At 49.4% G+C, this 72089-nt stretch overlaps 2 protein-coding genes across 2 annotated transcripts; both read left to right on the forward strand.

Moving 5' to 3' along the window:
* The first annotated feature begins 7998 nt into the window (after window positions 1-7998).
* LOC123075242 (probable histone acetyltransferase HAC-like 1) lies at window positions 7999-9178 on the forward strand. Its single transcript, XM_044497897.1, has 3 exons — window positions 7999-8257; window positions 8722-8855; window positions 8945-9178. Exons 1-3 carry the CDS (start codon window positions 7999-8001, stop codon window positions 9176-9178), a joined length of 627 nt encoding a protein of 208 aa, XP_044353832.1.
* Window positions 9179-28551: 19373 nt separating this feature from the next.
* Window positions 28552-44126, forward strand: LOC123076455 (probable histone acetyltransferase HAC-like 1). The gene is made up of 5 exons (XM_044498696.1): window positions 28552-28679; window positions 42548-42656; window positions 42784-43060; window positions 43671-43800; window positions 43886-44126. The coding sequence occupies exons 1-5, from the start codon at window positions 28552-28554 to the stop codon at window positions 44124-44126; spliced, it is 885 nt and encodes a 294-aa protein (XP_044354631.1).
* Window positions 44127-72089: the final 27963 nt, after the last annotated feature.

The raw sequence follows: 72089 nt of genomic DNA on the forward strand, positions 1-72089 counted from the left end.
TTCTTGTACAAAACGGACAATGGTATCATACTCGTCTATTACAAAGTTGGCATGGTATCATCATAATAGTTGCGGGAGAAAGTCTTCACTTTTTCTTCGCTTGTGTCATTTGCTTATTGCGCCGTAACCATGGATAATCTTCATCGTTTATCAGGATGCTTGGGTCAGCCTTGACTTTGAAGGGAGGAATTTCATGAAACTTTTCATAATCTTCAGACATGTCTGTCTTGCCCTCCACTCCCACAATGTCCCTTTTTCCTGAAAGAACTATGTGGCGCTTTGGCTCATCGTATGATGTATTCGCTTCCTTATCTTTTCTTTTCCTCGGTCTGGTAGACATGTCCTTCACATAGATAACCTGTGCCACATCATTGGCTAGGACGAACGGTTCGTCAGTGTACCCAAGATTGTTCAGATCCACTGTTGTCATTCCGTACTGTGGGTCTACCTGTACCCCGCCTCCTGACAGATTGACCCATTTGCACTTAAACAAAGGGACCTTAAAATCATGTCCGTAGTCAAGTTCCCATATGTCCATTATGTAACCATAATATGTGTCCTTTCCCCTCTCGGTTGCTGCATCAAAGCGGACACCGCTGTTTTGGTTGGTGCTCTTTTGATCTTGGGCGATCGTGTAAAATGTATTCCCATTTATCTCGTATCCTTTGTAAGTCAATACAGTCGAAGATGGTCCCCTGGACAACGAGTACAACTCATCACAAACAGTGGTGTCACCTCTGAGACGTGTTTCCAACCAACTGCTGAAAGTCCTGATGTGTTCACATGTAATCCAGTCGTCACACTGCTCCGGGTGTTTGGAGCGCAGACTGTTCTTGTGTTCATCGACATACGGGGTCACCAAGGTAGAGTTCTGTAGAACTGTGTAGTGTGCTTGAGACCAAGAATATCCGTCCCTGCATATTATTGAGTCCCCTCCAAGCGTGCCTTTTCCAGTCAGTCTCCCCTCATACCGCGATTTAGGGAGACCTATCTTCTTAAGGCCAGGAATGAAGTCAACACAAAACCCAATGACATCCTCTGTTTGATGGCCCATGGAGATGCTTCCTTCTGGCCTAGCGCGGTTACGGACATATTTCTTTAGGACTCCCATGAACCTCTCAAAGGGGAACATATTGTGTAGAAATACGGGCCCCAGAATGACAATCTCGTCGACTAGATGAACTAGGACGTGCGTCATGATATTGAAGAAGGATGGTGGGAACACCAGCTCGAAACTGACAAGACATTGCGCCACATCACTCCTTAGCCTTGGTATGATTTCTGGATCGATCACCTTCTGAGAGATTGCATTGAGGAATGCACATAGCTTCACAATGGCTAATCGGACGTTTTCCGGTAGAAGCCCCCTCAATGCAACCGGAAGCAGTTGCGTCATAATCACGTGGCAGTCATGAGACTTTAGGTTCTGGAACTTTTTCTCTGGCATATTTATTATTCCCTTTATATTCGACGAGAAGCCAGTCGGGACCTTCATACTGAGCAGGCATTCAAAGAAGATTTCTTTCTCTTCTTTCGTAAGAGCGTAGCTGGCAGGACCTTCATACTGCTTCGGAGGCATGCCGTCTTTTTCGTGCAAACGTTGCAGGTCCTCCCGTGCCTCAGGTGTATCTTTTGTCTTCCCATACACGCCCAAGAAGCCTAGCAGGTTCACGCAAAGGTTCTTCGTCACGTGCATCACGTCGATTGAAGAGCGGACCTCTAGCTCTTTCCAGTAGGGTAGGTCCCAAAATATAGATTTCTTCTTCCACATGGGTGCGTGTCCCTCAGCGTCATTCGGAACAGCTAGTCCGCCGGGACCCTTTCCAAAGATTACGTGTAAATCATTGACCATAGCAAGTACGTGATCACCGGTACGCATGGCGGGCTTCTTCCGGTGATCTGCCTCGCCTTTGAAATGCTTGCCTTTCTTTCGACATTGATGGTTGGTCGGAAGAAATCGACGATGGCCCAGGTACACATTCTTCCTGCTTTTGTCCAGGTATATACTTTCAGTGTCATCTAAACAGTGCGTGCATGCGTGGTATCCCTTGTTTGTCTGTCCTGAAAGGTTACTGAGAGCGGGCCAATCGTTGATGGTTACAAACAGCAACGCGTGCAGGTTAAATTCCTCCTGTTTGTGCTCATCCCACGTACGTACACCGTTTCCATTCCACAGCTGTAAAAGTTCTTCAACTAATGGCCTTAGGTACACATCAATGTCGTTGCCGGGTTGCTTAGGGCCTTGGATGAGAACTGGCATCATAATGAACTTCCGCTTCATGCACATCCAAGGAGGAAGGTTATACATACATAGAGTCACGGGCCAGGTGCTGTGATTGCTGCTCTGCTCCCCGAAAGGATTAATGCCATCCGCGCTTAAACCAAACCATACGTTCCTTGGGTCAGCTGCAAACTCAGCCCAGTACTTTCTCTCGATTTTTCTCCACTGCGACCCGTCAGCGGGTGCTCTCAACTTCCCGTCTTTCTTACGGTCCTCACTGTGCCATCGCATCAACTTGGCATGCTCTTCGTTTCTGAACAGACGTTTCAACCGTGGTATTATAGGAGCATACCACATCACCTTCGCAGGAACCCTCTTCCTGGGGGGCTCGCCGTCAACATCACCAGGGTCATCTCGTCTGATCTTATACCGCAATGCACCGCATACCGGGCATGCGTTCAGATCCTTGTACGCACCGCGGTAGAGGATGCAGTCATTAGGGCATGCATGTATCTTCTGCACCTCCAATCCTAGAGGGCATACGACCTTCTTTGCTGCGTATGTACTGTCGGGCAATTCGTTATCCTTTGGAAGCTTCTTCTTCAATATTTTCAATAGCTTCTCAAATCCTTTGTCAGGCACAGCATTCTCTGCCTTCCACTGCAGCAATTCCAGTACGGTACCGAGCTTTGTGTTGCCATCTTCGCAATTGGGGTACAACCCTTTTTTGTGATCCTCTAACATGCGATCGAACTTCAGCTTCTCCTTTTGACTTTCGCATTGCGTCCTTGCATCGACTATGACCCGGCGGAGATCATCATCATCGGGCACTGGTTCCTCTTGATCTTCAGCAGCTTCCCCCCTTGCAGCATCATTGGGCACATCGTCTGGTTCCTCTTGATCTTCAGCAGCTTCCCCCGTTGCAGCATCACCGTATTCAGGGGGCACATAGTTGTCATCGTCCTCTTCTTCTTCGCCGTCTTCCATCATAACCCCTATTTCTCCGTGCCTCGTCCAAACATTATAGTGTGGCATGAAACCCTTGTAAAGCAGGTGGGTGTGAAGGATTTTCCGGTCAGAGTAAGACTTCGTATTCCCACATATAGGGCATGGACAACACATAAAACCATTCTGCTTGTTTGCCTCAGCCACTTCGAGAAAATCATGCACGCCCTTAATGTACTCGGAGGTGTGTCTGTCACCGTACATCCATTGCCGGTTCATCTGCGTGCATTATATATAATTAAGTGTGTCAAAAACCATTACAGAACATCATGAATAGATAATTAAGTGACCAAATTAATAGAAGTTCATCATCACATTAAAACCAAAGTACATACATAGTTCTCATCTAACAACATATATATAGCTCTCCAGAGCATCTAATTAATTAAACCATACATTGAAACTATGTAAAACATTTCAATGCGAAAACAAATGCGATCATAATCGCAACCAAGGTAACAATTGATCCAACGGCATAATGATACCAAGCCTCGGTATGAATGGCATATTTTCTAATCTTTCTAATCTTCAAGCGCATTGCATCCATCTTGATCTTGTGATCATCGACGACATCCGCAACATGCAACTCCAATATCATCTTCTCCTCCTCAATTTTTTTATTTTTTCCTTCAAGTAATTGTTTTCTTCTTCAACTAAATTTAACCTCTCGACAATAGGGTCGGTTAGAATTTCCGGTTCAACCACCTCCTAGATAAATAAAATCTATGTCACGTTGGTCGGTATATTTGTCATAAACAATAAATGAACCAAATAGTTATAAAAAGATAATATATACCACATCCGAATCATAGACAGGACGAGGGCCGACGGGGGCGGATACCAAAACCATCGCACTATGTAATAAGAAGGAATAATAAAAGTAACAAAATTAGACAAGTAACTATCTAAAGTAAGAATTTTTTCCTTTCAGAAAGAAGATAAGAACAAGAGGCTCACCACGGTGGTGCTGGCGACGAGATCGGCGCGGGCGATCGACGGCGGTGAAGACGGGGACGGGACGTGACGGACCGCTAAACCTAGACAAATCTCGGGGAAAATGGAGCTCGGAGGTCGAGTTTCGAGAGGAGAAAGATTAACTAGTGTGGCTCAGACATTTCATCGAACACCTCATGTGCATAGGAGGTGAGCTAGAGCACCCAAATGCCCTCCCCTCGCCGGCCAGAAAAAACAGAGCACTCTGGAGTGCTCTGCTGTGGCGATGGGGTATATATAGGGAACTCATTGGTCCCGGTTCGTGGCACCAACCGGGACTAAAGGCCTTTGGTCCCGGTTGGTGCCACGAACCGGGACCAATGCCCCCTTTAGTCCCGGTTGGTGGCACCAACCGGGACCAAAGGCCTTGTGCTGCCCCGCGTCAAAAGTTTAGTCCCACCTTGCTAGTTGAGAGAGCTCGAGAGTGGTTTATAAGCGCTGCTGCGCCCACCCTCTCGAACTCCTCTCAACTGCAGGCTTTCGGGCCTAACCGTTCTCTTTGCCTGTGGGGCCTACTGGGCCTTCTACGGGCCTGAATCCTGGCCCATGGATGGGTTTCTAGTCGTATTCAGGCCGTGGTGGCCCAGTAGGTGGCATAATTTTTTTCCTCTGTTTTTTTCTCTTTTGCTTTATTTGTTTCGTTTTGTTTCTACTTACGACAAAAAACTTATTTATTTTATTTCTATTTACTTATGTATTTTACTTTAATTATTTTACTGCCGCTATTTTTATTTATTTTACTGCTGCTATTTTTACTTAATTTATTAAGGTTAATTTATTTTAGTTACCATAGTTTATTTTATTAAGGTTTATTTATTTTATTTTATTTTATTAAGGTTTATTTATTTTATAAATATAAAAAAATGAACATAGATGCGCTTATAGAGGAAATTCAACCTAAATTCATAATAAATTTCTATGAAATTTACTGTGAATTTAGGTCAAATTCCCTGTATAAGGGCATCTATTTTCACTTTAAGAGGAGCTCAACAAGGCAGAGAGGGACGGGCTTATAAACTGGTGTGAGCGCCCTTCGGTTGGCGAGGTGGGACTAAACACTGGCCGCAACTAGGACCAGCCCTTTAGTCCCGGTTTGTGGTAGGAACCGGGACTAAAGGGTGGTGGGCCAGGAGCGTGGCCCATTGGTCCCGGTTTGTCCCACCAACCGGGACCAAAGGGTCCGGACGAACCGGGACCAGTGCCCCCACGAGGCCCGGCAGGCCCCTGGCCGCACGAACCGGGACCAATGCTCACATTAGTCCCGGTTCGTGACTGAACCGGGACTAATGTGAATTTTGCCCTGTGACCAAAGCCCAGTTTTCTACTAGTGAGGTCACTTCGGGTTCGGCGATGTTGCGTACAAAATATATGCAAACTCGGCGAGTTTTGCACGAACTCGGCGAAACTTTATTGAAATTTGTACAGAAAACATGAAAACATGCAAACTACGCCTGAACTACGCCAAACTACGCCTAGCCGCCGCTGCCGCCGTCGTCTACATGCCGAGAAGCCTGTAGAAGCGGGTGTAGTCGCCGCCATCGTCGTCGTCGCGCGGCTGGCTTGGGCCGGCGCCGTCCCTGCTGCAGCCCTCGCCAGGGTCGCCGAGGCGCGGTGGTGCGCTAGACGGCCCGGCCTCGTCCTCCACGTCGCTGTCGAGGACGATGACGCCGCCCTCCTCGCGCCCGCGACGCCGAGCCTGGAGCTCCGCGTACGCCCGGCGCTGACGGCGAACCTGCTCCCAGACGTAGTCCTTCTTCGCCCACTTGAGGGCGGACTCGTCGTCGGGGGCTGCCATCTTTACGTGCTCCGGTTTCACCGGGAGCAGCCCTGGCTCTGGCTTTGGCCGGACCAGGCGGAGGGAGCGCCTCCCCGGAGCCGGAGCAGGCGGGGAGGGCCGGGCACCCTCGTTGATGACGAGGGTGCTGCTACGGGTGCGGCGCCCGAGCGGCATCTCCTCCAGCTCGGGCATGACGGGGTGGAGCGCGGCCGGCGAGCCGGAGCCCGACGACGAGGATGACCTCGGCTCCATCCGCCGCTGCGTCCAGGAGCTACCACGGCGGTGAGAGAAGGACGGCCGCGGCGGGTACTCGAGGCGCGGCACATTGCCGGTCTCGATGTAGTCGAGGACGGCCTCGAGGGTGCGGCCGGGCACGTCCCACCACTCGTGCCGCCCGTCGGCGTTGAGGTGGGCCCGACCGTTGGTGGAGGCGATCTGCTCCTCACGACGGCGCTGGAAGTACATGGTCCAGAGGCCGTGGCTGTCGGCGGCGTAGCGCGGCTCGTTCCGCTATTCCTCCGTCAGGGACGAGCAGATGCGGGCGATCTCGGCCCGCCCCGCCGCCCCTTCGGGCACCGGTGGCACCGGGACGCCGCCAGCACTCAGCCTCCACGTCCCCGGCACCTGCATGTCCGGGGGCGCCGGGTACTCGGCCTCGTAGACCAGGCGCGCTTCCGGCTCTTGGAAGTGGCGGAGGCTGAAGCCGTTTGCCGCCGCGCCGTCGCCTGGGTACCTCTCGGCCATCTTTCTCGTCGGCGGGAAGAGGGGAGTGTTGCTATCTACGCCGGGGAGGGGGGAAAATGAGAGCTGTGGCGTTCACCGGCGGGGAGGTCGCCTTTTATAGCTATCGCCGGGCGGCGACGGGATGCATGCCGGGCGACGTGTGGCTGGACGCGCGTCGCGGCGCGTTCACTGCGCCGCCCGTGAGCCATCAATGGAGGCTGACCGGCGCGGCAGCGCGGCAACCTTCGCATTGATTCCCGCGGGAACCGAGGCGATGAGGGTGACGAAGCGGTGTCTCGCTGACTCGGCGGGCCCATCCGCTTTCGCGCCAAAACCGTTCGCCCCGGCGCTCCCGGGCGCCCCCCAACGCGCCAGGTTCGGCCTGGGTCTGCCGGCGCCAGTTTCGGCCCAAACCGGCGAAAAACGGGCTCTTGGGACGCGACTGGGCCGATTTTTGGGCGCCGACGCCGAAAATTCGCCTGGAGAGGGCCTGTTGGGGGCGCAGCTAGAGATGCTCTAAGCACTCATCGCTTCTCTTTGCCCCAATTGGGAATTAGTTGACCACTTCGAGAAAACTTGGGAAGTACTAGTAATAGTACTCGCTGAAGCTACTGATCGGGGTTATCAGTGGCTTCAGCGAGTACTATTACTAGTAATTCCCAAGTTTACCGTAGGGTCAAGTTTAGTGCCAAAAATTAAATAACGTCATGTTTACTAGACAGCAGGGTCAAGTTTACTGCCATGACGTTATTTAATTCCCAAAAATTAAATCACGTCATGTTTACTAGACAACAGGGTCAAGTTTACTGCCATGACGTTATTTAATTCCCAAAAATTATTGGCAAAGTTGATTAATCATAGATAGACTATCAAAGCTAGCTGATGGCTCCCGCCTTATATAAATTTTGGAAATCTGGGGATACAGTTGAGTCCTTTTGTTATTAGTTACCGCAATTTATTTACGCAATCAAAGTTGATGGTCTGAATCTGATATAATGTGGGCTATTATTGCGGGACATTTTTCTTTTATTTGATAGCTGCTCTTGAATTCGCAGATTGCAGTATATAGAAACGAGACCATTGCCAGCTCACCGGCGGCGTCTGCTGCCAGGGATTGCGAAGCAGCTGGAGTATACCTTGTATAGAAAATTCCCAAACAAGGTCTTGCTCTATTTTCTGTTCCTTTTGTATATGTAGATTGGTTTCGACCAACCAAGTTCATTTCCGAGCAAAAATAATGTTTGTTGTCTCCTCCTTTGGACAGATGGATTACTACAAAATGGCGAAAGGGCCAATTGAGCCACTCGTGATGTTTGCTGGCAGGACCTTTAGTGCTGAGAGCCGACAACATCGACAAAACCAACAATTGTCAAGACAGATAGCATCTTCCACTTGCTGTGGGATGATGATTCCGACACCTGGTATCACGCAAGGCGCAAGTGAAACTTCTACAATGTCTTATCTAACATACAACATGGATACTTCATCTGGTGCCGGCTTGGTTCCACGGAGTGCCAATAGTGGTACCTCGCTGCAAGGTATAGATAGTTTTACTGATAGTGTGCTCATATCATATCCTTAGGGCTGTTACTTTAAATTGAAATTATTCTGTAGGCATGCTGTGGGGCTTCTAGCCTAGAAATCCAATGACAGCAGCAAAATTGACAAAAATCAACTTGTGTTTAGCCTTTCTATTCAGAAAAAAAAACATCCACTAAGTAGCTATTCTCTGACAGAAGTGCTTCAAGTAAAATGTAAAACTGAAAGTTGTATTATCAGAATTTGGCATTATGCTCTTTCAGACTCTTAATTTCCATTCTTTTTCTGGGAATGACATAGTATCAGTTCGAAATGTGATCTCACAATGATCAGTCCCACAGTGTTTTCCCATATTCATCTATGACATCTTCCAAATAGACTATTTAGTCTTGGAGGGTCTTTTTCTTCTAATTTGCCTGACCGTATTTTCTCATTTACTGATTTGTATCTGTTGTCCTTCCAGGGGGAGCTCCTGATGAGCATGTGAACACAATGTTGTCTCAGGGGATACTCCCTACACAACATGGTCGGCCTAGAGCGTCCAACGACAACCTCGTAATAAACACAGTAGACACACCTGAAACCAACAAACTCTTGGTAAGAACTCTACACTATGCTTATGCTTTACCAATACCAAATATGGTACTCTAGTTACTATATTCCTAATGCTTGGCTAAAATCTACAGCCTAAGGTGACTCAGGCATGCCCTGCACCTTCGAAGGATCTCCCAAAGGAACCAAAGTTCAGCTGCCCAGTCTGCATGAACGAGTTGGTCGATGCGTCGTCGACTATCTGCGGCCACATCTTCTGTCAGAAGTGCATCGAGGCCTCCATCCAGGCTCAGAGCAAGTGCCCTACCTGCTGTAGGATGCTGACCGTGAACAGTTTTCACCGTATCTACCTCCCAACCATGGACTGAAATGATCCAGCCATTCGAGAGCTGTGGTGGAGCATCGACATCTGAACCTTCTCCTCATCGGCATTTAGCTGATTCTGTCTTAACTATTCTTCACAGGGTTATATCATTAGCATTCAGTTTTTGCCGAACAGTTTAACAAGTGCTCGAGTAGTAGTTAATAATCTGCATCCTTGGTGGTAATTGGTAAAGGTTTAAAGGATACGTATTGTGAACTTCATCTGCAAAGAAATGTCAAAAATATTTTCATCTTAGGGTATATGGTGGTCGCTGTGTGCATCGCTCGATGCAGAGGCCGGGGGTTATCCTCCTTTTCTAAAAAAAGGGTATATGGTGGTGTTCACCCACTCTAGAATATGTGTTTGTGCAGTCAAGAAGAGTTCGGCTTTGTGTTGTCCCTCTCAAAGAATATATGAAAAGCAGGCCTAATTCCTTGAGATTGTTTACCTTACGTGTGTGTTGGCTTGCACATTTGTTGTACCATTCCATGAACATTATACATATAGATATAGTAATGTTTTTACACGCAGATCTATCTGCTGCTAAGGTTTTGGGTACCGAGCGAAAAAATTGGTTACCAGGCGGCAACCGCAAATCCCAGTACCTCATGAAAAATCACCGTACCGGGCAAGAAATCCTGAATTTTTGAGTTTGAATGATTTTTTTTCCAGATTCAAATTCATTCAAAAAATTCGTTCGGTAACCGTCTTGTATTTTTCTGTTACTGCGGTAACCAAAAATCTCGGTGCCCCACAGGATTTCTTTTCATCCGGGATCCAATCACGAGCTAGATTAAGATTCTTGATCACGGACAAAAAGTCATCTAGTTCATGGTCTTGCCAAATCATTGTCCTGCAGAGAAGTCATCATAGCCGGAAGAGCCGCGGAGCCAAAATTGCGACCTCTTTCAACATGAGCTGCGGTGCATCACCCTCGACGTCAAGGGTACATGGTGGCGTGTTCGTGTGCAAACACAACCTAGGTCCATCCCAAAGCACTGCAATGGTGCAACGCCTACGGTGACCATTCACTAGTAGAAAACTGGGCTTTGGTCATAGGGCAATATTCAGATTAGTCCCGGTTCAGTCACGAACCGGGACTAATGTGAGCATTGGTCCCGGTTCGTGCGGCCAGGGGCCTGCCGGGCCTCGTGGGGGCATTGGTCCCGGTTCGTCCGGCCCCTTTGGTCCCGGTTGGTGGGACAAACCGGGACCAATGGGCCTCGCTCCTGGCCCACCACCATTGGTCCCGGTTGGTGGCTTGAACCGGGACCAGAGGCTCACCCTTTAGTCCCGATTCATACCACAAACCGGGACTAAAGGGTTGGTCCTAGTAGCGGTCAGTGTTTAGTCCCACCTCGCCAACCGAAGGGCGCTCACACCGGTTTATAAGCCCGTCCCTCTCTGCCTTGTTGAGCTCCTCTCAAAGTGAAAATAGATGCCCTTATACAGGGAATTTGACCTAAATTCAGAGTAAATTTCTTTGAATTTCATAGAAATTTATTATGAATTTAGGTTGAATTTTCTCTATAGGCGCATCTATGTTCATTTTTTATAGTAAATAAAATAATAAACCTTAATAAAATAAATAAAATAAACTATAGTAAATAAAATAAATAAACCTTAATAAAATAAATAAAATAGCAGCAGTAAAATAAATAAAAATAGCAGCAGTAAAATAAATAAAAATAAAATAAATAAAGTAAAATACATAAGTAATTAGAAACAAAATGGAATAAAATAAATAAGTTTTTTGTTGTAAGTAGAAACAAAACAAAATAAATAAAGCAAAAGAGAAAACAAAAAACAGGGGAAAAATTATGCCACCTACTGGGCCACCACGGCTTGAATACGACTTGAAACCCATCCATGGGCCAGTATTCAGGCCCGCAGAAGGCCCAGTAGGCCCCACAGGCTAAGAGAACGGTTAGGCCCGAAAGCCTGCAGTTGAGAGGAGCTCGAGAGGGTGGGCGCAGCAGCGCTTATAAACCACTCTCGAGCTCTCTCAACTAGCGAGGTGGGACTAAACTTTTGACGCGGGGCAGCACAAGGCCTTTGGTCCCGGTTGGTGCCACCAACCGGGACTAAAGGGGGCATTGGTCCCGGTTCGTGGCACCAACCGGGACCAATGCCCCCCCCTTAGTCCCGGTTGGTGCCACGAACCGGGACCAATGAGTTGCCTATATATACCCCATCGCCACAGCAGAGCACTCGACAGTGCTCTGTTTTTTCTGGCCGGCGAGGGGAGGGCATTTGGGTGCTCTAGCTCACCTCCTATGCACATGAGGTGTTCGATGAAATGTCTGAGCCACACTAGTTAATCTTTCTCCTCTCGAAACTCGACCTCCGAGCTCCATTTTCCCCGAGATTTGTCTAGGTTTAGCGGTCCGTCACGTCCCGTCCCCGTCTTCACCGCCGTCGATCGCCCGCGCCGATCTCGTCGCCAGCACCACCGTGGTGAGCCTCTTGTTCTTATCTTCTTTCTGAAAGAAAAAAATTCTTACTTTAGATAGATACTTGTCTAATTTTGTTACTTTTATTATTCCTTCTTATTACATAGTGCGATGGTTTTGGTATCCGCCCCGTCGGCCCTCGTCCTGTCTATGATTCGGATGTGGTATATATTATCTTTTTATAACTATTTGGTTCATTTATTGTTTATGACAAATATGCCGACCAACGTGACATAGATTTTATTTATCTAGGAGGTGGTTGAACCGGAAATTCCAACCGACCCTATTGTCGAGAGGTTAAATTTAGTTGAAGAAGAAAACAATTACTTGAAGGAAAAAATAAAAAAATTGAGGAGGAGAAGATGATATTGGAGTTGCATGTTGCGGATGTCGTCGATGATCACAAGATCAAGATGGATGCAATGCGCTTGAAGATTAGAAAGATTAGAAAATATGCCATTCATACCGAGGCTTGGTATCATTATGCCGTTGGATCAATTGTTACCTTGGTTGCGATTATGATCGCATTTGTTTTCGCATTGAAATGTTTTACATAGTTTCAATGTATGGTTTAATTAATTAGATGCTCTGGAGAGCTATATATATGTTGTTAGATGAGAACTATGTATGTACTTTGGTTTTAATGTGATGATGAACTTCTATTAATTTGGTCACTTAATTATCTATTCATGATGTTCTGTAATGGTTTTTGACACACTTAATTATATATAATGCACGCAGATGAACCGGCAATGGATGTACGGTGACAGACACACCTCCGAGTACATTAAGGGCGTGCATGATTTTCTCGAAGTGGCTGAGGCAAACAAGCAGAATGGTTTTATGTGTTGTCCATGCCCTACATGTGGGAATACGAAGTCTTACTCTGACCGGAAAATCCTTCACACCCACCTGCTTTACAAGGGTTTCATGCCACACTATAATGTTTGGACGAGGCCTGGAGAAATAGGGGTTATGATGGAAGACGAAGAAGAAGAAGAGGACGATGACAACTATGTGCCCCCTGAATACGGTGATGCTGCAACGGGGGAAGCTGCTGAAGATCAAGAGGAACCAGACAATGTGCCCAATGATGCTGCAAGGGGGGAAGCTGCTGAAGATCAAGAGGAACCAGTGCCCGATGATGATGATCTCCGCCGGGTCATTGACGATGCAAGGACGCAATGCGAAAGTCAAAAGGAGAAGCTGAAGTTCGATCGCACGTTAGAGGATCACAAAAAAGGGTTGTACCCCAATTGCGAAGATGGCAACACAAAGCTCGGTACCATACTGGAATTGCTGCAGTGGAAGGCAGAGAATGCTGTGCCTGACAAAGGATTTGAGAAGCTATTGAAAATATTGAAGAAGAAGCTTCCAAAGGATAACGAATTGCCCGACAGTACATACGCAGCAAAGAAGGTCGTATGCCCTCTAGGATTGGAGGTGCCGAAGATACATGCATGCCCTAATGACTGCATCCTCTACCGCGGTGCGTACAAGGATCTGAACGCATGCCCGGTATGCGGTGCATTGCTGTATAAGATCAGACGAGATGACCCTGGTGATGTTGACGGCGAGCCCCCCAGGAAGAGGGTTCCTGCGAAGGTGATGTGGTATGCTCCTATAATACCACGGTTGAAACGTCTGTTCAGAAACAAAGAGCATGCCAAGTTGATGCGATGGCACAGTGAGGACCGTAAGAAAGACGGGAAGTTGAGAGCACCTGCTAACGGGTCGCAGTGGAGAAAAATCGAGAGAAAGTACTGGGCTGAGTTTGTAGCTGACCCAAGGAACGTATGGTTTGGTTTAAGCGCGGATGGCATTAATCCTTTCAGGGAGCAAAGCAGCAATCACAGCACCTGGCCCGTGACTCTATGTATGTATAACCTTCCTCCTTGGATGTGCATGAAGCGGAAGTTCATTATGATGCCAGTTCTCATCCAAGGCCCTAAGCAACCCGGCAACGACATTGATGTGTACCTAAGGCCATTAGTTGAAGAACTTTTACAGCTGTGGAATGGAAACGGTGTACGTACGTGGGATGAGCACAAACAGGAGGAATTTAACCTGCACGCGTTGCTGTTTGTAACCATCAACGATTGGCCCGCTCTCAGTAACCTTTCAGGACAGACAAACAAGGGATACCACGCATGCACGCACTGTTTAGATGACACTGAAAGTATATACCTGGACAAATGCAGGAAGAATGTGTACCTGGGCCATCGTCGATTTCTTCCGACCAACCATCAATGTCGAAAGAAAGGCAAGCATTTCAAAGGCGAGGCAGATCACCGGAAGAAGCCCGCCATGCGTACCGGTGATCACGTATTTGTTATGGTCAATGATTTACACGTAATCTTTAGAAAGGGTCCCGGCGGACTAGCTGTTCCGAATGACGCTGCGGGACACGCACCCATGTGGAAGAAGAAATCTATATTTTGGGACCTACCCTACTGGAAAGAGCTAGAGGTCCGCTCTTCAATCGACGTGATGCACGTGACGAAGAACCTTTGCGTGAACCTGCTAGGCTTCTTGGGCGTGTATGGGAAGACAAAAGATACACCTGAGGCACGGGAGGACCTGCAATGTTTGCACGAAAAAGACGGCATGCCTCCGAAGCAGTATGAAGGTCCTGCCAGCTACGCTCTTACGAAAGAAGAGAAAGAAATCTTCTTTGAATGCCTGCTCAGTATGAAGGTCCTGACTGGCTTCTCGTCGAATATAAAGGGAATAATAAATATGCCAGAGAAAAAGTTCCAGAACCTAAAGTCTCATGACTGCCACGTGATTATGACGCAACTGCTTCCGGTTGCATTGAGGGGGCTTCTACCGGAAAACGTCCGATTAGCCATTGTGAAGCTATGTGCATTCCTCAATGCAATCTCTCAGAAGGTGATCGATCCAGAAATCATACCAAGGCTAAGGAGTGATGTGGCGCAATGTCTTGTCAGTTTCGAGCTGGTGTTCCCACCATCCTTCTTCAATATCATGATGCACGTCCTAGTTCATCTAGTTGACGAGATTGTCATTCTGGGGCCCGTATTTCTACACAATATGTTCCCCTTTGAGAGGTTCATGGGAGTCCTAAAGAAATATGTCCGTAACCGCGCTAGGCCAGAAGGAAGCATCTCCATGGGCCATCAAACAGAGGATGTCATTGGTTTTTGTGTTGACTTCATTCCTGGCCTTAAGAAGATAGGTCTCCCTAAATCGCGGTATGAGGGGAGACTGACTGGAAAAGGCACGCTTGGAGGGGACTCAATAATATGCAGGGACGGATATTCTTGGTCTCAAGCACACTACACAGTTCTACAGAACTCTACCTTGGTGACCCCGTATGTCGATGAACACAAGAACAGTCTGCGCTCCAAACACCCGGAGCAGTGTGACGACTGGATTACATGTGAACACATCAGGACTTTCAGCAGTTGGTTGGAAACACGTCTCAGAGGTGACACCACTGTTTGTGATGAGTTGTACTCGTTGTCCAGGGCACCATCTTCGACTGTATTGACTTACAAAGGATACGAGATAAATGGGAATACATTTTACACGATCGCCCAAGATCAAAAGAGCACCAACCAAAACAGCGGTGTCCGCTTTGATGCAACAACCGAGAGGGGAAAGGACACATATTATGGTTACATAATGGACATATGGGAACTTGACTACGGACATGATTTTAAGGTCCCTTTGTTTAAGTGCAAATGGGTCAATCTGTCAGGAGGCGGGGTACAGGTAGACCCACAATACGGAATGACAACAGTGGATCTGAACAATCTTGGGTACACTGACGAACCGTTCGTCCTAGCCAATGATGTGGCACAGGTTATCTATGTGAAGGACATGACTACCAGACCGAGAAAAAGAAAAGATAAGGAAGCGAATACATCATACGATGAGCCAAAGCGCCACATAGTTCTTTCAGGAAAAAGGGACATTGTGGGAGTGGAGGGCAAGACAGACATGTTTGAAGATTATGAAAAGTTTCATGAAATTCCTCCCTTCAAAGTCAAGGCTGACCCAAGCATCCTGATAAACGATGAAGATTATCCATGGTTATGGCGCAATAAGCAAATGACACAAGCGAAGAAAAAGTGAAGACTTTCTCCCGCAACTATTATGATGATACCATGCCAACTTTGTAACAGACGAGTATGATACCATTGTCCGTTTTGTACAAGAAGTGCATCTAGTTTTTGCTGTAACCCTCTCAACTTTCTTGCACATGCTATGTGGATGAAATGATGATACCATGCCAACTTTCAACCTTTTCAGAGTTCATTTGAAATGCTTTTCAATTTTAGGGTCTTATAGCTCAAAATAATTAGTAAATGCATGAAAAATAACAAATGAAGTCAGAAAGGGTTGAAAATTGATGATGTGGCTTTGAATGGTGCATTTTGAACACACAAAAAGTCAGGAGTTCAAATAAGTTTAAAAAAAATGAAATCCCTTTGTAACAGACGAGTTTCCGTATGAAATCCTGATACTTCGAAAGAGATTGTCCGTTTTGTACACGAAGTGCATCCAGTTTTTGCCGTAACCCTCTCAACTTTCTTGCACATGCTATGTGGATGAAATGATGATACCATGCCAACTTTCAACCTTTTTAGAGTTCATTTGAAATGCTTTTCAATTTTAGGGTGTTATAGCTCAAAATAATCAGTAAATGCATGAAAAATAACAAATAAAATAAATAAGTAATTAGAAACAAAATAATATAAACTTTAATAAAATATATAATTAGAAACAAAATAAAATAAACTTTAAGAACATAAATAAAATTTATGAAACTAAAATTATCAAAGTATTTTCTGTTCAAAACATTATAAGCAACCTCTAGTATTATTGAAAGTAAAATTATATAAAATTGATGCAACTAAAATTATCGAAGTATTTTCTGTTCAAAATCATTGAAAGCAAAAATAATTTTCATAAAGAACTTTTTTTGTTAGAAACTTTAATAGCAAAAAGAATTATCATAAAGTAAAATAAATAAGTAATTAGAAACAAAATAAAATAAAATAAATAAGCTTTTTATTGTAAGTAGAAACAAAACAAAATAAATAAAGCAAAAAAGAAAACAAAAACACACGCAAAAAATAAAAATTATGCCACCTACTGGGCCACCACGGCCTGAATACGACTAGAAACCCATCCATGGGCCAGGATTCATTCCCGCAGAAGGCCCAGTAGGCCCACAGGCATGTACAGAGAGGTTAGCCCCGTAAGCCTGCTTTAGAGAGGAGCTCGACAGCTCAGGCGCACCGCACCTTATAAACAGGTGCGGTTCTCTCTCAGCTAGCGAGGTGGGACTAAACTCGCACCACCACGCCGCTGTGCAAGGCCATTGGTCCCGGTTGGTGGCACGAACCGGGACCAATGCCACCCTTTGGTCCCAGTTCGTGGCACCAACCGGGACCAATGCCCGCCCTTTAGTCCCGGTTGGTGCCACCAACCGGTTGGGCTGCTGAAAAGAGGCCTTTGGTCCCGGTTGGTGGCACCAACCGGGACTAAAGGGGGGCATTGGTCCCGGTTGGTGCCACGAACCGGGACCAATGCTCTCAGTATATAAGAAAGCACTTAGCGTTTTTCAGATTCATCTCTGCATTAGTTCCCCCGCCCCGACGACGCCGCCAGGCTGCCCGAGCTCGCCCCGTCGACGCCGTCGCCGCCCTCTACTGCCTCGTCGACGCACAGCCGCCCCTTCCCCGAGCACGCCGCCGGCGGCCCGCCCCGACCACGCCGCACGCCCCTGCCCCGACCACGTCGTCGTCGCCCCAGCTGCCCCGACCACGCCACCGGCGCCTCTGCCTCGCCCTGCCCCGACCACGCCGCCGTCGCCTCTGCCCCTGCCCCGACCACGCCGCCGCCGCCTCTGCCCCTGCCCCGACGCGCCGCCGTCGCCTTGGTCAGGGCCGGCAGTGCCCCCTTCCTCCCGATTTTTTTCTGCACATATATATGATGTTTTTTTCCTGATTATATGTATATGTATGAGTATATGTATGTGTGTATATCTGTTTATATGTCCTTTTTTTAGATCTTTTTTTGCATTTTTATAAAAATGTATATATGTTCTCTGTGTATATATATGTTCATGTATATATGCAAAAGACAGATTTTTAGAAAAGTTCGGATTTTTTTGTGTTCATAGATTTTTTTGGTGATATTAATTATTGTAGAATATGCAAATGTTTGTATATTCATATGAACAATGCATTAGGCAAAACCTTTACTTTTTGTCGAAATTTTCTATTTGAACATTTTTTTATGAATGAGAGGAAAAAGGAAAATAAGAAGAGGAAGAAAGCAGAAGAAGTGGAGAGGAAGAAGAGGAGAAATAAATAAGAAGAGGAAAAAAGAAGAAAAAGAAGAGGAGAAGAAGAAAGGAATAGAAGAGAAGAAGAAAAAATAGAAAAAATTCTATTTTTTCTTCTTCTCTCCTCTATTCCTTTCTTCTTCTCCTCTTTTTATTTCTTCTTCGTTTTCTTATGTTTTATCGGGTCTGTCGTCGTCGATATACCCCTCTCCCGATAACTTCAACACGAGGGGGGGTCGATATACCCCCTCCCCGATAATATTATTTTCCCATGTACGTACGTCGTCGTTGTCGATATAACCCCCTCCCGATAACTTCAACACGTGGGGGGGGGGTCGATATACCCCCTCCCCGATAATATTATTTTCCCATGTATGTATGTCGTCGTTGTCGATATATAACTACCTCCCAGATAACTTCGACATGATGGATGGTCGATATTTATAACCCCTCTCGACCGTGATAACTTATACCACGGGAGCACCCCCCAGCCCTCTCGCTCGACCAAAACTCTCAAGGACACCCAAACCCTAGAAAAAAACGATGTCGGTCTCCTACCCCCTCCTGCCGCGCCCCTACCCTTGAAGCATTGCCGAGGCCACCCCAAACCCGGAATAAGCTAGGTCTACGTTTGCACTAATATATCCACCTGCTGTCATGTTTGTGTAATAATTGCCATGTTGTAATATTTGCAGAAACAATGGAGCACGGACGAGATGAGCAAGCAGAAGAGGTGTTGGGGGACATAATCTTAGCCGGAGGTGATATCTTGTCGTATCTTAACGACAATGATGGTCTGGAAGAACAGGGTGAAGAAGCAGGCTACGGTGATCGAAGAGTGGAGGAGGAAAGACATGATTATGATGGCTCCGGTGACCCAATGCTGGTGCAAGAAGGAGCCCGTGGTGACGGCTCCGGTGACCGAACAGAGTTCGGCCAGGTAAATATATTAGTTAAGCCTGCGCTGACTAGCTAATTGATGCATTCATTGTTTTCGTATGTACACATATTAACTAACACTCGTCTTTCTTGTTTTTTCTAGCCCTCCGGATCGAGCACAACTTCGGTAAAGAGACGAGGCCCGAAGAGAAAGTTGCGCTCGGATGAAAGGTTTGAGATCACAGCAATCGCGCGCGACGGCCAACCGATTGAACCCATCCGGACAAAGGATGCATTTGCTGCTCAGTGCGGGGTTCTAGTTAGGGACAAGATCCCGATCAGCATCCACGAATGGTATAAGCCTAAGAAGGAAGACCCTGAGGTGTCTTATGTCAATGATATGCAGAAAGATGATCTTTGGACTAAGCTCAAGGCAAATTTCACCCTACCGCCAGAGGAGGATCCGGAGAAGCCAGTTAAAGAGCAATTAATCAAGTCTCATGCTCTTAAGAAGATGGCAGACCTATTCAGGAGGTGGAAGAATGAGCTGAAAACGTTTGTCGACAAAGAAGAGACACCAGAATTCATCGGCCGGTATGAGAAGATCAGAGATCATTGGCCCGCATTTGTGGCCCACAAGACATCGGAAAAGAGTAAGAAGATGTCAGTGACAAACAAGAAGAATGCTGCGAAGAAGAAGCTTCACCATCGCACGGGGTCAGGTGGCTACCTCAAAGCCCGACCTAAGTGGGCCAAGGCTGAGAATGATCTGCTTGAAAAAGGGATCGAACCACAGACAATGAACTGGACAGACCGTTGCCGGACTTGGTTCTTCGGGGCTGGCGGAACCTTGGACCCTGTATCAGGGAGGTGCGTTTGGACGAACGAGCTTTTGAGAATACCAGTCAAGAAGATTCAGCAATATATCGATGCAGCACAGGAAGGGACTTTCGTTCCAGACAGAGAGAACGACGAGCTCACAATGGCCCTTGGGAATCCTGAGCACCATGGACGGACACGAGGCACGCCAGGCTCTGTTCCGTGGAAGGCTGGTTTTCCGGACGCAGGCGGTTACAAAAGCCAGGAGAGGAGGAAAAAAATGGAGCAGACCCAAATTCAGAAGCTGCACGAAAGGGTTCAAGCGCTAGAGGAACGAGACGGCAATCGACATGCCGAAACTACCCCCGAAGCTACCCCGCCATCTCAGCGGAGAAGCAGCGTGGCTTCCACCGAGCTGCTTCAGCCGGAGCATGTCTTGACGACTCCTGCTAGCTACCCCGTGGATGCTATCACGGAGTCTCAACATTGCCACCTTATGGCGGAATGGCAGAACTTCAAAGTCAAGGCGGCTGTTGGCTCTGTTTTACCTCCTGAACCCGGTGCAACCTACCACTGCCGGCCGATTCCAGAATGATATGCTAGGGTGATGGTGGATGAAATAACGGAGGGGTTTGAGGATTTCCAGCTTGACCACCCTACCGGTGAAGGGGAGACTTGGCTGGGTTTAGCTCTGAAGACTCCGTGCCTATGGCGGAAGGAGCTCATTAACCTTCCGAACTGGACGCCTCCGGCGAGTAAGGGCACTCCGCCGCCGCCTCCTCCTCCGGCGAGTGATCAGGGCACTCAGCCTCCTTCTCCGGCGTGTGGTGGCACTTCGCCTCCTCCTCCGCCTCCTCCTCCGACGAGTGATCAGGGCACTCTGCCTCCTTCTCCGGCGCGTGGCGGCACTCCGCCTCCTTCTCCGCCTGCGCCGGCATGCCAGAGCAGCCATCCTTCTCCTTCTTCGCCTCGTCAGCAAGGGCGGAAGAGACCCGCCGCTGCTCTGGCTGCTCCGGCGTGTCGTAGTCCTTCTCCTCCGCCTCGTAAGCAAGGAAAGAAGACAGCCGCAGCCGCTCCGTCTGCTCTGCCGGCGTCTAGCAGTACAGCTGCCAGAGGCAGGAGGCAATACAGATTCGGTCCTTCTCTGAAGACTCCAGAGAAGTTACCATACGAGAGGACCGAGGAGGAGAACGCCGAAGTGATGAACTTCTTTGAAGGGGTGAAAGCAAAGAAACATCCACCTCCGGAGGAGAAGGTAGATCCGGTGAAAGCGAAGCGCACTCTAGATGCCCTGACAAAACCACCAAAGTCTCCGCCGAAAGGCAACTATGAGCGCATTATTGCAAAGACATTTGTCGAAGCGGAGCGGTTGGGAAGTACTGTCAGTGATCAAAGGTTAAAAGAACGACGAGCTGGGAAATTTTTTGCCCAGCTCGGCGAACAAGCGAACCAATCGTGCCCCCCGCTCAAGGTGTCTAAAGACATCGTCGCTAATGATCCGAGGATGGTGGCCGGTTATAGCAATCTTGGAGATTACCTGCCCGACGATGTACATTATGAAATCATGGAGGTGGACGAACACAAATACCATTACGGGAAGCCTCTCGTCAAAGATGAAAGATCTCTAACAACGATGATGTGAAGATTACATAATTGGTACATGAAAACCTGCAGAGAGTCTGATGGGATGAATACTTTGACGCTGAGAGTTAAACCGGAGCATGACCTCGTTGGAATTGAACTGCTGAATGTTCCATTTGAGGAGTTCTTCCAGTTTTTCAATCAAAAGGCCCTCGATAAATCAACGATCACTTGCTACTGTCTGTAAGTAGTACTACTTCTGTCATTAAGTCTCTCTATATAGGTCAGCTCTTTCATTGCATGTATTTATAATTATCCTCACTATATTATGCAGATTGAAGATCGCCGAATTGAAGAAAAGACAAATCAGTGATATTGGGTTCATTAACACAAATCTCATAGATGCATATACGGTTGAAAAACATGCCAAAGAAGCCGAGGCCAACTTGCTACGATCGTTGGTATTAAATCAAAACAAAGATATAATACTCTTTCCTTACAACTTCAAGTGAGTGTTACTGTCTTGTGCATATTCGGTTTCCCTTATTAGTCCAGGTTATGGTAATGTAATTGATGACTTATGCATGCATGCATGCGCAGCTTCCACTATATTCTCCTAGAGATTAAGCTTGAGCAGGGAGTAGTAACCGTCTTAGACTCGAGACGAAAAGATCCCCAGGACTATGCGAACATGACTCAAATGCTCGAGAAGTAAGTTAAATCGATCATTATCCACCATATCAGTAACTTTGTTCATTTCCTGATATCAAGTAATTGTTTTCTTTGTCTGGCAGGGTTTGGAGAAAATTCACCACAAAAGCTCCGGGACTGCCGAAGAAGCTGCAATTTAAACACCCGAAAGTAAGTACTATAGTAGCATGTTCCGCGCATCTCCTAGTGATTCAAGCGCTAGTTTCATCAATACCATTTAGCATGCTTGCTTATCAGTTTGATTGACCTCTATTTCTTGTAAAGTGGTTGTGGCAGGAACCCGGGAATAATTACTGTGGATACTACGTTTCCGAGTCCATCCGCTACACGACCTGTGAGAGGGGCTACACTGAAGAACAATATGAAGTGCGTAAGCAATAATATTCACAATTTTATTTTATTACCATCATTTGTGTTGAGTTTCATTTATTCATATATATATATATATATATATATGTATTGACCCCCTTCTTCAAATTAGATGTTTCGGAAGCGGGATGAACTCCTAGCACCAGATCGTATGCGAGGAATTCAAGAGGAATTGGCGGCATTCTTCCTTGACCACGTGATCGCTGAAAACGGAGAATACTATGTGGACCCTGTGTTCCTACAATTTAATTAGGAGATTATATTGTAAGAGATAATTATAGTATATATGTAGCCGGTAGTGTCAAATAGATATACGAGAACTTGTTGTTCGACCAATCTCTCGGAGAAGGAGAGGTGGTCGATATCACTTCTCTCTGTATGCATATGTTCATGACGATCCTCTGTTTCCTTCATTTGCTTACTAGCTAGCGTGTCTAGTCCTCTCCATACATATATAGTACGTAGCGTCGACCAAGCACAGAGATAAGAGAGGACACTTCTCTCTATTAATTAGCTAGCTAACACAATATATGAAACACCTAAATTAACCCCCCAAAACCCCCCAACCCCCCCCCCCCTTTAAAAAAAACAAAAACCCCAGCCCCTGAAATGCTGACGCGTGGATGCCTATTGGTCCCGGTTGGTGACATCAACCGGGACAAAAGGCCCTGCCTATTGGTCCCGGTTAGTGGCACCAACCGGGACCAAAGGCCCCCCTGCCTGGGCTGGCAGCAGCGGCCACGTGGAGGACCTTCTGTCCCGGTTCGTGTAAGAACCGGGACTAAAGGCTTAGGGCTTTAGTAACGACCCTTTAGTCCCAGTTCAAAAACTGGGACAAAAGGCCCTTACCAACCGGGGTAAAAGCCCCTTTTTCTACTAGTGATTGGCAATGGCATGGAAATACGCTGATGTACTATAGGAGTCGTGGCAGGCTGACCTGGACTGTATAGGGTTGCACTGTCATTTCATACACCTAATTTTCAAATGCATGAAGTGTGTCTCCTTTGTTGTTAACATTAATGCCAACCTTTTCACCGCTTTCGAGGCACTCAAAGGTATCCAACAATGTTATTCGTTATCGCCGTATCTTGTCACCCTTGTTGTCAATGAACTGTCACTTTCTCTACAAGAAGCCTTTAATTCTAATCGTTTGCAAGGTATCCTGCCCCCCCATACATTTCTCGATGTTTTGTGAATTACTTGATTGTTTGAAGTAGGGCGGATAAAAGGTTGATTGGTTTGGATGGATAATCCTAGCCATAATAGGAGCCACCCTAATGGCATGTGCCTTAGCTAGGATATGAAAGATCATGATAATAACCATGATCGGCCTGAACTATCAGATACCGTCACTCCAACTACCTTCGGGATTAACGCTACGACACCATAGTTCAAACGTGAGGCATCAAGCACCCCGACATAGAAATCTTGGAAAATGTCCATCATCACCCCTTTGATGGCACTCCAAAATTTCAAAAAGAATCATACATGCAAACCATCGGGACCAGGCACCGAATCCAGACGCATGGACAAGATAGTGGCTTCAACATCATTTTTCATGTACGGGAGGAGGAGGGCATTCTCTGCTTCTGACACCTTGTCGTCCCCAGTCCACGTGTCCGGCTGCAGCCCCACCCCTCCCCTAGGTTGTCACTGGAATAGATCTTTGTAAAAGTTGTCTCAACCTTGTCATGGAGCAACCTAGGTCCATCCCAAAGAACTAAAATGGTGCAACGCCTATGGAGACCATTGGCAATGGCACGAAAATACACTGATGTACTGGCAGAGGCGTGGCGGCTGACCTGGACTGTAAAGGGTTTCATTGTCATTTCATAAACTTAATTTTTAAATCCATGACGTATGTCTCCTTTGCCGTTAACATTAATGCCCAACCTTTTCACTGGTTTTGGGGCACTCGAAGGTATCCGACAAGATTGTCCGTTATCGTTGTATCTTTTCACTCTTGTTGTCAGTGCACTGTCACTTTGTCTACAAGAAGCATTTAATTCTAATTGTTTGGAAGGTATCCAACTGGCCCTCTTGTCCCCAACATTCGTCGATGTTTGTGAATTACTTGATTGTTTGCGGTAGGGCGGATAATAATGATGCCTTCGTTTTTGCGCATATCATTATATTTCTTGTGATATTTCTGGGCAAACACCAAATTGGAGTAAATCTTCCATCCTCTTTAGTAAACGCAGCAATCAAAATTCTCGTAATCAAATTAAGAATATTTCCCTTGCTCCTAATATGGCATCTAACAATTTACACCTCAGGCTTGGGCACCCTCTCATCCTACCTGGGCTGGGAAGAATAGATCTGCAGTCCACAACTTCATTATTGATAAATTAAAGCTAAGCTTACTTGTTACAAAGCTAATTGGCTTTCTATTTGCACACGAACATGTCACTGTGTACCCCGGCGTCGAGTGTGATAAGCAAGCCAATGTTGCCAAAGGAGTCTCGCCGGATACGCAAGACACGCCGACGAGATTTTTTGGGGACCCGAAACCCCACACGTCTTGGAGGGACCCCATCAGGGAGCACTTGCTATGGGATGCCCTTGGTCGACCTGAACGCCCCTAGGGTCTCGTGGATCGCTGCCACCGAACATGAAGGACAAAGAAGAACGGGGAAGAATATAACAAAGGAGAGATAAAAATATCAAGGTAAAAGTGGTAGATTGATTGATTGGGCGTTGCTTAATCGGCCATCACATCTCTTATATATATGAGGTGGCTGAACTTTCTTTACAAGAAAATGACTCCAATTTTCTTCCAATTTTTTATTGTATTAAGGGAGGCATGACACGACTATACGAGTGGACTACAAAATTCAACATGAAGTCATCTAGGTCATGGTCTTGTCAAATCGTTGTCATGCAGAGAAGTCATCAAAGCCGGAAAAGCCGCAGATCCAAAAATGCGACCTCCACTAAATCTCGTAGGCCTCACACCAATAAAGATGAGGCTGGAGGATTCAATTGGGAACAGAACCACCGCTCACCGCCACCCTAACAAATCGTGCAAACCCTAGACTTACCATACAGAATGGATGACATGAATCCATGCTTGTGAGCAATTTACATTATCTCTATGCTCGAGGAAGAAGTATTCGTCGGACAAACGTCTGCCACCATCAATGGCGCACCACGGAAGCACTTTATTGTGTGATCTTGCCATCACCGGTAAAAGGGCCCAACTAACGGACATCAAAATCCTACCTAAAACTAGCAAATCGGAGGAAACTACATCTCCGTTAGGTTGACCGAGCCCCCCACCCCCCAGCACTGGCAGGCCCGACAGACGAGAAGAAGGTGGCAACCTACCGATAGAGGAGAAGTGGCGGCGTGGTGCGCCTAATTTTTTTATCTTGCTTGGGTTAGGATATACATCACCCATACAAACGGATGAAGAGTGAACATATAACTGAAGGAGGAGCGAGGGACGTTCTCCTAGCAATAGAGCAATAACTTTTCTATGTCTTTCTCGCTAGTCAGTTATTCTACGTTTGAACCCCCCCCCCCCAGCGCGCGCACAGACAAGCACACACAAGCAGGTAGCTCAGTGATTGAACCTGCTACATTTTAAAAAAGTGATTGAACTTGCCTAAAAGTACAAAAAAATGCATCCACAATATTCTTAATGAACCGGCCTTGGATAAAGGTCGATTGGTTCAGATGGATAATCCTAGCCATAATAGGAGCCATCTAATGGCATGCTCCTTAGCTAGGATATGAAAGATCACGTAATAACCGTGCTCGACCTGAACTATGGGAAATCCTTCGCTCCCACTACCTTTGGGATTAACGTCACAACATGATAGTTCAAGCGTGAGGCGTCAAGCACTCACGACATAGAAATCCTAGAAAATGTCCATCACCACCCCTTTGATGGCACTCCAAAATTCCAAAAAGAATCGTGCATGCAAACCATCGGACCAGGTGCCGAATCCGGCCGCATGGACAAGATAGCAGCTTCAACATCATTTTTCGTGTAAGGGAGGAGGATGAGGGCATTCTCGGCTTCCAACACCTTGTCGGCGCCAGTCCATGTGTCTGGGTGCAACCCCACCCCTCCCCTAGGTTTTCTCTAGAAGTAATCTTTGTAGAAGTCGTTGACATGAGTTTGGATCTCAACCTTGTCATGGAGCAACCTAGGTCCATCCCAAAGCACTGCAATGGTGCAACGCCTATGGAGACCATTGGGAATGGCATGGAAGTACGTTGATGTGCTGGTGGAGATGTGGCCGACTCACATGTACTCTAAAGGGTTGCATTGTCATTTCATAAACTTAATTTTCAAATGCATGACGTATGTCTCCTTTGCCGCTAACATTAATGCCCAACCTTTTCACTGCTTTCGGGGCACTCGAAGGTATCCGACAAGGTTGTTCATTGTCGCCTTATCTTTTCACTCTTGTTGTCAATGAACTGTCACTTTGTCTACAAGAAGCCTTTAATTCTAATCATTTCGAAGGTATCCAACTTGCCCTCTGCCCCCACCCCCTTCATTTTCCGATGTTTGTGAATTACTTGATTGTTTGCGGTAGGGCAGATAATAATGAGGCCTCCATTTTTGCGCATATCATTATATTTCTGGTGATATTTCTCGGCAAAGCACCAAATTGGAATAAATGTTCCATCCTCTTTAGTAAATATACCGATCAAATTTCTCGTAATCAAATTAAGAATATTTTCCTTGCTCCTAATATGGACTCTAACAATTTAAACCTTGGGCTTGGGCACCCTCTTATCCTACCTGGGCTAGGAAGAATAGATCTGCAGTCCACAACTTCATTATTGATAAATTAAAGCTTTGCTTGTTACAAAGCTAATTGGCTTTCCGTTCGTACACGAACACGTCACTATGTACCCCGGTGTCGAGCGTGATAAGCAAGCCAACATTGCCGAAGGAGTCTCGTCGGATACGCAAGACGTGCCGACGAGATCTTTTGAGGACCTGAAACCCCACACGTCTGGGAGGGACCCCATCAGGGAGCTCTTGCTATGGGATGCCCTAGGTCGACCTGAACGCCCCTAGGGTCTCATGGATCACTGCCACCGAACATGAAGGACAAAGAAGAACGGGGCAGAATAAAATGAAGGAGAGTCAAAAAGATAAAGGTAAAAGTGGTAGATTGATTGATTGATTGGGCGCTGCTCAATCGGCCATCACGTCTCTTATATATATGAGGTGTCTAAACTTTCTTTACAAGAAGATGACTCAAATTTTCTTCCAAATTTTTACTGTATTAAGGGAGGCATGACACGACTATACAAGTGCACTACAAAATTTAACATGAAAGGTGGCATGGAGGCATTGGTGCCCATGACTGAAATGACAGAGGCGACGACAACGATGTCGTGATGGAGATGGTGCCATTAGCGCTGATCCTAGGGTCGCCCTAGAGGCGGTAGTGTCATTCTCCTTCTTCTTCTTCCTTATCTCCTCCCTCGTAGACGGCTTCTTGGCGACATGGAGGGTGATCTTAGGGTTGTGGGATTTGTCCCACTTGGACGAGATTGAAGTTTGAGCTGTGTGTTTTGACTTGACGCAATTTTCACCCAAATCTTGGATTTGTTCCTTCTCCTTTTGATGCCACAAAGTTACCAGTTTTGCCCAATTCATCCTTTTCTAGGATTTGGATCCATATCTTTGCTACAGTTAAGGTGATTGTTTGTCTCAACAATGTTACCTTGGTTTCAAGGGTGTTCTAGTCATCCATAGACGGATCGATCTTTGCTCATGGCGCACCACCGGCCAATGCAAGAGAAAGACCGCGGCGATATACTTACGTACATGTGTTTTGTTTTCTAATTTGGTAAAGTTGGTCTTGTAAGAGTTGGACAATTTTAGTATGTATGGCCTTGGCCTTGTTGCACACAAAAGAAAATCCCAATACAAATTGGCGGTGAACGTCCAATAGATAGGCGGGGAAACCCAAAACCAAGAGGGGCCAGGCTCAAGCACACCAACCAGCTGTATTCTGACGCGCGTCACCGGGCGTAGGGCGATCCTCTCATTCTCTGGCAGGAAGTAATTACGTGTGGTCCGGCTACATATCAACGGGGGGCACGGCGCTCGCCCAGCACCCGCTATATATTGACCCTCTCAGGCAGTAAAGGCCAGTACGCCACTGGTCAAAGTCCCCTTTCTTTCTTCGTCTCCGGCCGGCCACCTCCTAGTCCCAGGTGAGCCTTCGTCCCCCACCGGCCAGGAAGAACGGGTGGCATAGCACGCTGATGAATCAGCAGGTTGGCAGCGCCGGCCTTGGCGTTGGCAGCTCCGGCGGGATGCAGCATGTGGTGGGCCTTACCACCGCGGCCGATCCCCAGTTTGTGAGGCTGCGGGACAACGTCCGACGGGAGATGTAAGCTCTCGCTGCTTTCCTCTGCTCCAAGTGTGATTGCGTAGATTAGAGTATTTTCAGAAAAACTGGAACGCGTAGTAATCGTATTCTGTGACCTACTCAACAGCAGTATCACGTTTATCACTCTTCCTTATATCATTCCCAACGAATATCATCAAAGGTGATCAATCGTGGACTGCGTACCTGAAACTTCACAGGGGCTTGCATATAAATTTTGCATATTTAAGGGCTGCAGTTGAATCCCTGTATATCGGTTAAAAAGGAAATCTTCTATCAAAGCTAATGATCTGAACCTGATATTAATTGACAGATTCCTATTTTTGGAAAGCTTGCCATTTGTCACGACCGGTTTTCCAATAAAAATATTTATTGAGAGACCGATCCCTTTTACGGACCAGTAAAGAAGAATTCCTTCTCACTGGTAGACAATATCTTGATCACAGAAGAAAAATCAGGAGTACTAGATATAATACAAGGTTGAGCGGAGACTGCTCAACAATTCATTACAAGCACGCCAATAATACATAAAGGCGGATAGGGTGGCATAACTACTAACTCACGATAAACGCGGTGGTGGATATATCACAGCGAAGTGGGTGACATGACTCCTGAAACTAACAGCTCTTCGAGCGTCGGAGTGAGGCTCGAGGATACTTATTGAGGGTGACGGAAGCGTATATGATACAAGTGACCAATATCCAGGATCGCACGGGACTGACTGGGACTCCTCTAGGCGTCGGACTCGCTATCAAACTCTTCATCCATGAGATCGCCTTCGTCAACATCTGGCCAAATCAACAAGCCAGGTGAGTACTATGAAAGTACTCGCAAGACAGTTCGGACACAAGATATAACAGATGTAAACATGATGCATATGAACAGATTAACAAGCGCACTCGGACAATGAGATAATGATGCATGGGGAATAAAAGACAAGTCGGGCGGTAGTCCTCCCGAAATCCCAAAGTAATACTGAGGGCCAATCGAGTGTCTGAAAGACTCCTCGGAAGGGTAAAAAATGAAATAACAATGTTGCAGTCGGGCGTCAAGGCGACACCTCATAAAGGGCTTATAATAGAATGTAAAAGACAGTGCGTGCCACAGTCGGACGTCTGAGCGACATCACATACAGGGCTTATATCAAAAATAAATAACAAGAGTGCCACAGTCGGACGTCTGAGCGACATCGCATAAAGGGCTTATATTGAAAGTAAATGACAAGAGTGCCACAGTCGGACGTCTGAGCGACATCACATAAAGGGCTTATATTTCACAACTTAATATTTCAGTAGCTCATGAATAGGAATCATTGCAAGGGAATATTCAGGTACGAGATAAAATAAAGGTTAGTCCATCCACAGAAATAACAATGCAACCGGGTTTACCACTCAAGCTTGTTCACGGGGGATTTACCACGATGATTGACATAGATATGGATATACTGGCCATGGTCCTTGACCATGGACACGATGACTCGGAAGGATTTGACTCTGCAGAGTTTGTACTTTAACCACAGCCAACGGATTTCAGTAGTCATGGGGACTAGTTCCGTTTACGGTGTTTTGGAAGAAACACATCTAACCAGTACACACACATTTAACATTCCGAAGCCAGGAATCACCCTCGGCAACGTTCAAGAAAAACCTTGAGACGGGGAGGCTACAACCTCGGGTAGCATGGGATCAAATTTATATACGCGCGCTCTAAGGGGTGCCCCCCTCTCGGTCCCAACCGGAAACACCCATGCCCCCTGACCGGATGACTGGCTTTAATCCAGGGCCATGGAACCCTCATCCCGGCCCCTCTATTTGGTGTGTACACGGAAAGAGGTTACCAACTTACTAAACCGTATTCTTTGCAGAAAACATGTGGCAGCACGAAAGGGGAAGTACGGTGACGTGACTCAGTCCACGTCAACGTCGGAGTTTATCGGATGTCGTAAGGCTGGCATGCTACAACAATACCACCTTACTACCTTTCATGTCACCACATGATCAGGTCATCTTTCATCGAAGATCACAGTAACTTCGGAACACGCGGATAGTTGCCTTGCATGCAACGAGATACTCACCGATGCTCATATGCCATGCACAAGCCATTCAAGCAAACATGCAAAACACCTATCATATCAAAGGTTCAAACATGCTTGCCTGGTTCGGAGAAGTCGGAGTCTAGCTCGGCGAAGTTCGCGGCTCCGTCACCTCTTCCGGAACCTACAGTATAGCGAAACCGTACACTAACGTGAAAATCATAGCGTGCATAAACATTTGTTCCAAATTTTTTCCAAATAAATACTATAAAAAACTAGACAAAAATACAAGACTGACAGAAAACGAATCAATCAAAAATCATCTTTTATTAAAAAGTTATAAGGGTTTTAGTCCAGGGACTGATCTATGATGAAACAGAAAAGAACCAGGGACTTAACTAAGAAAACAGAAAACGGTTCGGAGTAAAAGGCGCCAGCCCAAAAGAGAAAACGCATTTGCCCGAAGGCGCCAACAGAAAACGGTTCGAGGGGGGAAAAGAAGAGGGGCTGACAGGGGGTCCCACACGTCAGGTTTAAACTTCGCCGGCGCCCGAAGGCTGCGGTGGTCGCCGGCGTCAAACCACGGGGAGGCAGGGAGATCGGAGGGTACCAAGAGGTTCAGTGTGCTCCTCCGCGTCGGTGGGTGGTGGACTTGGACGTCGGAGAGCACCACGTCGACGGCGACACTTTCTCTGGCGGACGGTGGTTCGGGCGATGGTGGAGAACTCCGGTGGGTGCTGCAAACTCCAAATTGAAGCGCGCGTCAGCAGAGTGGATGCATAAGGAAGCTACTGGCAAGAGCTGAGAGGTAGAGGTGCACGCACGGGAGCGAATCGAGCTGGGTCCCGTGGCGGGTCGAGGCGGCCGGAGTTGGGGAAGAAGGCTCCCTCGGGGCTCTTCCAGTGGCTTGGCGTGGTCTTGGTGGAGTGCAGAGGTGGTGTGGGTTCGAGTTCGGGCTCGGGGCCTCTATTTATAGGCGATCCGAGGGGGTGGCCATGAACGGGGTAGCTCCGGCGAGCGATTACGGCGAGGCAGGGGTTGGGCAGGGAGTTTAAGTGGCCAGGCAACATCAGGGAGGTTCACTGGTGCCGTTCCCCCGCTAAACCTCGGTCGGGCAAGGCGTAATGCGCCGGTCCTCGACGGGGCGGCCGTACGGGCACGGCGGCGGCAGAGAGCGCGCTCCGCGCCTAGCAGTTCACGACGAAGGATGGCAGCGTGCACGGGGGAGTGGAGGGCCACGCGGCGGCCTCCAGTGGCTTGGGCGGCGCTGGACGGCGCCGTCCGTGCTGCGCCTCTCTCTGGCAGCCGCAAAGCCGCTGCTGCCGTCGCTCACGGGTGGCGCACCTCCTCCTGCTCGTCGCCGACGTCCGCAAGCCTCCTGGAGATCGTGCGGCGCAGGGATAAGAAGGAGAGAACAGGGCGCAAGGCGCCACCGCGGTACTGGCGAGATTGAGAACGGTTTCTGAAGAAAACGATAGTGTTCCTGAAACTGTTAACTGAACTTGACAGAACGGTGCCCTGAAGGTGTTCGACGAAATGATTTGGCATGAAGAAAAAAATTTCTGGAGCTGGGACTTGGTGAGGTGACCTCTCAATGCACCCAGAGGCTGCCTGATTTTTCTCAGATTTTTAGGAGGAGAGAACAAATGAATTTCATCAAATTTGGCAAATAAGGTCCAAACTTGCAACAAGCACAATTTGAATTATTTGAACTGGAGGCCAGTGGGTCTTCATGGATCTTGGTTGAGGGCTCTAAGGACTAGCTAGGGAAATTGGTTTGGAGGCAGAACTCAAAGTAGAAATGGTAGCTCCTTTGTAAATCTCCAAGAGCTAGAGTAGAGGGCAGAAATTATTTTTGATAAGAAATAAATGGAATAAAACTTATGGGGAGGTTCAAACTGCTGGATTTGAAGTATATCATGATCCAAAGATGGGGAAAGGCTTTTGGGAGAGGATTTCCACTTGGGTCATGGCAAGAGGGATTTTGAAAAGGGGAAGAAGATCACTCCAAATGCCATAGGGCTATTTAAAAGATTTTCAAATTTTTTTTTTTTTGCAAATGAAAAACATTTGAGCCAACATGAGATGAAAAACCCCCAAGACCAACAATCAAGTCTTGGGTGAATCCAAACAAAACATTTTTCATAAAAGAAAGTTTTTGAGAGGGAGAGTTCTTTAGAAGAAAATTTAAATATCCTCCCTCAAATCAAATAAAAGTTTTTGAAAGGCCAAAAAAAATTTTGGGTGTCACAACACCTACCCCCTTAGGAAAAATCTCGTCCTCGAGATTTCTGCTGATCCTCAAATAGATGTGGGTACTCTGCCTGAAGAAAATCTTCTCTTTCCCATGTAGTTTCATCCTCGGTGTGATTGCTCCACTGAACCTTGAAATTTTTTATTGTTTTCTGACGGGTCCTTCTTTCAGACTCTTCCAATATCTTTACTGGCCACTCTCTATAGGTGAGGTCTGGTTGTACGTCAATGCTCTCATGAGATACATGCTTCTCCGGGTTGTTCACAAATTTCCTCAACTGTGAGACGTGAAACACGTCGTGGACGTCTGACAGCTCTTTGGGTAGGTCTAGTTTGTAGGCCACTGTGCCTCTTCGTGCAATCACACAGAATGGTCCAATAAATCTTGGGGCTAGCTTCCCCTTAATTTTGAACCGTTGTAGGCCTCGCATAGGAGATACTCGTAGGTATACGTAATCACCGGGTTCAAAGTTGACCTCACGATGTTTTTGATCATAATAGCTCTTCTGTCGGCTTTGGGCTGTCTTGAGTCTGTCCCTGATCTGTTTAACCTTCTCCTCGGCTTCCTTGAGCATGTCTGGGCCAAAGATACGACTGTCACCTGTCTCTGACCAATTTAGTGGGGTACGACACCTCCGTTCGTACAATGCTTCAAAGGGTGCCATTTGCAGGCTGGCTTGGTAACTGTTGTTGTAAGCAAACTCGGCATACGGCAAACTTTCTTCCCAACTGGATCCATAGGTGAGCACACAGGCTCTCAGCATGTCTTCTAGGATTTGGTTTACGCGTTCCGTTTGTCCATCAGTCTGAGGGTGGTACACTGTACTGAATGCTAGTTGAGTGCCCAGAGCTTGTTGTAGGTGATCCCAAAATTTTGAGACAAATTGAGTGCCTCGGTCGGATATTATAGTCTTTGGGACTCCATGTAGACAAACTATACGGGAGAGGTAAAGCTTGGCTAGCCTTTGAGTGGAGTAGGTCGTCTTCACGGGAATGAAATGTGCTACCTTGGTTAGCCTATCTGTGATGACCCATATGGCATCATTTCCGCGTTGCGATCGAGGTAGTCCGACGATGAAGTCCATCCCAATTTCATCCCATTTCCACTCAGGTATCCGGTTTGGCTGGAGTAGCCCTGGTGGCTTTTGATGCTCGGCTTTTATGCGCTGACATGAATCGCAACAAGCAATAAATGCGGCTATATCCCTTTTCATACCGTGCCACCAAAATCTTTCCTGAATGTCTTTATACATTTTGGTTCCTCCGGGGTGGATCGAGTATGGAGCGGTGTGGCTTTCGGTTAGGATTTGTTGCTTGAGTTCCTCAATGTTTGGTACGCAAAGTCTGTCCCCGTACCATAATATTCCTTCATTGTCTGTGACGAACTCTGAAGCCTTGCCAAGGCTCACCTTTCTCTTTATACCCTCGATGCTGGGATGCCCATGCTGAGCCTTCTTAATTTGTTCCATTAGGGTGGGATGTATCTCCAGATTTGATACGGTGCCCTCAGAGACCAACACCATGTTGAGTCTAGCGAACTCCTGCTGAAACTCAGGTCTCAAGTTCTGTGGACCGTCGTTGCCCGGGCTGGGGTTCCGACTAAGAGCATCTGCCACTACGTTGGCCTTCCCTGGATGGTAGTGAATGCCGACATCATAGTCCTTGACCAATTCCAACCAGCGTCGTGGTCGCAAATTTAGCTCTGGTTGTGTAAAAATATATTTAAGGCTCTTATGGTCCGTATATATTTCACAACGATTTCCCAACAGAAAGTGCCTCCATTCCTTGAGTGCATGGATGACCGCTGCTAGCTCCAAGTCATGAGTTGGATAATTTTCCTCATGCTTCCGTAGTTGCCGGGAAGCATACGCGACAACTTTACCATCCTGCATCAGCACGCATCCGAGGCCCTTCCGGGACGCGTCACAATACACTTCAAAACTCTTGTGTATGCCTGGCACGGTCAAAACTGGTGCTGTTGTTAGTTTCTTCTTGAGTTCTTGGAAGCTCTTCTCGCATGCTTCCGTCCATACAAATTTCTTGTCTTTCTTGAGCAATTGGGTCATTGGTTTTGCCACAGTGGAGAATCCTTCAATAAATCTTCTGTAATACCCGGCCATTCCCAGGAAACTCCGCACATCAGTCACGTTGGCTGGTGGTTTCCAGTCAAGTATGGCTTTGACCTTTTCTGGATCTACGGCCATGCCTTCTTGAGTTAATATATGGCCTAGGAAACCAACTTGCCTTAGCCAAAATTCACACTTGCTAAATTTTGCGTACAATTGATGCTTCCTTAATTCTCCCAAAACAATTCTGAGATGCTCAGCATGCTCTTCTGGTGTCCTTGAGTATACTAGAATATCGTCAATGAACACCACTACAAATTCGTCCATGAATTTCATAAACACTTTGTTCATGAGGTGGACAAAATATGCGGGGGCGTTCGTCAGTCCAAAAGGCATCACTGTGAACTCATATAATCCGTATCTGGAGGTGAATGCTGTCTTAGGGATATCTTCTGTCCGTACTTTCAATTTATGATATCCTGATCTCAAATCAATTTTTGAGAACACCTTGGCTTGTGCGAGCTGGTCAAACAAATCATTTATCCGTGGCATCGGATATTTGTTTTTGATAGTGACCATATTGAGAGCTCGATAGTCTATACACAATCTCAGTGTCCCATCCTTTTTCTTCGCGAATAATACTGGCGAGCCCCAAGGTGAGGAGCTGGCTCGAATAAATCCTTTGTCCAGTAATTCCTTTATCTGTTTCCTTAATTCTACCAATTCGGATGGTGCCATTCTATAAGGTTTCTTGTAGATGGGAGTGGTGCCAGGCGCTAGTTCAATGCTGAACTCTATCTCTTGGTCTGGTGGCATGCCTGGTAGTTCTTCAGGGAATACGTCGGAAAATTCGCACACCACTGGAACTTTTCTCAATTCTGAAATGTCCACTTTGTTCAGCTTTGGTTGCCGTAACCGTGGTCTCTCTTGAGCTGTAACCCTTATTGTCTTGCCGTGATGATGAGTGAGGATCACAGTCCGATTGAAACAATCAATAAATCCCTTGTTGGTGGTCAACCAGTCCATCCCTAGGATGACATCCAGTCCTTTATTTTCCAACACGATGAGATTAGCCTGAAACTTTAGTCCTTCGAATTCAATGACCACTCCTTGGCAATAACTCTGAGCGATCTGCTTATTCCCGGGGGACTTGATGATCATAGATTTTTCCAAGGGGAGTATCGGAAAACCATGTTGTAAAACAAAACTCTTCGAAACGAACGAGTGAGAAGCTCCAGAATCAAACAAAACCATGACAGGTACTGTGTTGACAGGGAACGTACCGAGCACGATGTCTGGGGCATTCTGCGCTTCTTCCCTGGTCACATGGTTCAGGTGACCCTTCCTGTGATTGTTGCTGGGATTGAAATTGTTGCGCTTGGGGGCTGGATTATTCCCACCATTGTTCGGCTTGGGGGCCGAGTTCCTTGGCTTTGGGCACTGTTTGGCATAGTGCCCTTCTTCACCACAAGCATAGCAAGTGACCCCTGGACGGTACGTGAAGTCCTTGTCCCTGGAATGAAACTGTCTGGTTGGCCTTATATCAGTAGTCATGGTTTTTCTTGCTTCAATCCTCTGAACATCAGTCTTGCTTCGGTTGTTGCGAGCAAGAGTCGTCTTGTCCCTCTTTCGCTTACGAATATCTTCCAGACTGCGGCGCTCATTCTCCAAGGTGATGGCTTTGTCAACCAGAGTTTTGAAATCTGGGAAAGTGTGTATGACCAGTTGGCATCTTAATGCTGGTGCCAGGCCGTCCAAGAATTTTTCCATCCTTTTGTTCTCAGTCATATGCTCATCGTAGGCATAACGAGATAGCTGGGTAAACTGACCGTTGTATTCTGTCACTGACATGCCTCTTTGCTTGAGGTCATCAAATTCTCTTTTCTTGATTTTTATGATGCTCCTGGGGATGTGTGCCCCACGAAAGCCTTCCTTAAACTCTTCCAAGGTGATGTTATGTTCACTGGGATGCATGTGTAGGAAGTTCTCCCACCATGCTGCAGCTGCTCCAGTAAGGTAGTGGGGTGCATAAAGCACCTTCTCATGATCAGAACACTGAGCAATAATCAACTTTCTTTCGATGTCACGAAGCCAATCATCGGCTTCAAGCGGCCTATCAGTGTGAGCAAACGTTGGAGGGCGAGTCTTCTGTAATTCAGACAACTTGGAGTGTGGTTGATATGGCTCACGGTGATTTCCCATATTGATGACGTGATTCATCATTTCTTGGTGCTGTTGCTGGCTTTGTTCAAAAAGGCGGCATACTTGAGATAAGGCTGCCTCACTGTCCTGTTGACTAGACTGTCCCTGAGTGAAATTGTTGCTGGTCTGTGTTCCATAAACTTCTTCTGGTTGATTGGGCATGGAACGAGTCCACGGACGAGACATTTTCCACTCTGGGGTATTATGTTGCAAAAATCATGAGCAGAATTGTGTGGCACAAGGAAAATCTTGCAAAGGCAAAAATTTAAAAGACCTCAAGATTTTTCAAGATTTCGCACGGAGAAGAACCGCTTAGCACATATCTTACACGCGATACGCAAACATACGATACATCACTCAGGATGTGCGTACACAACTACTACAAACATAAGAACACATAAAACATAACAAACATGCAGACACAACGCGCGGCTACTAAGCGCACTCAGTCGGAGATGGTGAAGATTTCCTTTCCCTTGCCGAGGGTAAGACCCAGCGGTACAGGAGACTCAACCTCCACCTCCTCCCTAGTAGGCTCCAGGCGCGTAGCACTGCGCTGAGGTGATGGCGCGGGTGCGACAGGCGGCAGTGCGGGTGGTGCAGCTCTGACTGGAGTAGGAGCGATGACTCGGTCGAACTCCTTAGTGGTAGGCAGACGGCGAGCAGTGGCCAAAATGGCCGGTGAATAAGATGCTGAGGACGAGACGAACATCAGTGGCGGTGCCATGTGGAGAAGCTCCTTCCTGCTGGCAGGACCGCCCCGAACTAAGTCCATGCGGGCAGCCACATGATCGTCCACGAGGTTGTCGAAAGATTCCTCCAGAGCTTTGAGGTACTCGACAAGCATCTCGATAGCTTCATCCCGCTCTCCCCTATGGCAGGCGAATGCATAGTGACAAGTATATGGCACATGGCATGGGAGGTAGCGGTAGCGACGAGTCTTCATCATAGGAAGAATATCCCGAAGGCGAGCTATCGCCTCACGAGCGGCCATCTGCATGGCATGCCTCTCCGTAGGCATGGCCCTTCCCAGAAAACGGAAGTGGCGAGACGCAGAACGTCCTCCCTTGAATTGCACCACAGCCTGGTGCATAGACACGTCGTCGCTGAGCTTGTGCTGGTAAAGCATGAACTCCGGACGCGTCGCTTGCCCGATCGCGAGCTTGGTGATGGAGACGAGGAGTTTGACAAACCCCTCAGGCACATTAGTGAACACCCGAGTCTCGCAGCCCTTGCCAGCCATCTACAAAAGTAGGCAAAAATTCTGAGTAGTCATATCATTAATTATGATGACCAACAGAAAATAGCTACATTTGCAAAATGCTGAAAAAGCACTAAAGACGCTAATAACCGATTAGCGATCGCACCTAGTGGCTTCCTACAGTCAGCCTGGCTCTGGTACCAAGCTTGTCACGACCGGTTTTCCAATAAAAATATTTATTGAGAGACCGATCCCTTTTACGGACCAGTAAAGAAGAATTCCTTCTCACTGGTAGACAATATCTTGATCACAGAAGAAAAACCAGGAGTACTAGATATAATACAAGGTTGATAGGAGACTGCTCAACAATTTATTACAAGCACGCCAATAATACATAAAGGCGGATAGGGTGGCATAACTACTAACTCACGATAAACGCGGTGGTGGATATATCACAGCGAAGTGGGTGACATGACTCCTGAAACTAACAGCTCTTCGAGCGTCGGAGTGAGGCTCGAGGATACTTATTGAGGGTGGCGGAAGCGTATATGATACAAGTGACCAATATCCAGGATCGCACAGGACTGACTGGGACTCCTCTAGGCGTCGGACTCGCTATCAAACTCTTCATCCATGAGATCGCCTTCGTCAACATCTGGCCAAATCAACAAGCCAGGTGAGTACTATGAAAGTACTCGCAAGACAGTTCGGACACAAGATATAACAGATGTAAACATGATGCATATGAACAGATTAACAAGCGCACTCGGACAATGAGATAATGATGCATGGGGAATAAAAGAGAAGTCGGGCGGTAGTCCTCCCGAAATCCCAAAGTAATACTGAGGGCCAATCAAGTGTCTGAAAGACTCGTCGGAAGGGTAAAATATGAAATAACAATGCCGCAGTCGGGCGTCAAGGCGACACCTCATAAAGGGCTTATAATAGAATGTAAAAGACAGTGCGTGCCACAGTCGTACGTCTGAGCGACATCACATACTGGGCTTATATTAAAAATAAATAACAAGAGTGCCACAGTCGAACGTCTGAGCGACATCGCATAAAGGGCTTATATTGAAAGTAAATGACAAGAGTGCCACAGTCGGACGTCTGAGCGACATCACATAAAGGGCTTATATTTCACAACTTAATATTTTAGTAGCTCATGAATAGGAATCATTGCAAGGGAATATTCAGGTACGAGATAAAATAAAGGTTAGTCCATCCACAGAAATAACAATGCAACCGGGTTTACCACTCAAGCTTGTTCACCGGGGATTTACCACGAGGATTGACATAGATATGGATATACTGGCCATGGTCCTTGACCATGGACATGATGACTCGGAAGGATTTGACTCTGCAGAGTTTGTACTTTAACCACAGCCAACGGATTTCAGTAGTCATGGGGACTAGTTCCGTTTACGGTGTTTTGGAAGAAACACATCTAACCAGTACACACCCATTCAACATTCCGAAGCCAGGAATCACCCTCGGCAACGTTCAAGAAAAACCTTGAGACGGGGAGAATACAACCTCGTGTAGCATGGGATCAAATTTATATACGCGCGCTCTAAGGGGTGCCCCCCTCTCGGTCCCAACCGAAAACACCCATGCCCCCTGACCGGATGACTGGCTTTAATCCAGGGCCATGGAACCCTCATCCCGGCCCCTCTATTTGGTGTGTACACGGAAAGAGGTTACCAACTTACTAAACCGTATTCTTTGCAGAAAACATGTGGCAGCACGAAAGGGGAAGTACGGTGACGTGACTCAGTCCGCGTCAACGTCGGAGTTTATCGGATGTCGTAAGGCTGGCATGCTACAACAATACCACCTTACTACCTTTCATGTCACCACATGATCAGGTCATCTTTCATCGAAGATCACAGTAACTTCGGAACACACAGATAGTTGCCTTGCATGCAACGAGATACTCACCGATGCTCATATGCCATGCACAAGCCATTCAAGAAAACATGCAAAACACCTAACATATCAAAGGTTCAAACATGCTTGCCTGGTTCGGAGAAGTCGGAGTCTAGCTCGGCGAAGTTCGCGGCTCCGTCACCTCTTCCGGAACCTACGGTATAGCGAAACCGTACACTAACGTGAAAATCATAGCGTGCATAAAAATTTGTTCCAAAATTTTTCCAAATAAATACTATAAAAAACTAGACAAAAATACAAGACTGACAGAAAAAGAATCAATCCAAAATCATCTTTTATTAAAAAGTTATAAGGGTTTTAGTCCAGGGACTGATCTGTGATGAAACAGAAAAGAACCAGGGACTTAACTGAGAAAACAAAAAACGGTTCGGAGTAAAAGGCGCCAGCCCAAAAGAGAAAACGCATTTGCCCGAAGGCGCCAACAGAAAACGGTTCGAGGTGGGGGAAAAGAAGAGGGGCTGACGGGGGGGTCCCACACGTCAGGTTTAAACTTCGCCGGCGCCCGAAGGCTGCGGTGGTCGCCGGCGTCGAACCACGGCGAGGCAGGGAGATCGGAGGGTACCAAGAGGTTCAGTGTGCTCCTCCGCATCGGTGGGTGGTGGACTTGGACGTCAGAGAGCACCACGTCGACGGCGACACTTTCTCCGGCGGACGGTGGTTCGGGCGATGGTGGAGAACTCCGGTGGGTGCTGCAAACTCCAAATTGAAGCGCGCGTCAGCAGAGTGGATGCATAAGGAAGCTACTGGCAAGAGCTGAGAGGTAGAGGTGCACGCACGGGAGCGAATCGAGCTGGGTCCCGTGGCGGGTCGAGGCGGCCGGAGTTGGGGAAGAAGGCTCCCTCGGGGCTCTTCCAGTGGCTTGGCGTGGTCTTGGTGGAGTGCAGAGGTGGTGTGGGTTCGAGTTCGGGCTCGGGGCCTCTATTTATAGGCGATCCGAGGGGGTGGCCGTGAACGGGGTAGCTCCGGCGAGCGATTACGGCGAGGCAGGGGTTGGGCAGGGAGTTTAAGTGGCCAGGCAACATCAGGGAGGTTCACTGGTGCCGTTCCCCCGCTAAACCTCGGTCGGGCAAGGCGTAATGCGCCGGTCCTCGACGGGGCGGCCGTACGGGCACGGCGGCAGCAGAGAGCGCGCTTCGCGCCTAGCAGTTCACGACGAAGGATGGCAGCGCGCACGGGGGAGTGGAGGGCCACGCGGCGGCCTCCGGTGGCTTGGGCGGCGCCGTCCGCGCTGCGCCTCTCTCTGGCAGCCGCAAAGCCGCTGCTGCCGTCGCTCACGGGTGGTGCACGTCCTCCTGCTCGTCGCCGACGTCCGCAAGCCTCCAGGAGATCGTGCGGCGCAGGGATAAGAAGGAGAGAACAGGGCGCAAGGCGCCACCGCGGTACTGGCGAGATTGAGAACGGTTTCTGAAGAAAACGACAGTGTTCCTGAAACTGTTAACTGAACTTGACAGAACGGTGCCCTGAAGGTGTTCGACGAAATGAATTGGCATGAAGAAATTTTTTTCTGGAGCTGGGACTTGGTGCGGTGACCTCTCAATGCACCCAGAGGCTGCCTGATTTTTCTCAGATTTTTAGGAGGAGAGAACAAATGAATTTCATCAAATTTGGCAAATAAGGTCCAAACTTGTAGCAAGCACAATTTGAATTATTTGAACTGGAGGCCAGTGGGTCTTCATGGATCTTGGTTGAGGGCTCTAAGGACTAGCTAGGGAAATTGGTTTGGAGGCAGAACTCAAAGTAGAAATGGTAGCTCCTTTGTAAATCTCCAAGAGCTAGAGTAGAGGGCAGAAATTATTTTTGATAAGATATAAATGGAAGAAAACTTATGGGGAGGTTCAAACTGCTGGATTTGAAGTATATCATGATCCAAAGATGGGGAAAGGCTTTTGGGAGAGGATTTCCACTTGGGTCATGGCAAGAGGGATTTTGAAAAGGGGAAGAAGATCACTCCAAATGCCATAGGGCTATTTAAAAGATTTTAAAAAATATTTTTTTTCCAAATGAAAAACATTTGAGCCAACATGAGATGAAAAACCCCCGAGACCAACAATCAAGTCTTGGGTGAATCCAAACAAAACATTTTTCATAAAAGAAAGTTTTTGAGAGGGAGAGTTCTTTAGAAGAAAATTTAATATCCTCCCTCAAATCAAATAAAAGTTTTTGAAAGGCCAAAAAATTTTTTGGGTGTCACACCATTGCTGCCTCTCCGGCGGCCGCGCCTCCGGGCGCTCGCCGGGCGGCTCGAGGAAATCTTGTTTAGAAAATACCCAACCAAGGTGTTACTTTCTCTCTCCTTCTTTTTTGTAGCTTTGGTTTTCAGGCAACCAAGTCCATTTCCTCGCAAGATATGAAGTATTACCGTTTAGTGATGTGAGTTGTTGATATCTCTCATTGTTTGGGCAGATGGAGTACTATAACATGACAAGGCGACCAATGCCACCAGCAATGATGTTTGCTATCAAGACGTACATGGCTCAGAACCGACAATACCGACAAAATGAACAATCGTTAAGACATATAGCATCTTCCCCTGGCTATGGGGCGATGAATCTGACATCCAATATCATGCAAGGTGCGAGTGAAAATTCTAGAATGTCTTATGTGACGGGCAATGTTGGCCCTTTGCCATCTAGTGCAGACATGGTTCTGCAGAACGCCAACATGGATACCTCACTGCCAGGTACAGATAGATTTACTGAGATCTTGTCCATGCATATCCTTATTAAGGCTAGTAGTAAATGTGTACATTTAATGCACATTAATATTATATATGATATTAGTTGCACGTTGATATTAGGTAGAATATTAACTGTGCACCAATTATGTTGTAAATTTATGCCGATATTGATATTTGGTATGATATTAATTGCATTTTAGACATGTTCAAGGACTCACCATTGCAGCAATGTAAGTCGTTGGATTAACATATGATTTGATGACTGAGATTAGTTGGATATGTACACATTAATGTGGGACTTCTAGCCTAGGAAGCCAGTAGCGTACTATACTGGATAAAATAAACTTAGCTTGTAACAAACACCACTGTTTTATAGTCCAGCATGTGTGTTCAGAATGAAGCCATGCATCCACTAAGTAGGTATTATGTGATAAAAAAGCTCTAAGTAAAATGCTAACCTGAAAGATGTAATTACGGGAACAATTTACCCATATTCATATCTGAATTTTCCAATTACACATAGACTATTAAGTCTTGGGAGTATTTTTTACCCCTAGTTTGCCTGACCATGTTTCCCTTTACTAACTTCATATGTCTTGCATTTCTTTTCTAGAAGGAGCTTCTGATGGGCATGTGAACACAATGCTTTCACTAGGGATAAACCCTACACCGCATGATCTTTCTGGAGCGTCCAACAACAACCTGTTAACGCACAATCTAGATACACGTGAAGCCAACAGATTCTCTATAATAACTCTAGACTGTGCTACTGCTTTATATATACGAAATATTATTGTTACTATATGTATCCCTAAAGCTCTGCTAAACACTACAGCCCAAGGCGGCGCAGGGACGCCCGGCGCCTGTGAAGGATCTCCCAAGGGAACCAAAATTCACCTGCCCAGTCTGCATCAACGAGCTAGTCGATGCATCATCTACTATCTGCGGCCACATCTTCTGCAAGAAATGCATAGAGGCCTCCATCCGATTTCAGAAGAAGTGCCCTACGTGTCGTAGGAGGCTGACCATGAGAAATTTCCACCGCATCTACCTCCCGGCGATGGATTGAGCTGATCCAGCCATTCTAGGCATGGTGGAGCATCAACACCTGACCCTTCCTCCTCAACGGCATTTTGGTGATTCTGTCCGAACTATTCTTCATGGGGTTATCACTAGAATACAATTTTTGCGCAACGATTTAGTAAGTGCTTGACTCATAGTGAACAAACTTTTAATCTCCATCCTTGGTGGTAAAGGATGCCATTCTCGTGGGAATTCGAAACATGTGTCACGGTATTGTGAACATCTGCAAAGAACTACAAATATATTTTTTGCTTGCCAGGGTATATGGTGTGTTCGCGCACTCTAGGATATGTGTCTTTGCAAGGCAATTATGTTTAATTAGCAATTACAGTAGACACTGTTATTAGTCGCCGACTAGGAACAAGTCCCATAGAGCCCTAAAAGACATCAGATTGATAATTTATTTCCAATTGAGATTAGGCCCAATCCCCCTTAAAAGACATAATTATGTTTCCTCACACTACTTGCCTGCTTGACAATTCCTTACCAAACAGTCTCCAACCAGGACATGATGCTCTCCTTCCTGCTATTATATACTCCCTCCGTCTCAAAATAAGTGTTTCAAGCTTAGTACAACTTTGTACTAAAGTTAGTACAAAGTTAAGACATTTATTTTGAGACGGAGGGAGTATTTTTGCATCCATCCAAGATACTTTGGCCGTCGCTAATATCTTCTACGTTTTCACACTAAGTGGTGCTTCCATTATATGTGCGTTGGTTTTTGGGAAATAGCATATATGTGTCATTCTTTTGGAAACTTGTTTTTACATTCGGATCTATTGACCAAACTAGCAGTAAAAACTCTTCTGGAAATAAAAAAGAAACATCGAAATGCAGGCAGAAAGTAATCAAGGCTATCGTCCTACCGTACCATCACCCTTGAGAAAAAACACTTGTAATACAAGTAGTAGCCAGTGGCACAATAGCGGCGGGACACCGACTGAACCCGTCAGAGCGGTTGGGAGTTACGAGCACATGGTGGCTACGGCTGGGAAAGTTTGACACCTTCACATATGACTAGTTACTTTTTGGCCAGTATATAAGGCAAGCAGGGTGTTGCTGAAGTAGGTTCATAGGACCAGAAATCTAGTTGAGATGCGAACTGGATGTAGCTCAAACGATTAGTTTTCTTTAGTGGGACCATCCCATTCAAGTCCTGGACTTGAAACTAGTGTGTACATCTTTCTGGATTTATTTCAGACTTTTTGGCGATGTTTCATTTATATGCACTACACGACCATCCCACTACTCAGAAACCGTCGGGGGTATGCTCTCCTGGCACACATGCTAGGCAAAATGAGGTCGCGTGCGACCGGCGAGCGCTCAAATACGGTTATATGTATAGTAGTGCTAAAAAAATATAATTATACAGGCGAAATCATTTCTGGTCGCAAGTACATCCCAAACAGTCAGTCCCCACTAAACGTTTCCGTTCGTATGTACATCCCACACAGTCGCTCGAAGGAAAAGGTTTCCGTTCGCAGGTACATCACACACAATTTTCTCCGTTAAATCATTTGTGATAGCGTTGCCATTGCACACGATATTAACAATTTTATCGTTTACGTTATTGATTGCATCACACACGGTACGTAGAAGAAACTGTGTGGCAAAGACTGTCCATCAAACACAGTTTTTATGCTGTAAACGTTTGCGCAAGGTGGCCTAACGGTAACAATTTTCAAGAGGATGTCGCGTGTGCAGTGGAGATTGATCGCACACGTAGTGGATCCTAAAAACGTGTCTGATCTCCATGTCTATCACAGACGTTTCGCTTTCGCAAACCGTCTGCGGTGTAATCCTAATTAATTCCTAATTTAAAAATCACATGTTTTGAATTTGGAAGTAGGTAATCAATTATTTCATATCCAACCATGTTTATTACAAATATAGGTTCAACCACGAATGCAAAATTCGATGCACAGGTACATATACTGAAGAACTACAGAAGCACCAATTAAAGAATGATGAACCACAGTTGTACTAAAGACTGTAAAGAGAGAGGCGAAAGACATTCTGGTTGCTGGAGAAGGTGAAGCGGAATGGCCATATTGTGCCCTCCTCCATGCGTAATGCGCACACGGCTCTAGGCCAACCCCTTGTGATGGCTACCCGTCCATCATTCACTGTCTTCATTACGACTTCTCGATGCTCATTGTAGTCTGGATGAAATACTTTAACCTTCATTGCGTGCCCACCAATCATGAACTTTGCGAGGTAATCTTGAGTGAACTGCTTCGGGAACCACTGCGAACGAAAAAGATTCAGACATTGTTGTCTAACAACTCATATGGGCAGTAAAAAGAGAAGGCTAAAGAGTTTGTAGTTACCATCCTACAGCTCACTGTTGTGTTAGACAGAGCATAAACAAATAATTTATTTGCCATCATTCATATCTTTTTACTAATAATCCTTATCAGTTTTCTCACTTGATACTTGTTCATGAATATCATATTGCCCCATACACAAAAAGGATCGATGCGTGGATCCTTGCCAAGGGCATATGTAACTACAAGCAACAAGTCAATATTAGAAGCTAACAAGTGTCCAGGCCTGGATCTATATGCACTACATTATGAAACGATGGTGGAGTACAAGCCGAGGGATGAATCTAACCTCGGCGGAAAATGGTGGCCACTCCTGTTGTTGTCCTGCATAAGTAGTGGAAAGGCATGATAAGTACAGCAACCTTAACAACAAACCAATATAGCAAAGGTAAACAACATCATCTCCAGATGATAGCTTGAATGTGTTGGTTTGAGCATGCCGTTAAAGCGGATATAAAATGGAAGGCAATGTTACTGACACCAGGCTTAACAGCCATAAATAATTGCAATTCAAACTGGTATTGTTAAAAATGAATAGAACATAGGTAATGCTTAAACATCACACTGGATAAATGTGTAAAACTGAAATAAAGGGCATGTGTTAACTACACCAGGCATAACTATAACCAAATATAGCCGTTCAAACTGGTATTGATGATGTCGAGCGGCACAGTTCCGACTTGCACATAGTCAACAACACATTGTGAATGACTGAAATAAACAAGGCATGAATGATCAGTATAACAACCAAATATAGCCACTGAAAATTGGACAGAGTCTCACTTCAACCAAACTAACAAGCAAATACAGATAAACATGGCATATGCTTGAAAACTGAACAGATACTCACTGCAAGCAACCTAACAAGCAGATACAGATAAAAAAGGCATCTGCTTGAAAACTGGACAAATGCTAAAAAAAACAACCTAATGATGTCTGCTAGACTACGTCGGTATTTTCCCAAAGAAGAAGGGATGATGCAGCACAGCAACGGTAGGTATTTCCCTCAGTGATGAGACCAAGGTTATCGAACCAGTAGGAGAACCAAGCAACACTACATAAACATCACCTGCACACAAATAAAAAATACTCGCAACCCGACATGTAAAAGGGGTTGTCAATCCCTTTCGGGTAACGGCGCCAGAAATTGGCAAACAGACGTGAGAGAGTTCTACCAAGTTGATAGATCGAACGCCAAACAAAAAAAGTGGAGCAAGGTATTTTTGTATTTTTGGTTTAATAGATCTGAAAATAAAAGCAAAGGAAAATAGATCGCAAAGGAAAATATATTAAAGAAGAGACCCGGGGCCGTAGATTTCACTAGTGGCTTCTCTCGAGAAAAATAGCAATCAGTGGGTAAGCAAATTACTGTTGGGAAATTGATAGAACTTCAAATAATCACGACGATATCCAGGCAATGATCATTATATAGTCATCACATCCAAGATTAGTAGACCGACTCCTGCCTACATCTACTACGATCACTCCACACATCGACCGCTATCTAGCATGCATCTAGTGTATTAAGTTCATGGAAAAACGGAGTAATGCAATAAGACCGATGACATGATGTAGACACGATCTATTTATGTAGAAATAGACCCCATCTTGTTATCCTTAATAGCAACAATACATACGTGTCGGTTCCCCTTTTGTCACTGGGATCAAGCACCGTAAGATAGAACCCATTACAAAGCACCTCTTCCCATTGCAAGATAAATAGATCGAGTTGGCCAAACAATACCCAAAAATCAGAGAAGAAATACGAGGCTATAAGCAATCATGCATATAAGAGATCAAAGAAGACTCAAATAACTTTCATGGATAAAAAGATAGATCTGATCATAAACTCAAAGTTCATCCGATCCCAACAAACACACCGCAAAAAGAGTTACATCATATGGATCTCCAAGAGAGCATTGAGAATCAACGAGAGGAAGCCATCTAGCTACTAACTACGGACCCGTAGGTCTACAAAAGACTACTCACTCATCATCGGAGAGGCACCAATGGACATGATGAACCCCTTCGTGATGGTGTCTAGATTGGATCTGGTGGTTTTGGAACTTGCGGCGGCTGGAATTGATTTTCATTGACTCCCCTAGGGTTTCTGGAATATTGGGGTATTTATCGAGTAAAGAGGCGATTCGGGAGGCACCTGAGTTGTGCAGAACCCACCAGGGCACACCTGGGCCTCCAGGCGCGCCCTGGTGGATTATGCTCCCCTCGGAGCACCCCCAGGTGCTTCTTCGGCCCAGTGGATGTGTTCTGGTCCATAAAAAATCCATAAAAAGTTTCGTTGCGTTTGGACTCCGCTTGGTACTGATTTCCTGCGATGTAAAAAACATGCAAAAACAGCACCTGGCACTTGGCACAATGTCAATAGGTTAGTACAAAAAATGATATAAAATTACTATAAAATGATTATAAAACATCCAAGAATGATAATATAATAGCATCCCCAAGCTTAATTCCTGCTCGTCCTCGAGTAGGTAAATGATAAAAACAACATTTTTGATGTGGAATGCTGCCTAACATGTCATCTCATATTCTTTTCTTTGTAGCATAGACATTTGGACTTTTATATGGTTCAAAGCAATAGTCTAGTTTTGACATGAGGACTTAAATACTCAAGCATACCAGCAAGGAACCATGTCTTTCAAAATATCAACGCTAAACTAAGTTATCCCTAGCCCATCATGCTCAATCATTGATCCATTCATGAAACACACTCGCATATTAGCTACACCCAATGCTCAAGTACGATCATAGTGCCCCCTAGTTGGTGCTTTATAAGAGAAGATGGAGACTCAAATTAAAATTAAAAATTGCATAAAGTAAAATAAAGGCCCTTCACAGAGGGAAGTAGGGCTTTGTAGAGATGCCAGAGCTCAAAGCAAAAATTGAGAGATAAAAACATTTTGAGAGGCATACTTTCCCACCAACGAAAACGACTTAGATCTCACAACACTTTCCATGCTAGATATATCATAGGTGGTTCCCAAACAGAAAAAATAAAGTTTATTCCCTTTTCCACCATACTTTCACTTTCCATGGCTAATCATATCCACGGGTGCCTTCCACACCAACACTTTCCAAGGAATTTATTATTTGACAACATAAAGTAAATTCATTTTCATTTCGGGAGTGGGCATCCCTAATACTTTTGCCTTACTCTCGTGCAATGACAAGTGAATAAACACTCATCGTGGGAATAACATATCTAGCATGTAAAATATCGGCCACCCCTCACCGCCTCGTGAGCGTTACGAGCACATGAAAGAGAGATTTATTTTGAAAATTTTAGAGGGCACATACAAATTTTCTTAGAACGACAAAAGAATACCGCATATAGGTAGGTATAGTGCACTCATGTGGCAAAACTGGTTTAAAGGTTTTTGGATGCACAAGTAGTGATTATACTTAGTGCAAAATGAAGGCTAGCAAAAGATTGAGAAGCGACCAAACAAGAAACGAATAATCTGATAAGCGAGCATTAATCATAATTAACACCGAATAATGCACCACAAGTAGGACGTAATTTCATTGTATAACTGTTGACTTTCGTGCTTGCATAGGGAATCACAAACCTTAACACCAATGTTCTTACTAAAGCATAATTACTCATCAACATGACTCACATATCACATCATCATATCTCAAAACTATTACAAGGAATCAAGTTTATTTTGTCCAATGATCTTGATGAAAGTTTTTATTATATCCTTCTTGGATATCTATCACTTTGGAACTAATTTTCATGTGTTGCTTTTGATAAGCTCAAACAAATATAAGTGAAGATCATGAGCATAATATCTTTCTCTCAAATTAATTTAAGTGAAGCAAAGAGAGAATTTCTTCAAAAATACTAAAGAACACCGTGCTCAAAAAGATACAAGTGAAGCACTAGAGCAATTCCATAGCTCATAAAGATTTAAGTGAAGCATAGAGAGCAATTCTAACAAGTCATGGCATAATTGTGGCTCTCTCAAATAGGTGTGTCCAGCAAGGATTCAAGACTAAAAACAAAAAGCAAAACAAGCAAAGACATATATCATACAAGACACTCCAAGCAAAACTCATAGTATGCGACGAATAAAAATATAGCTTCGAGTAAAATACCGATGGTCGTTAGAAGAAAGAGGGGATGCCACTCAGGGCATCTCCAAGCTTAGTTGCTTGCTTCTCTTTGGATAATAGCTTGGGATGTTATGGGCATCCGCAAGCTTAGGCTCTTCTTACTCCTTATTCCTTCATCCATCATAACATCACCCGAAACTTGAAAATTTCAATCACACAAAACTCAACAAAACCTTCATGAGATCCGTTAGTATAAGAAAACAAATCACTACTATAAGTACTGTTGCAACCCATTCATATTTTATTCTTGCATTATATCTACTGTATTCCAACTTTTCTGTCGGGGGTGTCGTGCGACATATGCCAAGGGATGGCTTATCATGGAGGGGGCTAATAATACGTCGCCGGTGCCTGGAAACGGGATAAGGCGCAAACATGCCCGCCGACGAATCTTACCCAGGTTAGGGGCTCTCCTAGGAGATAATACCCCTACTCCTGCTCTGCAGGGTCTCCGCATGATCACTCAAGCAACAATGGTGGCTACAAGCTTGCTCCTTGAGCTGTTTCTCTAGAGGGGGAAGAAGAGAAAGGCTAGCCCTAGAGCTTCCTCTCTCTCTATATGTGTGTGTAGATGGACTAAAGTCTGACCCCTTTGCATGGATGCCCTGGGGGGCTTTTATAGGCCTACCCCCCCAGGGGTACAAAGGTAATCTGGCCGGGTGTAGGACCCGGCTGTCAGTGTCTACGGTCGCCGGCTAATCCGCCGGCCCCGACGTCTTGAAGTGCCATGGGGGGCTGATGAGGCTACCCGTGGCCAATTACTCCGACAGTAGTCCCCGAAGCTGGTGCGGCTCCGTGGCTGAAGAAAGCGAGGAACCTCGGCAGCTTCCTACTCCGAGTGGTTTGATAGCTTGCTTCGTCCGTCTTCCGGAATGCGGACTGCTAGGAGCCGGATGTGACCAGGCGGGCTGCCTGGTGGTTTTTGAAACGTCTTGGCGGGAGCTAGGTGGCGTGCCAGCCTGGCGCCAGTCTTGCCGCCTGCCAGCTGTACGCCATGTGGCGCCAGCCGGCCTGGCCGCTTGCCAACCCACGCGCATGACGAGACGTCACCGCAGGCCGGGGCCCACCACTACTGGGCCTCGGCACGCGTGCTGATCCATTGTGGCCGAGGCGAACGTTGGGATTCCGGGGCGTGATTACTCCGCGGTTAATGCGGGGTCGTGGAGTCGTGGGCACAGTTAATCCCATGATCCCCACGCCCCGTCCCCTCGGCTTCGCAGCCAGGGGGCTATAAGTAGGGGGGAGGGGGGCAGCATTAGCACGCGCGCCCTCCTCTCCATTTGCCTTATTCTTCCTCTTCTCTTCTCTTCGCTACCGCCGCACTTCTGCGCCGTGCCGAAGTGCTGCCGCGGTCCGCCGTCACCGAGCTCGTCCTTTCCGCCGCGCGGCTGCTTCGTGATGGGCTCGCGCACTAGTCGCCATGCCACGCCTCCATCGATCTCGAGCTTCCATGGCTCGCGGGCGGTCCGATGACTGGGACGGCTCGAACGTCATAGAAGACCACATCGCCTACCTCCACAACATGTGGCGGCTGCCCAACGAGGCTACGTCCGGGCGCGCGTTCCGCCCGTGAAGGAGATTTCGCCGGCGCCGGAGGAAGGTGAGTGCGTCATCTTCCGCTCGCACTTCCTCCGGGGCTTCGGCTTGCCGGCGAGCGGCTTCCTTCGCTCTTTCCTCTTGTTTTACAACCTCTAGCCGCACCACCTCACACCAAATACGGTGGTGCTGCTGTCGGCCTTCGTCACGCTCTGCGAGGGCTACCTCGACGTCCTCCCCACTCTCGAGCTGTGGGGAGAGTTCTTCTACACCAAGCTCGGCACCTCCGCCAAGAACGAGGCGGCTCAGTGCGGAGCTTTCGTCGCGGTGCAGCGCCCAGGAGCCGGGAACCGCTTCCCGTCCATCAGCTTGACGCAGTCGGTCAAGCTGTGGCAAAAGTCATACTTCTACGTCAAAAACGTCAACCCGGCGCTGGAGTTCGTCAACCTGCCGGCCTACGAAGCCGGACCGCCGACTGAGCCACGCACCAACTGGACCTACAAGCCGAGGACGCTGTCGACCACCTCCGCCGCAGCCATCGCCCGGCTCAAGGTGATGACGGACTCAGATGGCATCATGGCCTCGGACCTGTTGACCGCCTTGGTGGAGCGTTGGGTTCTCCCTCTCCAGGGCCGGCCTCATATGACCAGCCGGATGAGTGGGCACCAAGACCCGTGCCTGCTGTCCACCTGGGAGATGCCGACCGCGGAGGTGGCTCGCCTGGTGAACGAGATATCGAACTGCAAGCTCTCGGAATCGGAGTGGCAGTTTGGCAAGCGGCCGTATTCCCGCGCACACCTGCCGCCTGCGGTAAGCTTCTTAACTCTTAGTCTTTTCTTTTTCTGCTAGGTTCTGCTTTGCCGACTGACCAGTCGGTCATGTCGCAGCTACTCACGACCCAACCGGCAGCCGACGCCCTGGCGCAGGGCCAGGAGTACGTGCCGGACCGAGCGGTGAGTGACGCGGACGACCCCGACTTGGGGGCGGCCGCCTTGGAGGAAGACGACGCCACATGCGGCGGCGACGGGGTAGGCGGCTCCGGTGGAGGAGGCGGCCTTGAGACGTGGCCGGATGACGACGAGGAGGAGGCCGAGCCGCGCCGCCCGCTTGTCGCCAACAGGGCGGGGGCGAGCTCTTCAGCAGTGGCGACTACACCAGGCGGCACACCAAAGCACCGAGCCGGCTCGCAGCTGCAAGGCGGCCGGCCGAAGAAGCCCAAAGGCTCGGCGGCAGCAACCAGGCAGGAGGAAGCCGCCACGAAGGCGGCCCGGTTCCAGACGGCCCCTAAGCAGCCGCCGACGGTATCCACGTAAGAGGTTGTCTTTCCTTTGTCTTTTTCGCAAAGCTCCCTCCGAGTTCTTATTATCTTGCATGAACAGAGCCCTGCTCTGTCACGAGCGGTCGGCCTACGCCTCCATCATCGGGGGGATGGAGGGCTCCACCGACACCCGCCGTGTGGACCCGCGCACCGAGCTCCAGGCGGCAACGGAGCGGAATGCGCGGGAGGCGCGCGAGGAGCAGGAGAGGGCGGAGCAGGCGATGGCGGACGCAGCCAAGGCGGCGCAGGAGGAGGCAGACGCGGCGGCCAAGGCCCAGGAGCATGAGACGATCAAGGCCCAGGCGGACGCAGCCGCCAAGGCACAAGCAGAGGCAGCCGCACGCGGCCAGGCTCCATAGCTCGTCATCCCGCTGCGCTCCATGCCACCGGCGCCGGAGATCCTGGCACCGACTGGAGCAGCCAGCAATGACCAGCCGGTCGTGGAGAGGGAGAGGGGCGACGCCGGCATCCCAAGGACGGAGGCGCCCCAGCAAACGCCGGCATCCCAAGGACGGAGGTGCCCCAGCAAATGCCGGCTGCCATGACCCAGGGCAGTCGGCCTGACGTGCCGCCGGTGCCTCAAGTCGGTGGCGATATGGTGGTGGGGGCGAGCCCAGTGGCCCGCACTCCGGCGCGCCGGCGCGCGGCGAAGGCGACTTCGGTGCTGCGGCCTCAGGAGATCGGGGCCTCGAGCTCGTCGGCCCCAGAGGCGGAGGCCACTAGTGCCGTCCCGCGGGAGTGGATGTCTGGGGGCGGGACGGGTGTCCTGAACAAGGCTTCACAGGAAGTCCGGTCCCGGCTTCAAGCCCAAGGTGACGCCCTCCATAACTACACGCAGACGTTCCTGGCGTCGCGAGCCGCCGTCCGGGTATGTTCCTTATACTTTGTTTTCAATCTTTGTAATCTTCCGTGGGTGCGTGCCAGCGCACCCACTGGGTGTAGCCCCCGAGTTCCGGGCTGGCTGCGGAGCAGGCGGCTCGGAACTTAAAGGTAAGTTCCAAGTGCTGACCCTTTCTTTTCTTCTGTTGGCTCTGTTCTAGGATTACCACAACATTCATGCGGCCGCCTTCAACTCCCAAGTCCAGGAGCTGGCCAAGCGGACCGCCGAGCTGACCGACAGCCGGAGTAAGCACTCCGCTCTTCGTTCTTGCGGGGGCGCGGCAGCGCACCCGCGGGGTGTAGCCCCCGAGATTCGGGCCGACTGCTGAGCAGTCGGGTCGGATCTTCCGGCAACTACTTCTTTCTTTGTTGATTTGCTAATTGTCTTATATTTCTTGTCTACTGCAGGAGCCAACGCTACCTTACGGCAGGAACTGGGCGATGCTCAGACCACGCTGCGCACCAAGGAGGACGAGCGCGGCAGGATGGTACAGGAGTGTGACCGCCTGGCCAAGCAGCTGGCTGACCAGGCGGACAAGCACCAGGCGGAGCTGCGGAAGCTCGAGGGGGCGGAGGAGGCCCTCCAGGCCGAGTTCGAGACTCAGCGCTCGAACTGGCTTGAGAAGGAGACGGCTCTGACGGCCGGCTACGGCGAGGTCGAGGACATGCTCGACGGTGAGTTTGTTCTTCTCCTTCTTTTGCCTGCCGGTCCGTCATATAAGCCGGCCTTTGACTTCTTACTTATTTTTCTTTCGTGTAGAGTATTTCCCTGGTTATTCCGTCACTGCCAGTCAAGCCGTCGAGGCTCACCGTGACGATCGGAGGCTAGGTGGCACAACAATCGCGCCCAACGCCCCTCGGACCCTTGCCGAGCAGATGCTCGTACTACAAAAAAAAGACACTTCCGTGATGATACGTGTTTGTCACAGTAGGTCACGTTTTCTGTCATGCATGTACATGCATGAAAAATTTATGACAGAATCAAGATAGTCATACCTGTGTTGTCGTAGAAGTGTTCCATGACATTACCAAAATTATCATCATGGAAGTGTCCACTTCCATGACGATAAATCGCGCATCACAGAAGTGCTTTCGTCAAGGGTGACCGACACGTGGCATCCACCGTAACGGAATGCCGTTAAGCTATCGGGTCGGGTTTTGGATCCGATAACCCGTTAACAGCCCCGACCAATGGGGATTTTCCACGTGTAAAATCATCATTGGCTGGAGGAAACACGTGTCGGCTCATCGCTGGGACAGATGTCATCCACTCATTGGACAGAAGGCGCCTTTGATACGTCGACACGTGGGACGGCCCAACAGAGGCCCATTCCTGTGAAAAGGCCAGCCCGTTTGACTTGGTCAAAAGGTTGCGGGCCGGCCCATGGAAAGCCTGTTAACGGCATGTTCGCATATAGCCCATTTACAGCCCGCTAACCCAAGGCCCGTTACGCCCTATTCGAATTAGGCCGAGTAGGGTCATCTGGGCCATCCAATATGATTCCAGCCCGTTTTCACTTCTGGCCCTTGTATGGCCCATGACGTCTTTTGGCCCATATGAGGCCCTATGTAACTCTTGGCCTATTAACGGCCCGTGGTGAAGCTGGCCCGTAATGAACCGTGTATCACTTTACACCCATTAACGGCCCGTGGTGAAACTGGGCCGTAAAGAACAGTGTATCACTTTATACCCATTAACGGCCCGTTATTCCGTTGGGCCGTTTCCAGCCCATGTTATCTTTCGGCCTTCTCAAAGCCCATTTATTCTTGGGCTATTTTCCAGCATTCGTTTACTTACGGCCCGTTACTGTCATTTTCTGCTTGTGGGCCAAATTCAGCCCGTGTGTTACAGTCGGCCCATTTGTGGTCCGTTAATACGTTGGGCCGTTTTCATAGCGTCATCAAATACGGCCTATTAACGATGGCCCATTATGGTCGGCCCATGAACAGACGATTCCAACTCTAGCCCGTTTACGGCAAGAATGCGGTCTGTTTGGCCCATGTTTGGCCAATCGATCATACGGCCCGTATAAGGCCCATTGATGATCCGGCCCATAGAAGGCCCATTGTTTCTATGGCCCGTAGAAGGCCCACTGTTTCTACGGCCCGTAGAAGGCCCACCGTTTATACAGCCCGTAGAAGGCCCACTATTTCTACGGCCCGTAGGAGGCCCAGTGTCACTACAGTAAATATTAGCCCCATGGTTATTGTGGCCTAGTTTTAAAAAATAGGTTATTGCAGCCACTAGCAAACCGCAGAAAAAGAACTGCACTAACTACAAACAAACAAATAATCAAGACAACAAGGAAATAAATAAGCAAGCAACTTACACTAGGCTATCACGGCTATTACACATATTACATCCACTGGTCATCAAAGTTCGCCACCTGTCGGAGTAAATGGCCACGGGTAGCCTAACCGACTCCCCGTGGCTCTTCAAAAAATTACCAGGCCAATCGAGCCTTCAAGCATCCAAACCACAGGGCCGCCTTCCCCTGGCCGGCTATCACCCAGGCCGACTACCAGAAGGCGACCCGGCCTCCAAAACCTTCCCAAAGAGAACTACAAGATGGCCGACTCCCAGAAGCCGGCCATGAAGAAGGCCGACTCCCAGAAGACGGCCCAGACTGCACCCTCAAGGGCTGCACCCACATAACGGTGATGAGACAGGGCGTGGCTACAGTACAACCTGCCACCCCCCGAATCCCGGAGCACGCGTGGCCACAGTATGCCATACGGGCCGGCCATCCCCCGTCCGGCGCGGCACTGTTGCCATGTTGACCATGACACCACCCACGACAGGCGCCAGTACGGCCCGCGGGCGGCGGGCCCCTTCAGCTAGAGAGATGCTCGAAGGCAGCCAAGTCTTCCCCAGTCGGCCTGGGGCATAGCCGGCTCCCAACAGCCGGCTATCCCCCATCCTCGAAGTATGTGCATCATTAAGGAGACAAGAAGAGGTAAGGCTACAGTGAGAGCCCGCAAGGCGGCGGCACTGTGGCCATGGTTACCTCAACAAAGCCCTCGTCATCAGAGGCGAGGTTACCGTAACCAGCCACCGACAAGACCCCCAGGCGGTGGGGCCGGCCTGTCGGCCCTGAGGCCGGCAGCCGGCGGGACCCACCAGTCGGCGGGCCCCAGCGGTCGGCGGAGAAGCCGGCGAATACAGACACTGACGGCTAGGACCCGCGTCCAGCCGGATTACCATTGTACCCCTAGGGGATAGGCCTATATAAACCCCCAGGGCACCAATGCAAAGGGTTGATCTCATAGAGTTTTAGACACCACGTAGAGAGAAAAGGAGAGCTAGCCTTGCCCTTCTTCTTCCTCTAGCCAAACAGCTCAAGGAGCCTCTTGTAGCTACTTGTATTGATCTAGTGATCATGCGGAGACCCCGCAGAGCAGGATTAGGGGTGTTATCTCCATGGAGAGCCCCGAACCTGGGTAAGATTCGCCGGCGTGCATGTCTTCGCCTTATCCCTTTTCCAGGCACCGGCGATGTCTTACTGGCTCCCACAATGATAAGCCACCCGTTGGCATATGTCGCACCTACCACCCGACATTTGGCGCCCACCGTGGGGCCAGGTGCACCGTCGTCCGGAGACCTATTCTGGACGGGAACCCTTTCCCTCCCGCGCGAGCATAGCCAGCCCGCCACGCCCGATGGCGCTTGCCCCAACGCGCTGCAAGGCGTCGACGTCGCCTGCGCGGCGAGCTGCCTCGCCGATCTTCTTGGCTAGGCTCGCATCTCCGACGAGCCTGCGTCCGACGCGGGCACAGACTGCCCCGAGAGCCGCCTCGTCAACCTCCTCGACCAGCTCCACGTCTCCAGCGAGCTTGCTGTGGACTTGGAGTCGGTCGGCTCATCCGACCCGATGCTGGTCGACACCGACACGGCATCGCTTGACGCCTTCCCCACCAACGTGGTGATCATCGACGACCCTCTCCCTCGAGCCGACAGTGGCAGCAGCGCTGTCACTGAGGTGTTGGTCATCAGCCACGGCGCCGTCTCCGGCGAGGACGCCGACGACGCCCTACAGGCGGCGCTGCACGACTTGTCCGTCCCCATCCCGGCCGACGCCGACGATGAGACACTGGAGGCACGCTGCCTCGCCCTCGTCGTGGAAGGCCAGAAGATAGCATCCATGAGACACCTCACTGAGGCTCACCAGCGCGAAGTCGACCGCGCCGCCTTTGGCACGCCGCCCCCTGGCGGGCCGAGCCCAGCTGGCATCGTCAAGAAGCGCGGCGCGGCCATCGCCAGCGTGCTAGGAGCAGATCGCCCAGTCTACGCCATGCCGCTCGAGAACCTGCGTGTCGCCCAGGCAGCCGCAGAGGAGCTGAACGGGCTGGGGGTGACGAGCTCCCCTACATGACTAAACGCATCCAGAAGCTGATCAACGCGGCCGCAGGGCAGCATGAAGCCAGCGCCCGCGCCCGCGCTGAAAGTCCTCACCCACGCCGAGAGCACGGCGCGACATCCCGAACGCCGACTGCAGACGGCGGCCGCGCAAGAAAAGACAAGGAGCCGGCTGCTAGCCGCAGCCGGACTCGGCTCACCATCGAGCGCGACGCAGAAGGCCGCCCCGAGCTGTGGAACGACGAGGCGATCCGCCTCCTCCCCTGCCTCGTGGGGAGAGATATCCCTCCCCGCCGCCTGTCACGCATCCGACTCTCGGTGGCCGACTAGGCCACCGCGAGGGAGTCGGCGAGAATGATGCCCGCCACCCGATCGACCGCCTAGCGCTATCCCTGGCGCTAGAAGAAGAAGATGATGTCGGCCCGCCTTGCTTTGGCCCCCGCATCCGCGACGAGCCCTTCCCCAAAGGGTTCTCGCTCCCAAGAGACACGCCAAAGTACAACGGCTCCGTGAAGCCGGAAGACTGGTTGATCGACTACTCCACCGCAGTCCGCATAGCAAATGGCAACAGGCGCGTTGCCGTGAAGTACGTCCTGCTCATGCTTCAAGGCACGGCACACACTTGGCTGAACAGCGTCAAGCCCTACAACATCAACAGCTGGCTGGACTTCATGGAAGTCTTCGTCCGCAACTTCACCAGCACGTACAAGCGGCCTCCCAAGCCCCCTAGCTCTCCTTGTGCGTCCAAGGGCCCAGCGAATCGACTCGCGACTACCTCACGCGTTGGGCCGAGCTCCGCAACTCTTGCGAGGGGGTGCACGAGGTTCAAGCCATAGAGTACTTCACCGCCGGGTGCCGAGAGGGCACCCTCCTCAAGCACCGATTCCTCTGCGACGAGCCGGCTACCCTCGACGAGCTGCTGATCATAGCAGACAAGTACGCCACTGCCGACTCCTAGATGAAGACCGAGTTTCGAGTGGATGCCTCTGGGAAGGTACTCGCTCCGGCTCCCAAGACGCCGACTGGCGACTCCAACCGACGCCCTTACCAGAACGACAACAAGCGCAAGCCCCCCATGCCGCCTTCCACCAGTCGGCAAGTGGCCACAGTCGAAGACGAGCAAGCCGAAGAGCGGCCCGCTCCCAAGGAGCAGAAGGGCGGCATGCCGTCTTGGCAGCCGGCTTTCTCCTACGAGCAAACCCTTGACGCCCCCTGCAAGTTCCACAACGGCGCGAAGACGTCCAACCACACGACACGGAAGTGCCATTGGCTCACACGGATCTCCAAAGGCGAGGGGCTGGTGCCGCCTCCACCTGCTGGCCCACTGCCTCCGGCCGCTCAGCAGCCGGCTGTTCGACCAGCAGTCGGAGCAATTCAAGATGAGTTCCCAGATGAGCACGCCGCCTACGTCGTCTTCACAAGCCAAATTGAAGACAGGCGCAGTCGGCGCCGTCAGCACCAAGAAGTCAACGCGGTCGCCTCCAACAACCCCGAGTTTATGCATTGGTCTGAGAAGCCTATCAGCTGGAGCCAGGCCGATCACCCAGAGATGATGCCGTCTCCCAGCTCCTATGCATTGGTGTTGGACACCACCCTCGTGACAGAAAGGCGAGCCGCCAGCTTCTCCCGTGTGCTGATTGACGGCGGGAGCAGTATCAACATACTGTACCGTGACAACATGGAGAAGCTGAACCTCAAGACGAGGCAACTCATGCCAAGCCGGACTGTGTTCCATGGCATCGTACCCGGCCTGTCCTGTTCCCCAATCGGCAAGATCAAGATGGATGTTCTCTTCGGAGACAAGGATCACTTCCACCGAGAGGCGATCTGGTTTGAAGTGGTGGATCTAGAGAGCCCTTACCACGCGTTGCTTGGCTGACCTGCCCTGGCCAAGTTCATGGCTGTGCCCCACTACGCCTACCTCAAGATGAAGATGCCGAGTTCGAAGGGGATCATCACCATAGACGGAGACTACAAGAAATCTTCCGAGTGTGTTGCAGCCAGCAGCCGGCTAGCCGAGTCCCTCGTGATTGCTGAAGAAAAGAAGATGCTGGACCGAGTCGTGGCCATGGCCGGCAAGCAGCCGGCCCTGTCCCCCGACCCCAAGGAGTATGACGCTCAAGGCTCCTTCCAGCCAGCCAAGGAAACCAAGAAGATACCGCTGGACCCGGAGAACCCGGAGAGGTTTGCTGTCATTGGGGCAAACCTGGACAGTAAATAGGAAGGCGAGCTCGTCGACTTCCTCCGTGAGAATCGGGACATCTTTGCATGGTCCCCAAAGGACATGCCAGGTGTTCCGAAGGATTTCGCCGAGCACAAGCTACACGCTCGAGCAGTCGCAAAGCCAGTCAAGCAACCTCTCCGCTGACTGTCGGAGGAGAAGAGAAGGATAGTGAGTGAAGAGATAGCCCGGCTCCTGGCAGCCGGCTTCATTATGGAGGTGTTTTTCCCAGAATGGCTTGCCAACCCGGTCCTAGTGTTGAAGAAGAACAACAAATGGCGCATGTGTATAGATTACACTAGCCTCAACAAAGCCTGCCCCAAAGATCCGTTTGCCTTACCCCGAATTGATCAAGTGATAGACTCCACAGCCGGATGCGAGCTGTTGAGTTTCTTGGATGCCTACTCAGGCTACCACCAGATCAAGTTGGATCCAGCCGACCGCCTGAAGACCGCCTTCATCACACCATTCGGAGCTTTCTGCTACCTGACTATGACATTCGGCTTGAGAAATGCCGGTGCCACTTTTCAGCGTTGCATGCAGAAATGCCTCCTCAAGCAACTCGGCAGAAATGCCCACGTCTATGTAGACGATATCGTGGTGAAGACGGAGAAGCGCGGCACCCTGCTGGAAGACCTCAGAGAAACATTTGCCAACTTGCGCCGGTTCCAGATCAAGCTCAACCCTGAGAAATGCGTGTTCGGAGTACCAGCCGGCCAGCTTCTAGGCTTCTTGGTCTCCGAACGCGGCATTGAGTGCAACCCAGTGAAGATCAAGGCCATTGAGAGAATGGAGATTCCTACCAAGCTGCGAGACGTCCAGAAGTTTACCGGGTGCCTGGCCTCCCTAAACCGCTTCATCAGCCGGCTAGGAGAGAAGGCTCTCCCCCTGTACCGACTCATGAAGAAGTCCACCCACTTCGAGTGGAACGACCAGGCAGACCAAGCTTTCCACGAGTTGAAGAAGATGCTGACCACGCCGCCTGTCCTGGCAGCGCCGACTGAGAAAGAGCCCATGCTCCTTTACATTGCCGCGACTAGCCGAGTGGTCAGCACAGTGATTGTGGTCCAACGCCCAGAAGAAGGCCGAGCTCAGTTAGTCCAGAGGCCGGTGTATTATTTGAGCGAAGTACTGTCCACCTCGAAGCAAAACTACCCGCACTACCAGAAGATGTGCTATGGAGTATACTTTGCTGCCCAGAAGCTGAAGCCCTACTTTCAAGAGCATCCCATCACGGTCGTATGCACTGCCCCGCTTGCCGAGATCATAGGCAGCCGGGATGCATCCGGCCGGGTGGCTAAGTGGGCCATTGCGCTGGCTCCTTACACGATCTTCTACCAGCCCCGCACCGCCATCAAGTCCCAAGCATTGGCCGACTTCCTTGTCGACTGGGCCGAGACCCAGTACCTACCGCCGGCTCCCGACTCCACTCATTGGTGGATGCACTTCGATGGATCCAAGATGCGCACTGGCTTGGGAGCCGGCATCGTCCTCACCTCTCCCAAGGGTGACAAACTCAGATACACATTGCAAATTCATTTTGCCGCCTCCAACAATGTGGCCGAGTACGAGGCGCTCATACACGGGCTCCGGCTAGCCAAAGAGCTCGGCATACGCCGGATCCTGTGCTATGGCGACTCGGATCTGGTAGTCCAACAATCATCCGGCGACTGGGACGCCAAGGACGCAAACATGGCGAGCTACCGATTCCTCGTCCAGCAAATCAGCGGATACTTTGAAGGGTGCGAGTTCCTCCACGTGCCACGGGCCGACAACGAGCAAGCAGATGCCCTGGCACGGATCGGCTCCACCCGACAAGCTATACCGGCCGGCGTCTCTCTTCAACGCCTCCTCAAACCGTCTGTCAAGCCGTCTCCAGAATCAGACTCCATCTTCGTACCGCCTGCCCCTGATGCAGTCAGATCCGACTTGGGGAACCCAGCAGGCGGCTCCGGGACTTCGACAGGCGGCCCGGGGACTGCCGAAGTCGCAACCGGCTCGGGGACTTCAGAACCCGGCCCGGGGACTGCAGCAGTCGGCCCGGGGACTGCAACGACACAACAGGCGGTGGCCGACTCCAACTCTTCAACACCCAACCCACCCACCCTAGTCGCTGTAACCGTATTGGCGATAGAAGAAGTCGCAGCTCCATCATGGGCCCAACCCATCCTCAACTTCCTAGTAAACAGAGAGCTGCCGACTGATGAGATCTCGGCAAGACAAGTTCAACACCGAGCCGGAGCATACACAATAATCAACAGAGAACTCGTTAAGCGTAGCGTCACTGGAGTCTTCCAGCGCTGCGTCGAGCCAGAGAAGGGCATAGCAATCATAAAGGACATCACCAAGGCGAATGCGGCCACCACGCAGCCTCAAGGTCACTTGTCGCCAAAGCTTTCCGCCATGGTTTCTTCTGGCCGACTGCTTTGGAGGACGCCAAGGAATTAGTCAAACACTGCAAAGGGTGCCAAGTCTTCAGCTCCAAGCAACACCTGCCGGCTTCTGCACTCAAGACCATCCCCCTCACCTGGCCCTTTGCCGTCTGGGGGCTGGACATGGTGGGCCCATTCAAGACGGCGCGCGGCGGCATGACACATCTGCTTGTCGCCATAGACAAATTCACCAAGTGGATTGAAGTGAAGCCAATCAAGAAGCTGAATGGGCCGACTGCCATGACATTCATCGCAGATATCACCACCCGGTATGGTATACCACACAGCATCATCACTGACAACGGCACAAATTTTGCCAAGGGAGCACTGGCACGTTCCTGCGCGACACAGGGCATCCGACTGGACTTAGCGTCCGTTGCCCACCCGCAGTCAAACGGCCAAGTCGAGCGAGCGAACGGCCTCATCCTCTCCGGCATCAAGCCCCGACTGGTCGTACCACTGGAGCGTTCGGCTGGCTGCTGGCTCGATGAGCTGCCGGCTGTCCTTTGGAGTCTGCGTATTACCCCGAACAAGTCAACCGGCTTCACCCCTTTCTTCCTTGTATATGGTGCCGAGGCGGTCATCCCAACTGACATCGAGTTTGATTCGCCTCGAGTCACCATGTACACGGAGGCGGAGGCCCAGGAAGCGCGAGAAGACGGCGTCGACCTGCTGGAAGAGGGCCGGCTGTTAGCACTCAGCTGGTCCGCCATCTACCAGCAGGGTTTGCGCCGTTACCACAACCGGAAGGTCAAGCCAAGATCCTTCCAAGAAGGCGATCTTGTGCTCCGGCTGATCCAGCGAACAGCCGGCCAGCACAAGCTCTCGGCCCCTTGGGAAGGCCCCTTCATCGTCAGCAAGGCCCTAGGCAACGACTCCTACTACCTGATCGACGCACAGAAGCCGAAGGCACGCAAGAGAGATGATTCTGGCAAGGAGTCGGAACGACCATGGAACGCCAATCTCCTCAGAAGATTTTACAGTTGAAAGCAGTATGTACCACGCTACCTTTTGTATTAAGTACAAGACAACGGGCCCCCCGAGGTGTACTCGGGGACTACCCTCTTTTATCTATGTATGACGAGTGTCATACCTATGAATGTATTGTTACATTTGATTTTCTGTCCGGCACCGGGTTCGACCAGTCGGCCCGGGGACTTGCCGCCTTGAGTTATATTAAAGTTCTACCTGCAGTCAGACAAGTAGTGTGCCAGCACCCGAGCCCTCTCTTGTTGAAAGTCGCAGCTCGAAGAACCGGCTGACTGACTGGCAAGAGCCAAAGGTAGGAAAGGATCCCCACATGAAAAACGGCTAAGGACTAATGAACCTATATAACACAAGCCAGCCTCCCACCACGCCTACCGGCAGTCAGATCAGCCGGCTGGCCGGCTACCCATTCACTTTGCTACAATCTGAGAAAGCTAGAGTACTTGTCCTCCCAACTGGCCAAGCACTTCTCCGGCCACAGACTGCAGAGCAGCTGTCCGGCTGGGAAGGCGGCGACCAAGGGAGGGTGGCAAAGGAAACAGCCAAAAGATGAAAAGCAAGAACAATGGGAAGCCAAACACATGCATGTTTATATTTACACAAAAGGCCTTCGAAAGGACGGCATTCAACATAGTTTGAATACACCCCCAGTGGGTGGAACTGCGCAAATTTAACAAAATATTGTTCAAAGAGTAATAAAACAGGAAAGTAAAGGCGACAGATTAGGCTAAGGGCGCAACAGGCGAGCCGGGCTGGTCGGTGGAGACGGCAGTGCCGGCTGGAGGAGTGGCCGGCTGGCGAGTCTCGGCTTGATCATCGCCGGCTGCAGGCGGTGCGCTCGCACGCGCCTCGTTGCTGGAGGCACGATCAAGTTGAGGCTGGCCGGCTGCTCCACCATCTGGCACGACGTCTTCACCATCCTCCTCCTCCTCCTCGCCCTCGTCGCTGGAGTCGATCTCCTCCGCCGAGTCCTCGCCATCTGCTGGGTTCAGCCCGAACCACTCCTCCGGCTGAGCAACGCCGTTATCGTCCACCTTAGGAGCAAAGGCGCTGGTGTCGGTGTAGTCGGCGATCGCCGAGGCATGCTGGATGATAGCCGGCCGCGCCGGCTCCAGCTCCGTGTCGGCCTTCTGCCGCCAGGTGGCCAGCTGGTCCAAGCTCAGCTCAGGATACTAGGCTTTGACGAACTCCAGCGCCCGCCTGGCGACTGACCGAGCTGCAGAAGCCTTCCAGGCCTCGAAGCGGCCGGCCGCTACCTCCAGCCAGTCGGCAGTCCGACTGGCGGTACGGGGAATCACCTCGCCGGGCCAGAGAGCGGCCAGCACTTGCGCCCCAACACGTTGAAGCTGGCGGAGCGTTCGGCGCGATCTCAGCACCGTCCTGCCTTTGCGCCTCGCGGTGGCCCTCGATGACCTGGTTGGCGGCAGTACAGTAACCAGGAAAGTACTCTGCACAAGAAAGAAAGGAAGAGAAAAAGAGAAAAATACAAAGTTAGAGAATGAACCAAATGGCAAGCGACAAGCAAGGAACGAAGAAGAAGGCGGCCTACCGTCAACCAAGTCTTCGATTTGGCCGTAGCCGTTGATCAACGACTGCCTCGCCTCAGCCCAGCTCACCGCCTCGGTCTCGTACTCGGCTTGGAGGGCGGCCTCACTGTCCTGCACCGCCTTCAGGGCCGCCTTGTGGCTCTCCTCCTGGTCGGCCAGCTTCTTGACCAGGCGGTCACGCTCCTGAGCCAAGGCGTCGAACTCGGCTTCCTTAGCGTGAAGGGCGGCCTGGGTCCCACCCAGCTGCTCCCTCAGTTTGGCGTTGGCCGCTACACATATGGCAAAGAAGAAAAAAGCAATAAGAAAGAAGTCACCAGGAAAGATCCGGCCCGACTGCTCAGCACTCGGCCCAAATCTCGGGGACTACACCCAGTGGGTGCGCTGACGCGCCCCCACGTGAGATAAAAGAAAGGAAGCACCTACCCCGGCTCTCCGTCAGATCAGCGGTCTTCTGGGAGAGCTCCCGAGCCTGGGAGTTGAAGGAGCCGCACGGAGGTTGTGGTAGTCCTGCAAGTTGGATAGAGAAGCGAATAAGAACAAGATATCAAACAAAGTCTACCAAGAAGTTCCAAGCCGCCTGCTCAGCAGCCGACTCGGAACTCGGGGACTACACCCAGTGGGTGCGCTGACACGCCCCCACGGAAGAAACCAAGATCAAGAAGCAAAAAACGGGAAGACTCACCCGAATGGCTGCCCGTGTCGCGAGGAACTCGTCATTGTACCGCCTCAGCACGGCGGCCTGGGACTGAAGCCGGTTCCGGACTTCTCGCGCCGCCACATTCACCACCGCCGTCCCACCACCCGGCGTCCACCCCGAGCTGGCGCTGGCCGTCTCCACGTCCTGGGCCGATGAGCTGGAGCCCGCGGCCTTCTGCGGGTCCGGCGCCGAAGTTGCCTTCCCCGCGCGCTGGCGCGATGGCGACCGGACCCCCAGGTCCGTCCTCGCAGCCGGCTCGCCTCCAGCCGATTGCGCAGGCGGCGCGTTAGGCCGGCTGCCTTGGGCCGCCCCAGTCGGCGATGGCGGTGCCGCCTCCCTCTGCTGGACGACGACGTCCTCCTCCTGCCTATCCATCCCCGGCAGGTCGCCATCGGCTTCCTCCGGCGGGGGCTCCAGTAGGTCAGACCCAGTCAGGCCCTCCGACTAGATCATTACCCGGAGTCGGGCGACGGCGGCGGCTCTAGCCTGCGTCAGCGTCCTGGCCCGATAGGACCACTGGGGCCGCCTCCCAGCCTGCCGGCCGGCTATGTAAGCCGGCAAGTTGACGTAGTCGCCTTGCGGGGCGACGTTCTTCACGTAGAAGTACGATTTCTGCCAGAGCTTCATCGACTGGATCAGCGTGATGACAGGGAAGGGGTTGTCGGCTGCTGACCTCCGCATCGCGATGAAGGCGCCGCTCTGAGCCGGCACGCCCTGCATCTGGGTGCCAAGCTTGGATTGGAAGAACTCCCCCCAGAGCTCGAGGATGGGAAGAACGCCAAGAAAGCCCTCGCACAGAGTGACGAAGGCAGACAGCAGCACCACCGTGTTTGGAGTGAGGTGGTGCGGCTGGAGCTGGTAGAATTCAAGGAAGGAGCGGAAGAAGGCGCTAGCTGGCAGGCCGAGGCCGTGCAAGAAAGGCGAGCGGAAGAGTACCCACTCGCCTTCCTCCGGCGACGGCGTGATCTACTTCTCCGGCGCGAGACGGACCTGCACCTGGTCCTGGCCGGCAACCACCGCGTCTTGCGGAGGAAGTCGATGTGGTCCGCGTGGCCGTTGGAGCCGTCCCAGTCTCCGCCGTGCTGCATGATGGCAAAAAGCTGACGAGAAAGGGTGCGGCGACGGAGAAACCACGGCCCCGCGGCGGCGAGGCTGCGGGGTAGTGCGAAGATTAGTGGGACGACGCAGCAGCGAGGGGCTGCTGCGATGGAGAGAAGGAAGAAGAAGATGGCGAAGTGAGGATGAGCGTGCGAGCGTCTGCCACTCCCCCTCCTCCCCCTACTTGTAGCCTCGTGCGGCGAAGCCGACGAGGCGAGGCGTGGGGGGAACGTGGGATTAACTGCGCCCACTCCCCCATGTCCCGCGATTATAGCGCCCTAACGACGTGCAGAAACTGCCGTCGGAAGGCGAGCGGCCCGCTTTGGGCCACAGAAAATCCGCGCCTGGGCCTAGGCGTGGGAGTGGTGGGCCCCGGCCTACGGCGGTGTCCCGTCACGCGCATGGGCTGGCAGGCTTTTCTCGGCCGGAAGGTGCCACGTGGCGCGCGGGCGGCGAGCGGCTGGCCCGCAGCCGGGCGAGCGCACCGGCAGGCTACCGCCTTCAGACTTCAAAAATTTCGCCAAGACGGCGCACACAACCAAAGCCGGCTCCTAGCTGCTGGCTCTTCAAGATAAGAAGCTGACCGAGCTTCTCGACCTCCTCTCAGCCTCGAAGCCCAACCAGCTTCGGGGACTACTGTCGGAGAAAATAGCCATGGGTAGCCTAATCGACTCCCCCTGGCTCTTCAAAAAATTACCAGGCCAATCGAGCCTTCAAGCATCCAGAGCACACGGCCGCCTTCCCCTGGCCGGCTATCACCCAGGCCGACTACCAGAAGGCGACCCGGCCTCAAAAACCTTCCTGAAGAGAACTACAAGATGGCCGACTCCCAGAAACCGGCCATTAAGAAGGCCGACTCCCAGAAGCCGGCCAAGACTGCACCCTCAAGGGTTGCACCCACATAACGGTGATGAGACGGGGCGTGGCTACAGTACAACCTGCCACCCCCGAATCCCGGAGCACGCGTGACCACAGTACGCCGTACGGGCCGGCCATCCCCCGTCCGATGCGGCACTGTTGCCATGTTGACCATGACACCACCCACGACAAGCGCCAGTACGGCCCGCGGACGGCGGGCCCCTTTAGCCAGAGAGATGCTCGAAGGCAGCCAGGCCTCCCCCAGTCGGCCTGGGGCATAGCCGGCTCCCAACAGCCGGCTATCCCCCATCCTCGAAGTATGTGCATCATTAAGGAGACAAGACGAGGTAAGGCTACAGTGAGAGCCCGCAAGGCGGCGGCACTGTGGCCATGCTTACCTCGACAAATACCTCGTCATCAGTGGCGAGGCTACAGTAACCAGCCACCGACAAGACCCCCAGGCTTTGGGGCCGGCCTGTCGGCCCTGAGGCCGGCAGCCGGCGAGACCCACCAGTCGGCGGGCCCCAGCGGTCGGCGGAGAAGCCGGCGAATACATACACTGACGGCTAGGACCCGCGTCCAGCCGGATTACCATTGTACCCCTGGGGGTAGGCCTATATAAACCCCCAGGGCACCCATGCAAAGGGTTGATCTCATAGAGTTTTAGACACCACGTAGAGAGAAAAGGAGAGCTAGCCTTGCCCTTCTTCTTCCTCTAGCCAAACAGCTCAAGGAGCCTCTTGTAGCTACTCGTATTGATCTAGTTATCATGCGGAGACCCCGCAGAGCAGGATTAGGGGTGTTATCTCCACGGAGAGCCCCGAACCTGGGTAAGATTCGCCGGCGTGCATGTCTTCGCCTTATCCCGTTTCCAGGCACCGGCGATGTCTTACTGGCTCCCACAATGATAAGCCACCCGTTGGCATATGTCACATCTACCACCCGACACCACCAGTGCAAATATAAGGAACACAGCAGCATATAAATGCCGCAGCAAAACAAGTCCAGAACTGAAACCACTTCAGAAGAGCTCAAGAAACAATATCCTGGGTACCCATAATGCTGGCAAGATGCTTAGCAAGCTTATTAACTTTCTCTTGTTTGGCGCTTAAGTCCTCCAGCGCTTGCTGTTGCACCAGAAAGTATGCATCTGAATTCTGCAGGGACGTCCTCAGTCCTTCGGCTTCCTGTCGCATAACATCGGATCGATGTCTTTCAACTTGAATTTGAGACTCAAGAAGCCGAACTGATTCAGGCAATGAGTTCGAAGAGCTGGTGCCGGCAGTGGTAGCCAGTAACTCGAACACTACATCAAGACAGGACTTTGGGGTTGTCTCAGTTTCTTCAATATAGTTTTTATCAGCTTTCTTGGAGACCAACAGGGATGTCTCACTATCTTGAACCTTATCTGCATTACTTCCTTTACCATTGCATAACAGGGTACTCTTCTCCAATATTTTATCCGCGTTCTAAAAGAGAAACAAACAAACACATCTCAGGTTTACAATGTAGTATATGAAACTCATTTTGGTAAACCAGTTCAGTAGTAAGGTGGACATGATAACAGCATGAAACAAACATATATCTATGTAGTATGGTCACTGTATGGTCTATATCATTCTAGTTTATGTTTCCAAATCAAGATAGATACAGTTCGAATCATATCTATTTAAGACAAAGCAGCATAGACAGAATATAAGTGTGGGAAACTACACAGCAATAACAACATTTGTAATGTGCATGGCATGAGAACATAACTGTTTATTCAATTGAAACTGAAATCAACATAGAGCAAGTTACAACAGCAAACAGCCAAACACGTTGAAGAAACAGGTTTAAAACATACCTGTTGCGCCATTGGAGTTTCAATTGCATCCTTCAAATTTGAAATTAGTTGGTATCAGTAAATACAGTGATGCAGGAGCAAAGTAGTATGAACCATAGCTACGGAACCTGACCTGAGAACAATTCTTCTTCTGCTTTAAGCGTTGACTTCGGGTTTGGAGTGGTGGTCCTCGTGATTTGGGCATTACAGTTGCCTTACTAACTGCTCGTGTTTGGGTGCTCTGTGGTGGAGACCCTGCTGTGTCAACGGGAATTGGGTGTCTATCTGCTGGGGTTGGGGTTAGAAGGGGTGTAGCTGGTTCTCTGTCCAACTGGGTAGGGGTACAATCTGCATGAGTGTGGGTTATGTGTGGTGGGGCTGGTTCTTGGGCAAGTACAATCGTGGTTCTATCTGCATCGATAGGTAGCACGATCTTTTCTGAAGACCGTGTTTTTACTCCCACAGATACTGCCATCACTCCCTCCAATTGAAATGGCTGATAAACAAGAAAAGTAATTGAATGTACAGACATTGTAAGATAGAGAGGTGCAATGGATAGTAGGGAAGAAAACAGGGCATGAAATAATTCACATTTATGTTGTCTAAGCAAAAAGAATAGCATGGCATAATTTCACATATATGATGGCTAATTAAACAGGATAGCATGACACAATTTCACATGTATGGTGGCTAACTAAACAGGATAGAATGACATACTTCAAAATATGATGACTATGTAAACAGGATGACATGATATAACTATACGATGTGTCTATTAAAGTGGTTGGCACGCCATAAATCACAAACATTCCGTTGATGGAAACATGATGGCATGATATAATTCACGGATAGAATGACATAATTTAAAATATGACGACCATGTAAACAGGATGAGATGATATAACTATATTATGTCTTTAGAAAATGGGTTGGCATGCCATAATTCAGATACATGCTTTTTATGTAAACATCATGGCATGACATAATTGAAATATATGATTTATATACTAAGGAAGTGAGCAGAGGGCAATCGCATATCTGATGTGTCAACTAAGGAGATGGCATTCAATAGAATGTATATGATGTAAAAACTAAGCATTGCAATACAACATATGCATTATATGAGTAATATAACCCTGCCAAGTTTGAGCATACACATCAAGGGGATAATAGGACTGGTCATCTGCCTCTGAATCCTCCTCTCAAGAGCTATCTGTAACCAGCAAGATATCTGCTTCAGCAGGTAGCATTGTCTGCTCTGAAGACCTTGTTTTCACTCCAGATTTCTCCATCACCAATTCAAATGGCTGATGCACAGGAAGAGCAGTTGAACATACAAACATTGTCGACAAAAGCAATGAGAAATACAAAAAAAGGACAGCATGATATAATTCACATATATGACCCTTGCCTAAACAACATGGCATTGCATAATTCACATACATAATGCCTTGCAACAAGATAACATTGCATAATTCACATATATAATGTCTTGCAACAAGATGGCATTGCATAATTCACATATATGGTAATTAGACACTAAACAGGTGGCATTCACACAAAGCATGTCTAAACTAAGGAAATGACATAGCAATGCAAGATACCATACACACGATATGAGCAACATAACCCTGCCAAGTTAGGGCATGCACCTCGGGGGGGGGGGGAATATGACTGGTCATCTGTCTCTGAATCCTCCTCTGAGGAGCTATCGGTAACCAGCAAGA

This window comes from Triticum aestivum, chromosome 3D, assembly GCF_018294505.1.
Source record: "Triticum aestivum cultivar Chinese Spring chromosome 3D, IWGSC CS RefSeq v2.1, whole genome shotgun sequence".
In the NCBI taxonomy this organism is placed as follows: Eukaryota; Viridiplantae; Streptophyta; class Magnoliopsida; order Poales; family Poaceae; genus Triticum; species Triticum aestivum.

Coding starts and splice junctions, on each gene's coding strand:
- LOC123075242 (XM_044497897.1), top strand. CDS start 7,999: ATGGCGAAAGGGCCAATTGAGCCACTCGTGATGTTTGCTGGCAGGACC. Junction 8,258..8,721: donor TAGTGGTACCTCGCTGCAAG/GTATAGATAGTT, acceptor TTGTCCTTCCAG/GGGGAGCTCCTGATGAGCAT. Junction 8,856..8,944: donor CTGAAACCAACAAACTCTTG/GTAAGAACTCTA, acceptor TAAAATCTACAG/CCTAAGGTGACTCAGGCATG.
- LOC123076455 (XM_044498696.1), top strand. CDS start 28,552: ATGAATCAGCAGGTTGGCAGCGCCGGCCTTGGCGTTGGCAGCTCCGGC. Junction 28,680..42,547: donor GACAACGTCCGACGGGAGAT/GTAAGCTCTCGC, acceptor AGTTTTTGAAAG/GCCAAAAAATTTTTTGGGTG. Junction 43,061..43,670: donor CATGGATACCTCACTGCCAG/GTACAGATAGAT, acceptor TTTCTTTTCTAG/AAGGAGCTTCTGATGGGCAT.